The 72,089-nt window shown below is 35.6% G+C and overlaps 4 protein-coding genes and 2 pseudogenes across 5 annotated transcripts; 3 read left to right on the top strand and 3 right to left on the bottom strand.

Annotated features, from left to right (window-relative positions):
- Positions 1-4,525: 4,525 nt before the first annotated feature.
- LOC142611854 (G-type lectin S-receptor-like serine/threonine-protein kinase At1g34300) lies at positions 4,526-7,433 on the top strand. The gene has a single exon (XM_075783994.1). It carries the CDS (start codon positions 4,619-4,621, stop codon positions 7,136-7,138), a length of 2,520 nt encoding a protein of 839 aa, XP_075640109.1. The 5' UTR covers positions 4,526-4,618; the 3' UTR covers positions 7,139-7,433.
- A 470-nt stretch (positions 7,434-7,903) lies between these two features.
- LOC142612263 (leucine-rich repeat receptor protein kinase HPCA1-like) lies at positions 7,904-13,677 on the top strand (annotated as a pseudogene).
- A 4,369-nt stretch (positions 13,678-18,046) lies between these two features.
- Positions 18,047-25,764, top strand: LOC142613805 (U-box domain-containing protein 52-like). 2 transcript variants are annotated; one of them, XM_075786311.1, is made up of 10 exons: positions 18,047-19,161; positions 19,430-19,542; positions 19,858-19,979; positions 22,276-22,490; positions 22,601-22,661; positions 22,770-23,073; positions 23,564-23,665; positions 23,737-24,165; positions 24,291-25,049; positions 25,199-25,764. In XM_075786311.1, exons 1-10 carry the CDS (start codon positions 18,960-18,962, stop codon positions 25,205-25,207), a joined length of 2,316 nt encoding a protein of 771 aa, XP_075642426.1. In that variant the 5' UTR covers positions 18,047-18,959; the 3' UTR covers positions 25,208-25,764. The 2 variants fall into 2 exon arrangements, with proteins under 2 accessions (XP_075642426.1, XP_075642425.1); XM_075786310.1 differs by having other exon boundaries at positions 18,049-19,161; positions 25,219-25,764.
- Positions 25,765-35,662: 9,898 nt separating this feature from the next.
- On the bottom strand, positions 35,663-45,901 carry LOC142613292 (oligouridylate-binding protein 1-like). The gene is made up of 12 exons (XM_075785580.1): positions 45,394-45,901; positions 44,581-44,642; positions 44,031-44,133; positions 42,771-42,847; positions 42,321-42,382; positions 42,120-42,207; positions 41,771-41,846; positions 41,414-41,444; positions 41,161-41,283; positions 40,029-40,114; positions 37,517-37,690; positions 35,663-36,261 (listed from the first exon to the last, which is right to left on the bottom strand). The coding sequence occupies exons 1-12, from the start codon at positions 45,526-45,528 to the stop codon at positions 35,947-35,949; spliced, it is 1,332 nt and encodes a 443-aa protein (XP_075641695.1). The 5' UTR covers positions 45,529-45,901; the 3' UTR covers positions 35,663-35,946.
- Positions 45,902-46,996: 1,095 nt separating this feature from the next.
- Positions 46,997-70,896, bottom strand: LOC142613958 (uncharacterized). Its single transcript, XM_075786480.1, has 22 exons — positions 70,672-70,896; positions 69,198-69,956; positions 68,691-69,112; positions 67,745-68,399; positions 66,922-67,008; positions 65,639-65,685; positions 64,996-65,105; positions 64,747-64,847; positions 64,468-64,560; positions 62,701-62,784; positions 62,389-62,472; positions 55,682-55,750; positions 53,903-53,962; positions 53,728-53,799; positions 53,369-53,476; positions 53,180-53,256; positions 52,149-52,232; positions 51,842-51,950; positions 51,623-51,712; positions 50,605-50,670; positions 50,425-50,520; positions 46,997-47,634 (listed from the first exon to the last, which is right to left on the bottom strand). The coding sequence occupies exons 1-22, from the start codon at positions 70,783-70,785 to the stop codon at positions 47,521-47,523; spliced, it is 3,501 nt and encodes a 1,166-aa protein (XP_075642595.1). The 5' UTR covers positions 70,786-70,896; the 3' UTR covers positions 46,997-47,520.
- On the bottom strand, positions 49,522-49,632 carry LOC142614342 (U6atac minor spliceosomal RNA; annotated as a pseudogene).
- Positions 70,897-72,089: the final 1,193 nt, after the last annotated feature.

Genomic DNA, 72,089 nt, shown 5'->3' with positions numbered 1-72,089 from the left:
CCTTATCGTCAGCATCGTCCACCTCTAGGGTCTCCCGAGTGAAGCGTTTTACATACGATCGCAAGGTCTCCCTCTCTCCTTGCTTAATAGTGAGTAGGTGATCCGCTGGTCTTTTGGGTCGTTGCCCCCCGACGAAATGGCGCAGGAAAGCACTACTTAACTGTTCAAAGTTGTCGATGGACGAAGTGGGCAATCTCGTGAACCACTCTCGTCCAGCTCCCTTCAGCGTAGTTGGGAATGAACGACACATGATCTCGTCAGGGGGCTGTTAAAGGCCTAAGGTCGTCTTAAAGGTGTTAAGGTGATCTTGGGGGTCCTTGAGCCCGTCAAAAGGCTCAAGCTGAGGTAGCCGAAATTTCGCTGGTACCGGTCTTTCCAGGACTGCTATGGTAAAAGGAGAGTCCGTCGCTCTGACCATTTTATCCAGGCTTCGATCAGTCTTCTCTTTGATGGCGTTTCTTAATTCATCCATCTCCTTCCTCATCTCTTGGAGGATGTCAGAATGCTGCTCTTCTGGGGTTACCATTCTCCGTCGGTCACTCCTCCCATGGCTATCCCCTTCGTCTTCTTGAACAGCTCTTGACCGGTTCTCTTCTTGCTGTAACCTCTGTCTCATCTCCTGATTCTGTCTTGTAAGTTCTTCGACGGTGGCTGCGAGATTCCGGACTTGCTGTGCCAAGGCCACTGAGTCCTGGTTGGATTCCATCTGGAGCTGGTAGGAACTGCGTTCTCGTTGTATGACAAAGTCGTTCCCACAGACGGCGCCAAACTGATGAAGCAGTATCTCGTTGATTTGCTTGGATTCGTCCAGACGGCTCCTGAAAGTACTCTGACGAACCTGTGGGAGCAGGAATTTACTCAAGTGGTCACCGGTGTGGTGCCTGCCACAACGCCTCCGATGATAAAGTCAGTATCGAAGAAGATAATGATTGAAATACCAGAAAAAATGATTCAGGTGGTGATGTCGTTTTTTTATGTACCTTGTATTGGTGTTGTGAGGGTTTTATATACCCTTGGGGATTGTAGCCGTTGGAGTGTTAATGACTCCCTGATAACGTCTCTGGTGGAGTTATGGACTTTAATGCGTTCCCGTCGGTTCGTCCAGCTGGTCTTGTAACGGTTGGAGCTTTATTGGCAGCATTGAATGGCATTAATTCTTTTTGATGACGCGGATACTGGTAATGTTCGTCCGTGAAGGCAACTTCGTCTATAATTATCCTCGTCAGTTACGTATTCGTCAGTACCATCATATATATTGTTTGATTAATTAATATATAAGGCGAAATATTTTATAAAAATGTAATGTATGGTAGGAATTTGTTTCTAATACTCATTACAAACTGTTTATTATATTTCCATCTTGAATGATCTAAAAATGAAGCATACATAAGTAAATCTATCACTTATATTAGAAAAATAAATACAAAATTTTAATAGCATAAAAAATGCAATTTTATCAAGAATTCATTAGCATTACGCGAAGAAAGCAACATAATGGTCAATGAAATGGCTCATCTTTTTACACAAATCTCTCATTCCCATGCATCATCAAAGTAGATCGAAATAAATCAAATGAACCGAAGTGGACCGAATGGACCAAAATTAACCAAATTAGACTAAAATGCTATGCTGATGTGGTTCAAGTTCAACATGTGTAACAACAATTTGGATTTATTTTTTTGCTTCAATTAAGACTTTTATTATTATTATTATTATTATTATTATATAACCGAAGAATCTAAATCTCTCAAAATTTTACACGTCAAAACAATATTTAAATAAAATTATCATTTTATTTAAATAAAATTATCATTTTATTTAAATAAAATGAAATTCTATCTCTTTAACAAGTCCAACTAAAACTCTAATTCATAAATTTTTTTTTTTAAAATTATTTTTGTTTAATTCAAACTTAACAATGAGTGAAATCCTATCTCTCTAACAAGTCCAACTTAAGTTCAAACTCAAACATTGATAATTTAAAACAAGTCTTGATGCTATCAGTATTAATAGGTTAGTGAGGTTGGTGTTAAAAAAATATTAACCAGTTTGGACCTATCTCCTCTATGGTGCGAGATATCAAAGAAGTATCCCATTGTAATTTCGCCATGCTATAATCGAAATGGTCAACTTCAAACCATGATATGTCTAACAATTTGATGCCCAATATTACCAATCCAATTAAATTGTGGGGTTTCTTTTTATCTGGGTCTTTTTGGCTTGGTTAAAGATTTTACGGTGTGACATTGTTTTATGGATCAATGGAAATTGGTTAAAGGTGGATTTTTTTTTTTGAGTTATTTATCACATTTTAAGATAAATTGAAGTTATGTAAAAGCAAATCATGCAAAGATATATTTTTTAATCAATTTAAAATTTTATAAAACCATTTTAATTTACCTCACAAATAGGTGGGCTGTTGTGCATAGCATTACTTAACAATTAATTATTATTATTTCATTATTTCTATCTTTAGAACCAAATATAATTTTTATTTAAAAAATATTGATAGCCAATCTGGCACAGTGGCACTATGTCATCATGTGAAAATTTAAAACTTGTGCGACCGGAGAAATTATTAGGTGCGGGAGGGTAGCCGAAATGTTCTTCCCACTCAAGAAAATGATATCACTTAAGTGTGAGTCAACTTCATAAAAAATAAAAAAAAATAAAATAACAGCATAGGAGCATTTTATTAATTGTGAGAGGACGAATTAATAAAACACTAACTCAAACTTCAAATTATTACCTCCATTTATATCCCAAAAAAAAAAAAAATTATTACCTCCATTTCAGCAGTCTGATGGAGGTAATAATTTCTAGTCTGACTGAGTAATGTCTGAAATCTGACTTGCTCAAAGTTTCAAAAAAAAAGAAATCTGACTTTCTCAACCTTGCAACTTTCTCTCTCTCTCTCTCTCTTGCAAAAAGTCTTCTTGTCTCTCTGTATCTACATACACGCATAAATACTAGTCAAACACGGACACCCACTCAATCCGGTGAAAATAGTACAATATCACGTTTTGATAAAATTTGTGGCAAACTAATACAATTTTAAAAATATTTAATAATTTATCACTTTTTAGTACTTTAGTTTCACAAAATCGAATTCTAAATAATATTCAAATTCAGTGAATTAGAGTTCTTAGGTGAATCGCCAATTTGACACTACTGACCTTGAAATTGTGGAAGAAAAAAAGCGATGTGATACTTGATATTACAAAAATTGAGTACTTCTTTATGGTATTCAATCTTACTGAAGTGAGTAATTTTTTTTCCCTTTATTAGCTTAAAGTAATATAGCCATGGTATTTTTTTTATTAGAGTACAATTTTTGGTTTATGGTGCTTTGGAAGTTGGAATAAGAGTCTCTGAATTGATGGATAAGTGGTCGAAATGAACATAAACGCCAGTTGTTTAGGTTAAAACAAAACTTTCAGATTTAGGGTCTGTTTAAATACAGTTGAAAATTAAAAATTGAAAACTAAAAATAATGTAGGAAAATAATTTTTTAATGTACAGATGGTGTTGCGGATCCTTTTTAATTTTAAAAAAAAAAAATGAAAAGTACGTATACTGTTTATAAACAGTACATAAACAGTGTCTCTTGTCCCACTTTAAAATCTGCGCGCAGAAAAAGAAAATAAAAAAAGCTGGAAATGTTGAACGCGAAACTCGTTCAGCTATCCAAACCATTGTTATTGATTCCGTTCCGTTCCGGCCGGAACGGCCGGAATTTTTCGTTCCGGTATGCAAACCGGTACCGGGATACCCAACGTTCCACCTCGGGCTAGATTTCGGGCCATTCCGGTCCATTCCGGCCATTCCGGTCCATTCCGGCCAATTCCGGCCGAGATGTGAATTCCGGCCGGTACATGATTTGGCCTATGGAAAAAAAAAAAAAAAAAAAAAAATTTTTGATGGCTAATATTATGTTATAAATTTTGTTGGCTTATTAGTTATTAATTATTATGTGCTTATGTAATGAGTAATGACTTGTTATAATTCTTCTTATTGTTTGATGTTGTATTGAGGTTTAAGACATAAAAGTTAAGACTAAATGTTTTGTATTATTTGATGTTTAGTTATTGTCTTGTAAATTTTCTTATTGTGTGATGTTAAATAGATGTTATATTGATGTTTAAGACTTAAGAGTTAAGACTAAATGATTTGTATTATTTGAAATTTAGTTATTTATTTATTAGAATTGACAATTTTATGTTTTACAAGAATATATATAATTTAATTTTTAGGAACCCGAAACACCTTAAAACGGTACACCAAAATCGGCTGGTACCGAAATATTCCATTCCACTGGACAAACCGAAACGGGTCCGAAACGGTATTAATAACAATGCCCATACCTCAGTATTTCAAGCCGCCCCACTTTCTGTACTTTTAAAAGTGTTGTACGAAAAAAAAAGGTACTCGACTTCGATAAGGTGAAACTCAACTACTTAAAAAGTTGATTTTCAGCATATTTCCTAAACAGTTTGCCGTAAATTTGGCCAAAACGTATTTGGCTATTTTCGCAATACACGCAGAAAGACTAGTCAAACACGGACACCCACTTTTTATATCCTCAGAAAAATTGAAACAACAAACCCAAAAAACCACCATGATTCTCCATACCCATCTTCTGCTTGTTCTTGCTACTACAACTATGATTTCACAATTATCAGTCTCAGTCTCAGCAGCCACAATCTCACTAGGCTCAACTCTCTACGCTTCCAACCCAAGCCAAACATGGACCTCTCCAAACTCCACCTTCTCTCTCGGCTTCCTCCCCATCAACAACTCCACCAACTCCAACTCCTTCATCGCCGCCATCTTCTACGCCGGCGGCGTCCCCGTCTGGACTGCCGGCACCACCCCAGTTGACTCCTCCGCCTCCCTCCACTTCCTCTCCTCCGGCACTCTCCGCCTCCTCAACGGCTCTTCCCACACCATCTGGGACTCCAACACCGCCTCTCTCTCTGTCTCCTCCGCCTCTCTTCTCGAATCCGGCAACCTCGTCCTCTCCAACTCCACCTCCACTGCCTGGTCCTCCTTTGACAACCCCACTGACACCATCGTTCCTTCTCAGAATTTCACTTCTGCTATGCTTCTCCAATCTGGGATTTACTCCTTTCGTCTTCTTACTACTGGTAATCTCACTCTCCGCTGGAATAATACTATTTTTTACTACAATCAAGGCTTGAACTCTTCCTACAATGCTAGTTCACCAATATTAGGATTGCAATCTGTTGGGATTTTGTCTATTTCTGATCAGATTTTGTCTACTGGGGCTATTTTAGCTTATAGTAGTGATTATGCTGAAGGGAGTGATGTATTAAGGTTTTTGAGGTTGGATAATGATGGGAATTTGAGGATTTATAGCTCTAATAGAGGGAGTGGGGCTCAAACTATTAGATGGGCAGCTATGGAGGACCAATGTCAAGTTTTTGGATACTGTGGGGATATGGGAATTTGTAGTTATAATGAGACCGATCCTATTTGCGGATGCCCATCTCTAAATTTCGAGCCTATAGATCCTAACGATAGTAGGAAAGGGTGTAAGAGGAAGAAGGAGACTAAAGATTGTGCTGGGAGTACTACTATGTTGGATTTGGTGCATACACAATTCTTAACATACCCTCCACAGATTAGCTCTGAGGTGTTTTTTATTGGGATATCGGCTTGTAGATCCAATTGCCTTGTGAGTTCTACTTGTGACGCTTCAACTTCGTTGTCAGATGGGACTGGGTGGTGTTATATCAAGACACCGGGTTTTATGAGTGGCTATCAGAGTCCTGGGCTGCCTAGCACTTCTTATGTCAAGGTTTGCTCACCTGTGGTTTTGAATCCATCGGCTTCTGTGGTTGGTGGGAAGAGCAGCGGTGGGAGGATTCATGCGTGGATTGTAGCTCTTTTGGTTATAAGTACTGTTTTTGGGTTGATTGCCTTAGAGGGTAGTTTGTGGTGGTGGTGTTGTAGAAATAGCCCCAAGTTTGGGACATTGGCAGCTCAATATGCTCTTCTTGAGTATGCTTCTGGTGCTCCTGTCCAGTTCACATATAAGGAGCTCCAGCGCTCAACCAAGGGATTCAAGGAGAAGCTTGGAATTGGAGGATTTGGTGCTGTGTACAGGGGGATTCTTGCCAATAAAACAGTTGTTGCTGTCAAGCAACTTGAGGGAATTGAGCAGGGGGAGAAGCAGTTTAGAATGGAGGTTGCGACTATAAGTAGCACCCATCATTTGAATCTAGTGAGATTGATTGGATTTTGCTCTGAAGGGCGTCATAGACTTTTAATTTATGAGTTCATGAAAAATGGATCTCTTGATAATTTCCTTTTCGTTACTGAAGGTCAGTCAGATCGATTGTTAAATTGGGAGTACCGGTTCAATATTGCCCTTGGCACTGCAAGAGGGATCACGTACCTTCATGAGGAGTGTCGAGACTGCATTGTCCACTGTGATATAAAGCCTGAAAACATTCTCTTGGATGAGAATTATACTGCCAAAGTCTCAGATTTTGGTCTTGCCAAGCTGATTAATCCAAGGGACCATAGGTACAGAACCTTGACAAGTGTCAGAGGTACTAGAGGATATTTGGCACCAGAATGGCTGGCAAATCTTCCAATAACTTCAAAATCTGATATTTATAGTTACGGTATGGTTCTGTTGGAGTTAGTGAGCGGGAGAAGGAATTTCGAAGTATCTGCAGAAACCAATCGGAAAAAATTCTCTTTGTGGGCGTATGAAGAGTTTGACAAGGGTAATGTCAAGGGAATCCTTGACAGAAGGCTGGCTGACCAAGACGTAGATATGGAGCAAGTGGTGAGGGCAATTCAAGTAAGTTTTTGGTGCATCCAGGAGCAACCATCACACAGACCAATGATGGGAAAAGTGGTCCAGATGTTAGAAGGAATTATAGAGATTGAGAAGCCACCTGTACCTACAGGTGTGAGTGATGGGTCTGTTATTGGAACCAGCATAAATGTGAGCAGCAATGTAAGCATTTACTCCACCATTGCGGCTTCAGCCCCAGCTCCCTCTTCCTCTTCATCAGTCCAAGCGGCAGGAGTTTCACCTTATGCTTCTGGGAGGAATATGGAGAGGGCCTCAGCATCCTTTCTACATTCAGATACAAACTAGATTTTAATTGCCTGTTAGTATATTTCTCCTCACAAATTGTTTTCAGGTTCTGGATTTTCTAATCCAGATTTGACACTGAAAAGCTTGAAAGTGGTCTGGTTTTGTGGTCCTGATACCATAGATGATATTGATATGATACCTTGTAGAAATTGTTATTACCATGGTACATATTGTTGTCAAGACGGAACCCAAAGGAGGTAGCAAAATTGGTTGGGAACCTCACTTTATGAAGCAGAGTGTACGCCTGGGATGGTTTATAGTTATACATGAAAGATGAGCATTTGTTCAGTGCTGACTAATTTCTGAGATTTAGCTAACAGTGAAGGATTTGGATGCGGTGCAATACCCCTAAATCCCTCACAAAAAATTTCAACTTTTTTCATCTTTTACCTCTTCTAACTTCTTACTTTTTGTACTTTTTAAACCACTTTGATCCAATGGCTGATATTAAAAGTGATATTCCTAACTTTTAATCACAACCATTAATTAAAAAGGAGTTGCATGGTGCAATAGCCCTAGCTATTGTACCTTATCTCAATCCAACAGTGAACTGCTACTGCTTACACAAAGCCACTAACACACTCTCTCTCTCTGGTATTGAGGTTTTGGAAAAAAAGGGGGGGGGGGGGGGGGCGCTGATTGATTCGCATTTGTGTTTACTGTTATGCTTAGCTTTAGAAAACTCTATAATTTACAAATCAGAAGAGAGGAACATTATTCTTCTATGTATTTTTAAGCATAACATTTTGTGAAGTACTCGGCAAAATGGGCAAGGCAGTCATAAATATCACAGGGCTTGACTATAGGGAACTCCCTTTTGGGGTACCAAGGGTGATAAACTGTGGCTATACATATGTCCAGAGAATGGTGGGTTAAATGACCCTAGCCTGAAACCAGGATCTTGATGGACTTGGGTGTGAGAGGTTGTTGGTGTTTGTGAGTGAGGTTGACCATTTGAAGGGTCCATCCGTGCATTTCTGTGAGGAGTTGATGAGTGAGAAGGTGGGGAGCGTTGAGCTTAGCTTTTGGAGAATTTAGAAATGACACATGGCAAAGCCTTGTATTTTAGTGGTACAGTTTGCTCTCATTTATTAGGAAAACTAAGTTTTGAATCTCCTCTTTCCCATTGTTGAAACTGTCGAATTATTAACAACAAAAAAAAAAGAATGAACATGGCCAAAAATAGCAACCAATTGTCATTGAGAGTTAAGAGAATCCAAACAGAACAAACATGTGTTACCTATTTGAACACAAAAAGGTCTACATATTATCCACACAGAATGACAATGATGATTAAAAGGTGGTTGTTCTGGCATGTGTGAACAGGGGACGAAGGAACAACCGTTTCAATGGCACCTTGAATATCAGTACCACAAATAGCAACCAATTGCAACTTATAGATTTGCGGAACAATTCCATAAGCAATGTTGCACAAATACCTGGAGGAAACATTACGTTATTGTAAGTAGTAACCTTTAATTATCTGGTCATTGCTTCTTCTTCTTTTTTAACTGTGTTGAAGAAGTGCAAGCTGTTTGATTACTTGTTGGAAGTTAACTTGGCAAACAATGTACTCCATATCTATTATCTTTATTTCTTGTAATTATCTACAACATTTTGCAGACTTGATGGTAACACAGTATGTGACAAAAACAGATCAAGTGACAAAGAGATACTGCACGGCTTCCCCCATCAAATTCCTCATATTTTACACCACCAAATAACTGTGTGCAAGTTTCCTGCAATTTGGATCAGATTGCCAGTCCAAACTCTAAATGTGATTATCCATACAAGGGCACAATATTCTTCAGAGGTCTTGCTTCCTTTGACTTGGGAAACTCAAGTTACTATGCAGAGCTTGCAAAGTCTCTCATGAAAACTCTTCAGTCCTCTTCACTTCCTGTGGATTCAGTTTCTCTAAGTAATCCCACCATGGATTCATCTGGAAACATTGAACTGAGCCTCGAAGTTTTCCCATCTGGTGAGGAGTGTTTCAATCAAAAAGCAATTACAATGGTTGGATTTGCACTAAATATTCTGTCTTTCAACCCTCCACCAAATTTTGGGCCCTTCTATCTTATGGCTTATACGTATGGGAATTGTGCAGCAGGTAACTCATTTTCACACTGAATTTAAAAGTAATAGTTATTATGTTTTCTCTATGTTATTTGGATGCTATTGCAATTTTATCATGATGCATCCTCTCTCTCTCTCTCTCTCATTGAGGTACCTATAGCATTGAACAAATCATCAAGCACAAGCAGTGGCATTATATTTGGAGTAGCAGTGTGGGTCTGTCCTTTGTTATTGGTAGTCCTTGCAGTAGTTTATGCTTTCCACCAAAAGAACAGAGCAGAAAGAGCTAGTGAACAGAACAATCCTTTTGGTAAGATGGGTATAATGTAGACCTAGCACTTTTTAGTTAATCATATGGAATTTATAGGGACTTATTCTTGCTTTCATGTCACGAAAATGCAGCACATTGGGATCAAAATATGAGAAATGGTTGTTCCTCAGTTACAAGCAGCCAAGCGGTTCTCTTTTGAAGATACACAAACAATTTTTCAGAAGCAAATAGTATTGGATCTGGGGGTTATGGGAAGGTTAATTTTGATAGTCTTTTATCATTATTATTTTTTATTTTTCAAGACTCATTGGATGCATGTATAACTTATCGATATATATAAAAAAAAATGATTTCTCAAAAGTCAAAATGAATTTGAACTTTTATTCTTTAAAGAAAATTCTACTTAAAGCTTTCTTCTCAGCCTTCTCAGAATATTCATGGACTATTTCAAGTGATAACCAAATGTCTATTTGTGAACATTTGTACAGGTTTATCAGGGAACTCTTCCCACTGGGCAACTGATTGCCATCAAACGAGCTCAAAGTGATTCTACGCAAGGTGGGCTTGAGTTCAAACCTGAAATTGAACTTCTATCATGGGTCCATCACAAGAATCTTGTCACCCTTCTGGGATTTTTTTTGAGCAAGGTGAACAAATGCTGGTGTATGAGTATATTCCAAATGGTACTCTAATGGGTAGTGTTTCATGTACTTTTATCAGTTCTTCACATTCTCCACTCGATATAAATTCAGGCAACAATTGAATATCATTGCATACTTTGTAAATAACCACATGGAAAAATTCCATTTTATTTATTTTTAATATTTTTTAATTATTGAGGAATTAATTTGGGCAACATAATAACTTGTATTCAACTATGAAAGCAATGATGAATTTTGTACTAGAACATGAACACATAATCTTTATATAGTTTCAATAGTGTGCCTCCAACCAGAGACATCTGAGATGAGTTCTCTGTCTACATGAACATCATTCAATGCCTCTCTGGCCTCATCTTCTTGAAAAAAAATGAAAGTGACTATTTTAATTACCCCGACATCACTGGCCAGAAAATATAGACTCATGATATAATACAGCTGAAAGATATAACGAGTTGAGTTGGGGGTTCAGTCTCCAAAACCTCCTTTGTGACATGTCCTGTCTACCTTGAAGTCCCATGTTCCAGTTTCAAGTGTACATCACTCCCTTTACAACCCAACTTGGAGAGAGCTTTGTTAAACATGACATATGTAGTACCTATTAACTTTCCTTTAAAATTTTTTTAAGTAAGAACACAATCCTTTGCCATTTATTTGATAACACGCATATTGTGTTTGCAGGGAAGTCAGGAATCAGGTTAGATCGGATGGGCAGACTTAAAGTAACCCTTGGTGCGGCCAGGGGCTTGGTCTATCTGCATGAACACACAAATCCTCCCATCATACATAGGGACATCAAATCAAACAACATCCTACTGCACGAAAGTTTTAATGCAAAAGTTGCCGATTTTGGTCTCTCCAAGTCTGAGTTTGATGGTGAAAGGAATTCTGTCACCGCTCAAGTTAAAGGAACATTGGTCAGTATATAATCCTGTCATGCATGCTGACTGCTAGCCTTCTAGGAATGCCCCTATGCATGCTAGCAAATGCAATCATTTATGCACCCACACACACGTGCACGCACTCTTTTTACTGCCAGAGGCCCAGAACCACCATGTCATTGTTGGGAAAGAGATGTGCAACTTATGATCTGAAGTCCCTATAATAGGGGATTGGATCTCCTCCCATTTAAATCTTCCGATTCCCTTCATTTTTAAGGCGACTGGTATCGATATATATATATATACACGTGTGTGTGTGTATTTATATATTTTTTTATTTTATCTGTAGTATCTGTGTAGAAAATTTTCAAAACATTGCATCAGATTTTAACATGGAGAATGGGTTTTTTGTTGTTTTTTTAGGGCTCCTTGGATCCTGAATATTACATGACCTGACAATTGACTTAGAAGAGTGACGTCTATACCTTTGGAGTGATCATGTTGGAGCTAATAACTGCAAGAAAGCCAATATAGCAAGGGAAGTATATTGTGGTAGAAGTAAGGAATGCAATGGATAAGACAAAGGATTTATACAATCTTCATGAAATTCTTGACCCATTCATTGGGGTATGGGAAAAAATCTTGAAGGCTTAGAAGAGTTTGTGGATTTAGCAATGAGGTGTGTGGCAGACTCAGGAGACAAAAGGTCTACAATGGATGGGGTTAAAGAAATTGAGAACATTATGAAGCTTTCTGGGATGAACCTCAGTGCTGATTCCAAATCCACTACAGCAAATTATTATGAAGCCAGTAAGAGCAGTTCTCATCACCCATCTAGCAATGATGTATTTGGTTATAGTGGGTCCTTCCCTCCTTCTTCAATAGAGCCTATGTGAATATGATTTTACTACTCAGAATGCTCAACTTGGTAGCAAAAAGTTTTTTCATAAATATCACAGGGCTTGACTTTAGGGAACTCCCTTTTGGGATACCAAGGCTGCTAAACTGTGGCTATACATATGTCCAGAGAATGGTGGGTTAAATGACCCTAGCATGAAACCAGGATCTTGATGGACTTGGGTGTGAGAGGGTGTTGGTGTTGGTGTTTGTGACTGAGGTTGACCATTTGAAGGGTCCAGCCTTGCCTTACTGTGAGGAGATGATGAGTGAGAAGGTGGGAAAGCTTTTGGAGAACTTAGGAATGACACATGGCATAGTCTTGTATTTTAGTGGTATAGTCTGCTCTCATTTATTAGGAAAACTAAATTTTGAATCTCCTCTTTCCCATTGTTGAAACTATTGAATTATTAACAAAACAAAAATAAAAAATAAAAAATAAAAATGAATGAACGTGGCCTTCATTTGGGAAGAGGAGTGAGAATACCAAGAAATTGATTCAAAAATATGTTTCTTTCATTTGAGAAAAGTTGGTTGGTGCTATCTATATGGTTTTCTATAATGATATGGTATGGGATGATCAGATATGTATGGTGTTGAGATTTGGAGATATAGGCTTGGATTGGTGATGAAATGAGATCCTGTTTAGTTGCAAAAATTTAATTATGTTGGATTTGAAGGTGAAAACTCAATCTTAAAACTTACTTTTTTCTGTTCAATTTTATTTTTGGGTCTTTTTAACTGGGGTAAGATCATCAAGTAATGACCTCTTGTGGTTTTGTAGTTTTTTCTATGCACCAGAGGAAGGCCATTTAGTGTGATTTTGTAGATACTTCTTGGGATTTCCTGCGAACCCTTCCTTGCCCTTAAACCATTGGGAAGTGACATTGTGGCAGAATAAAATGTTTACGAGATTACCAATAACACAAAGCAGAATTCATGAGAGCAATTAGGCAATTAGACCCATTACTTCTTTATTTCTTTTTCTTTTTTTTTGGGTCAAGTATAGATAAAAGGTTCGGTTTTATGGTGCCTTTGCCACAGGTTGATGGGCTATTGCAAAAAGTAGGGGTGTGCAAAAAACCGACAAACCAAAAAAACCGCTTCAAACCGACCAAACCGATGCAAAATTTGTTGTTCGGTTTCAGTTCGGTTCAGTTTCGATTTTTTATATAAAAAACCGAAAATTTTGGTTCGGTTGTCGGTGGCAAATTTTAATGCACCGAACCGACCGAACTGAACCGATATATATATATATATATAACATTAAGTCACATTGGAGTTTGCAGCTTAGTGGTATTTTGTGGCTTTAATGACTAAGCGTTCCTAGGTTCGATCCCTCGCCCATACGTTTTTGAGTTTTTTAATTTTTTAAAACCATTAAAACTGAAAACCCTACCTCTTATATTTATAAGCTCTCACCCTCTTACCCTTTTCTTTCCAGCCGCCATCTCCCTTATCTGAGTCTCCCTCACGCCTCCATCTCCCTCATCAGTGACAGTCATCTCCCTCACACATCACGCCTCCATCTCCTTCATCACCCTCACGCCTCACGCCTTTGCTGCCGCCTCCACATGCCGGCCTTCACACACCGGCCTCCTCACGCAGCTCGATCTTTTCATTCTCACGGTGACCTTCTCTAGTCTCTTTTTAATTTCTTGATAACCCTCTCTCTTTTTTGTATTTTGGGTTTTGTTTAATACTGAATCAATACTATTTTTTGTGAATCTGATGTTGAGCTGTTATTTTCTTATTGAAAAAATGTGATGTTGAGTTGTTTTTTTCTTTTTATGACTGTGAATCTGTGATGTTGACTGAAACCGAACACCGACCGAAAATCCGACCGAAATCGAAACAAACCGAAACCGACGGTGTTTCAACTATTTCGGTTGGTTTCGGTTGACAACTTTAGAAACCGAAAATTTCGGTTTTGGTTGGCCAGTTAAAAAAAACTGATCAAAACCGAACCGAAACACCCCTAGCAAAAAGTACATCCTTATAAAAAGAGCCTCTAAATATAAGCGAAGCGTGTGAAAAGGTTAATATAGTTAATACTTTTTTTTTTCTTTTTTTGGGACAAAGCAATCTATATATATATTGAGAAAGAGAGAGAGTAAAGTTTAGAGAAAATTCAATTAGATTCTACAATTAAAGTCTAATTTTGCATCATGTGTCTTAAATTATTTATTATTAAAGGGTTTTATTTCTTAATTTTAGAGTCAAATGTGAGATCACATCATAAATATCTATCCAAGTGAGTTATTGCGTACAAAAATCAAATAATTTAGAATTAGCAAACGTTAAAAAAAATGGATAATTTATATTTTCTACTTAATAATATTCTTACAAGACTTTACATATGTGTGTGTGTGTGTGTGTGTGTGTGTGTAAGGACTTGAATTTGACCTTTAGTGCACCAACAATGGATGATGGCCCAACAAGTCCAACACAATATATATGTTAGAGAGTGGATTTTACAAGAAAAAATGTTTCAGCAAATCAAATATGAGCCTTAATTGAAAGGGATTGAACCAAATTGAAAGAACTATTTGGGATTAACACTCCCCAGTCAATTCCGAGGATGAGCGTTTCTTGTATTTACTCAAGTTTGTTTCTAAGTACAAAATGTTCTTTCTTCTTCTTTTTTTCTCTCATTTTCCCCATATTTCATGCCCATTTTTCACGAGGGCCTTTCCCTTATATAGTCTTGTTCTTTTCAATCTCAGCCTTCCACTTTTTGATCACATAGGTGATCTCTTGGATGTTTGTCCCATCAGAAACCTCCTAGAAGTTTTGTGAGTAGCTGTGAATAGGGGTGTCCACGGGTCGGTTTGGGTCGGGTTTGTGCCCAACCCGGAACCGACCCGCTCACATTGGGTGGGAGGTTGAACGACCCGCCAACAACCTCGGGTCGAGTCAGATCAAGTTCCGGTGGGCAATGGTTGAGTTGGTTGAAGTCAGAGTAAGTTTCAACCTCCAGATCTTTGTCGAAAATCGCCAAATCTTTGCTGGATCTCGTCGAATCTTCGCTGGATCTTCGCCGGATCTATGTGACAACCACGGAATCGAAGTAAGATTAACCACCTCAAGCCTAGATTTGAACGAGAACTTCCATCTCATCATTGAATCTTCACTGGATCTTCGCCGAATCTATTGATTTTTCTTCGGATCTGTGTGACAACCACGGGATCAAAGCAAAAAAGACCACCTTAAGCCTAGATTTGAGCGAAAACTTCCATCTTATCACTGGATCTAACCAAAAACTACCAAATCTTCACTGGATCTAAGTGGATCTAGATAGATCCATCTTTTTTCACGGGTTTCGTCGGTTGGATCGGGTTCATCGGGTTTTGGAGAAGAAAACCCGTCATCCGACCCGCCTAAATCGGTTTTTTGTGGCGAAGACCCGTCATCGACCATCACCGGCGTCAGGTCGGTCAATTTTCGGGTTGGCCCGGGCAGTTTGGGCAGGTGGGTCAGTTTTCAGTTTCTAATGGACAGCCTTAGCTGTGAACTAAGATATTTTTGCTCAAGGGTCATTTCCACATAAATGCGGCCAGTTGGTTAGGTGCTGGACATTTAATGTGGTGATAGCAACCTTCTTCTCAGATATTTCTTAAATTATTGTTGGCTCCTTTCCCTGAAACTTATCCTCAGAAGTATGGTTGCCCCTTGCATGGTATTCTCTAGGCGTTTGAGTTCCAACCTTTGACAACACTTTCCAGATGAAGTTTTATTCCTCAGGAGACACCATCTATTCGTTGCTATCTGTCCTTGTTCTCGACCCATTGACCCCCTCACTCATTTCACCGTCTGACCATCCTCGGGTTCCTACATGTCCTCGAGATGGCCCATGGCCCAACAATCCTGCTCACCTCCCTTATCCCCACAATATATATATATAGGTAAAGTTTAGAGAAAATCAAATTGGATTCTATAATTGAAGTCCAATTTTGTGTCATGTGTCCTAAATTATTTATTTTTAGAGAGTTTTATGTCTTAATTTTTGAGCTAAATGTGGGGATCACATCATAAACATCCATGATGCGAACCTCAATCGACACGCTTTGAGACCCAACAAAAATATTGGAATACTTGCCTAGAAAAGCTAAAATTCAGATTTATGATAGAAACCCTAACCCAACGTTTATAATCGAAACGCGAACCAAAGGTATAAGTTGACCTTGACCCAATGATTATAAAGAATCACGAACAGAAGGTATAAAGTTTGAACGCCACAAGGAAGAATCCATGATAAGTTCACAGTTCTTGAAGAACCAAAAGAAGAGCAAAGCCTCACCTTTTTTTATTTTTATTCAATAATATTATATAAAAAAACGTTTACAGACTTAATGGCCTATTTAAGGACTCCATAAAACTTGACAGACAAAAAAATATATTCTAAAATAACTCCTAATTGAGATCTTACCATATCATGAATCAAATTTGACCTAAAAAGCATTAAATGCACCTAAAAACAAGGAAAATGCATAAAAAACGTACTAAATAATAAAACCCAAAATAAAAGTTGATTTGGTCTGAAATTAGCAGATCCAAAATAGGAAAAAAATCTGCCTTCACTGATATAGAGCTGGAAAGTCAATCAGTCATTAATTCATGCCATAAATCACTCGCAATTAAGCCAGATCAGCCCTAAATAGCTTGAATTAAATTTATTTCGTTTTCAGCTTCCTTTGGGCCAAGCTTGGAATGTCCTGCGTTAGAATCAGTCCAAATCTCTTGAATCAGCCCATTAAGTGCTTCTTTGATTTTCTTGGATCTTGCTCTTGTAATAGGCCCAACTAGAACATGCAATGGATCCTTAAATGCTTGTTGATTCTCATCAATCCATCTAAGTGAGTTATTGCGTACAAAAACCAAAGAGTTTAGAATTAATGAACATAGTTTTTTTTTAAATGGACAATTTACATTTTCTACATAATAATATTCTCATAAGACTTTATATATATTAATAGATAAAACTTAGAGAAAATCCAATTAGATTCTATAATTGAAATCCAATTTTGCACCATATGTCCTAAATTATTTATTTTTAGAGAGTTTTATTTTTTAATTTTAAAGTCAAATATGGTACCACATCATAAATATTCATCTAAGTGAGTTATTGCATACAAAAACTAAAAAGTCTAGAATTAATGAACATAATTTTTTTTTTAAAAATGGTTAATTTAGGGTATATTTGGTAACTGTTTTGGCCCCTTACTTTTAGTTTTCAAAAATAATTTTCTATTTTTTAGACTAAAAAACGTGTTTAGCAACCCAAAATGGATAGAAAACAAAAACTGTTCTTAAAACTCAATTTGTGAAAGAAACTGAAAACATGTAAAAGGTTGTTTTCAGTTTCTAATTTTCAAAAGTCAATGAAAAAAAGTATTTAATTTAATAAATCTGTCTCATTTAATGAGTTAGCATTAGAATTCAAATTCTAGTAACAACATATTTTAGTATTTTCTATTTTTTTTTTTCAAAAAAACTATCTTTTTAATTTTAGTTGACCAAACATGTTTTTTATTTTAAAAATACAAGAAAATTGTTTTTTCTTTATATTTCCAAAAACAAGTTTTTATAAATAGAAAAAAAACTATTACCAAACATAATCTTACATTTTCTACTTAATAATATTCTTACAAGATTTTTTAAAGAGTTAAAAAAATATAAAAATGACTATCAATAATATTAAATTATATACATAAGAATTATATTATATATCTTAATGTATATCTTTTAAGTATATTCATGCATATGCATGGGGTTACAAGCTAGTATAGTTAATGCTTGTACTTCGTTAATGAGGCCAAAATACATTTCGAGCTACAATGAACTTTGGGTCTTTTGGGTGAATAACCCTAAAAATAGGGGATGAAGAAAATATTCCAATCTCCACATTTACTTGTATCGTGGAAATTTTTAGGAAAAAGTTAGTCCTAAGTAATTGGTTTAGGAAATATTTTTAGGAACTTTTGATGAAAAAAAAAAAAAGTAATTGACCTTTTTGACAGCTTTATATATTTATCAAAAAAGCAGTAATAAAAATTTCTCTAAATAGTTTATTAAAAAATGCCTAAGGCCACCTTTTTAATTAACTCCAAATTTTTAAAACAACTATCAATTTTATTACAAAATTTTTAAAAATTGGAATGTTATTACTTATTAGTAAACGGTGACACTTAAACAACTTAATAAATAAAGAAGCGTGCCCACAGTATTTTTACAATATTTTCACAATAAATCCTATGTGGTAAGTTGTTATTGGTTATAAATTGAATTCGTCTTTGAAATGGGGTTTTTGCCAACCAATAACAACTCATAACAACTTACCACTTAAGATTTGTTATAAAAATATTATAGACGGTAACATTTCTCGAATAAATACATGATTGAATTAGTATTTTTTATGATTGGTGCATAAGGCTTATTGATAGAATACACCTGATAATTATCAGATTGGTAAGAAAAAGATTCATAGGTCAAACACAACTAACACCCCCCCGCTAATGATGGGGGCTCTCATGTAACTGACTGATCCAACTTAGAGGGAAAGAGAGATTTTAGGATTGACTAGTTTGAAATAATCAAATTAGCCTAAAACAACCAAACTGCTAATTCAAGAACATTGGTAGCCAGAGAAAGATAGGGTCAGGTGCTTAATGTAGTTGCTAACTAGAATAACTGATGTCGAAGTCAATCTAAACAGAACACTGGAAGATAAAGTCCTTTGTCTCTCTTGGTTTCTACTAGAGAGATAGACAGAGAGACAAAGGAGATCCGTAAAAAAAGAACCCCATTTTGTAACTGTCCAAGAAGGAGAAAAAAAATTCCTGGTTTTTTTTCTTTTTTGGAGACACAAAACATATAAAAAATTTATAAAAAAAAAATCTCTTTAGATTCTAGTTAGGAAAAAGGTTGACCAAGAAAAGGGTATTGGATTTTCACATACCAAGACAATTACATTGAATTTTCCCTGTGCGTATTGTTGTTCTTTTGATTTTGGCAAAGGGTTTTGAACAAGAGAGAAAATGTGGCTGGCAAGAAGTCATGCAGATAGAAGAGGAGGAGGAAATGGGTTGGTGGCAGTGGCAATAGACAGAGACAAAGGTAGCCAAAATGCACTCAAATGGTCTATTGATCATTTGGTCCTGAAGGGCCAGACCCTTATTCTCCTCCATGTCAAGCTCAAACCTGCATTGCTTTCCACCTCAGCATCTCTTTCTTCCCCAAGTAAGTATTGTTCTATTATATTTCTAGGAATGTTTTCCTTCTCAAGAAGTTTACAGGCAATAAAATTTTCAATAAGTTTCTATGAAATTTTCTTTGCAATTTTAGGTGCATGTACCAAGGTTCTTTCCTTTTTAGATTTGGGTCATAGTTACCAACTTGAGCCTGTTAGTTGATAGGTTTCATTTGCAATGAACCATTTCCATACAACATGCACACTTTACATTTCTCATCACATGGACTTAATTTTGTACATAATTTTTGGGCGCAGGGCAACCCCGTTTGACAGGTATTGTTGATATAAATTCACTGATATGCAAAGATCCTGATCAACGCACAAGAGAAATATTCCTTCCTTTTCGATGTTTTTGCACACGTAAAGATGTAAGTGCTTAGGTTCCAATTCTAAACATAAATTCACTGATAGCGTTGTCGATGATTACAAGTTCTTTGCTCCTATAGGCATTAGCATAAACTTCTTGGCTCATCAAAGGTGAATACTCCTAGATTACCTAGCAACTGGTTCTTATTGGTGGAGTCAGTTGCTCATAGGTTTTATCTAAAAGACTCTTCTTTAGAAAGATTCTCTGCCTTCTTTAAATAAATATCCTGTCTGTCTGAACTTACTTAAGAAAAAGAGATAGCTCCCCATGTATTATACATGTGTTCATATTTTCACTGTGTTCTCTTTGACATCAGATACATTGCAAAGATATTGTACTAGAAGACACAGATGTAGCCAAAGCATTAATTGAATATGTTAATCACACGGGGATTGAGAATTTGGTTGTTGGTGCCTCAACAAAAACTGGCTTTCTCAGGTGTGCACCTCTCTTAACTACTTGCTTCAGCAAAATTTATGAAATTACTCAGGTATAACATTCCTTTATGATTTTTATGAGCTCAAAAGCAATATCTAACTAGAAGTCATTAATGGCATAAAGTTTTCTTTCCATTGTTTCAATGAGAGTGGTAACATAAGATTACAAAACAACACTCTCTATTAATATAGGGAGGCAATGGCGATACACCCAACCATCTGAATATTGAGGAAGCTATACCAAAGTATGGTCTAAGCTTGGGGACATTCACAAACCACAAAACACGTTTCAGTTTTTATATAAACTAAACCTGAAATAATATAAGACTTAATTTAATTTAAACTGGTCCTATTTTATGTTAAGTTTTTCTTTACAAAAGTTAGAATTAACTTGGGTATATTTTGTTCGTCTACACTTCCTTTGAAACTTGTTTTAATTTATATTCAATTTCCTAATAAATATATATATATATATATATATATATATATATATATATATATATATATTATAATTAGCTTTCAACATGCACACGTGAGCATATGTGTAATGGCAATCCTAAACTTTTAAAGGCTATATTTTAAACTAGTTGTTAACCTGTGCAATTCACGACAAAACTATTGAGTATGCATTATTATTTAATTTTTTGTGAATGAACATTAAATGAGCACAGATTTTAGCAAATTTATTTTTCCAAGATATGTACGAATATTTTGCAAACATAACTTTTTAAAGAAGATTTAAACAATATTTTTTTCTTCTCCTTGTTTGATTGCACATTATGATTGCAATCTACAAACCTTTGTGATGCATGAAAAAACTTTTTATAAAATCAAAAAGAAAATTTACAAATCCTTTATTGAAATTAGGACTATATTCTTAGGTCCTTTCATAAACTAAAATAACAAACCGAACAAGCCTTTTATAGTCATCATTAATATATTTTCACAAAATCAAAACACGAAAATGTAGTAAAATACCACAAAATTTTTTACTAAAATAATAAACGGACTCTTTCAATGATGATAACTATTAGACATACACAGGAAAAATAAAAAATATATATTATTAGATAGATAAATATTTATATGGTACAATTGTACTAAGGATAGATATAAATATACCGCTCCATGTCTGTATATCATCTCAAACAATTTTTAGAGAACAAAAGAAAAAGAAAAGAGAGAGAGAGAGAGAGAGAGAGAGAGAGAGCATATAATTCAATATGACGTATTCTCTCTAACTTGAGTTTACTGTCTACAGAGCAAAGCGTAGAGACCGGACTGAGAGAGTTGGAAGAAATTAAAACAAAAAAATTAACTACATAAAATGTGGGAACTTTTATAAAAAAAAAAAAAAAAAAGAAAAAGTCAAATATTAGTCAGAGGAACCCTAGGCTCTAATCCATTAAGTGCTCCAAAGTCCAGAGTCCAAATTACTTAATTCAGAAAACAAAATGTGTGGCTAGCATTTATGTAAATGATAAAGGGCCATTGGTTGCATGACATTGGACTAAGATCAAACCCCAACACGGGGGATTAAAAAGGATTGGCGAATGTTTTTGTTGAAATTTTGGTTATAGAATCTTAGCGGAAGTAGAATTTTCAAGCTCTTGAAACATATATTTAATAGAGTTTTACTTAAATTAAATTATTGTAATACTTGATAAGATAATTACATGTTGAAGAGAAATAATAAATATATAAGATATAAAACTTAAAATAAAAAAAATCTAAAATAAAAAAAATAGTGGTGATATGAAAAATTATAGGAACTCCAAAAGCTTTAGTTATATATATATATATATATATATATATATATAGATAGATAGATATATATATAGATAGATAATTTTTTGAACTTTAAATAAAATAAAATAAAATTTGAAAAGCTAAAACTTATTACTTTATTAATGAAAAATGCCTATAATTACAAAACCAAAAAAACAAAAAAGTACACACACATATGTGCCTATATCACACACACAAAGAATTATCTTATAACATCATCTCATGGAGTATCCCTCTCACACCATATGGGTCTCATGGGTGTGTAAGTTCCACATATGAGTGGGCCCACAAAATATATAAAATCATGCTCTATAAGAATTATGATCATTTAAACTTTTAGAGTATGTATATATATCTAGTATCACTTGTTGTTATATTATGATAAATTGCCCATGGTCTCAAAAGTTTAAATTGTAAAAAAAAAATGACAAATTTAATTATTTAACCATGCATTATCCTAACACCCTATGAAAAGTTTCTTGACTTTCCAAAATCATTCCTCTCCGAAGATTCAAGGCAACAGATGTTCCAGGCTCAGTAGCAAAGGGAGCACCAGATTTTTGTAATGTATATGTGATATCCAAAGGAAAAATTCAGTCCATGCGATCTGCCTCGCGTCCTGCACCACCCTCCGCACCTTTTCGTAGCCAACTTATTAACCAATCTAGCATCAAATCAGATTCATGGGATCCAAATCTCTATCAGCCTACTACTCCTAAGAAAGGTTAAAACACTTTCTTTTTTCAAGCATATTGCTCTTACTTCTTCTTCTTTTTTTCACTATATTTGCTCAGCCATTTCTCATTAATAAATAAGTAATGAATTCTGTATCAGTAACAGAAAAGCCACCAGTTGATTTATTTCATAGAATGCAAGATGAGACAGATATCATGAGGTCAGTGACACTACAGATTAAGAATGAGAAAGATCTAAAGTTTTTATATAGATGGTTTTAACTTATATCACTTTCTAAAAGGACTAATATAATTCTCATTGGAAGCAGGTCACCATTCTCTAGAAAAAGCTATAATGGAAAATCATATGGGGATCTCACTCTACCTGATACTGACATATCCTTTATTAGCTCCGCGAGGCCCAGCATTGACCACATGTTCAGTGTATACGACAACCTAGATATAGGCAGCACCCCCTCACGGATGTCATTCACCTCCACAGAGGTAGACATGAAAGAAAACTTTGATATAATGCAGATAGGACCGAAGTCACTGGAAATTGGTTCTCCACCACCTGAATTTTCAGCACTCTCACCAGAAAGTGATAGGCTATCAAACTCATCGCAAACAGCGGTAAGGACAGATAGTTAATTAATTTGATAAATGTACATATTTAGTGCATGTATGTAAGATGAGGAATGCATTGAAGCTAATACAAATTCATGACCCAGGAGCTAGCGCCACATGTGATATTTGTATGTTACTGCATATTATGGATATCTAAGCACGACTGTGTTTATAGTGTGTGTGTGTGTGTGTGTGTGTGTGTGTGTGTGTGTGAGCATATTAGTGAATAAAATTCTCAGTTATCAGTGCTTTTATGAAGGCTAGCTACCCTCTTATGAAGCATGATGACAGCTTTCGTATCTTAATCATGTGTTGGCTAAAGAACCAAATTTTTCAAAAACTTCACCTAATATCTGAACTTTGAATGTTACCAGCTTAGTGAAGATAACACTTCCACACATACACTGTTTCTTTTTCTGTAATTGGACTATAAATGTACATTTACATGGATGCAATTATTGATACATGAAACTTAATCTTGTATGGAAAATTACAGGAAGAAGTGGAGGCTGAAATGAGGAGGCTAAAGCTAGAACTCAAGCAAACAATGGAAATGTACAGTACTGCCTGCAAAGAAGCACTAACAGCAAAACAAAAGGTACAAGAAATAATATTCGCTTAACGCCTTTCAAAATTTCTCAGCTAGCTCTGATATGATCTGCATAACAGGCAGTAGAGCTGCAGCGCTGGAAATTAGAAGAAGAGCGAAGACTGCAAGAAGCACAATTGGCCGAGGAAGCTGCATTGGCGCTTGCAGAAAAGGAGAAGGCCAAGTCTAGGGCCGCCATTGAGGCTGCTGAAGCAGCCAAGAGGATAGCAGAGCTGGAAGGACAAAAAAGAATTAATGCAGAACTGAAAGTATTGCAAGAATCAGAGGAGAAGAGAAAGGTACTTGATGCTCTAGCACAATCAGACATAAGGTACAGGAGGTACTCAATTGAGGAGATTGAAGCTGCCACTGACTTCTTCACAGAATCCCGCAAGATTGGAGAAGGGGGTTATGGACCTGTATATAAGTGTTATCTGGACCATACACCTGTTGCAATTAAGGTTCTTCGTCCGGATGCAGCTCATGGAAGGTCACAGTTTCTGCAAGAGGTATGTCTAAAATAGAATTTAGGTATATACAACACAAGACAAGCATTAAATTTTGGGAATTCAACTAGAAGTATTTCAAAGTATTTCCCTTATATGATTTGCTTATGAATCATGACCATTCACAGGTTGAGGTATTGAGCTGCATACGGCATCCAAACATGGTTCTCCTCCTAGGAGCCTGCCCAGAGTATGGCTGCTTGGTCTATGAGTTCATGGCTAATGGGAGCTTGGATGACCGTCTCTTCTGTCGGGGTGGCTCTCCACCCCTTTCTTGGCAACTTAGGTTTAGAATTGCAGCCGAAATAGGTACTGGCTTGCTATTTTTACACCAGTCCAAACCAGAGCCACTTGTGCACCGTGACCTGAAACCAGGCAACATCTTGCTAGACCGCAACTTTGTCAGCAAGATTAGTGATGTTGGCTTGGCCAGGCTAGTACCCCCATCTTTGGCTGACACCGTGACACAGTATCGGATGACATCCACAGCTGGCACATTCTGCTATATAGACCCAGAGTATCAGCAAACAGGAATGCTTGGAGTAAAGTCTGATATATATTCCATTGGCATCATGTTTCTACAACTAATAACAGCTAAACCACCAATGGGCTTGACTCACCATGTTGAAAGGGCTATTGAAAAGGGAACTTTTACTCAGTTGCTAGATCCAGCTGTGACTGATTGGCCAGTTGAAGAGACCTTGTGCTTTGCTAAGCTGGCACTCAAATGTTCCGAGTTAAGGCGGAAAGACAGACCTGATCTTGGCAAAGATATCTTGCCAGAACTCAATAGATTGAGAGCAATTGCTGAAGAAACTATGCACCCCACTTTGATGTTTAGCAGCCCGAGCCTCTCACCTGCCCACAGCCAAGTTTCCTTGCAGCTAGTAAGTTTGACATTGCATAAACTCAACCTTTTATTCAAGAACTACAAAACTATCCTCAATTCCATTATCATTACCCTTAAAGGTTCCCTAGTATTTGCATAATGCTTGATTAACTTCTCCTTCATGATGAAAAGCTTAGTTTGCAATAGACTAATTGACATTTTTGCAGGACGAGGATCTTCTAGATGAACATTCTGATCTGAGCTCCAAACTTTCAAGCACTCTATAACGGGGGAAATGTAAATTTTGTAGATAATAATTGATGTTCATAGCATCTTTAACTCTTAAAGCAATGTTAGCAAACTGCATCATCTCAACATGCATGTTGTCAACCCCCACAGAATGTATATTAGTGTAGCCACAACCTCTTTGAGTTATCAATTGTTGTTGCCTTCACTAAGAAATCAGAAAGGTTGTGCAGAGAGGCAACCGCCAAAACAGAAGTTTCTTGTTCCAAAATTAGGCATCAAACAGGCATCAAGATCCGTTAAAGGCAGGTTCCCGATCTGGCACTAATGTTGTCTTGTAAATTTACGTCCATTCATGAGCTGGTAGTTATTGAGGCTGTTTGTGAAATTTTAAAATTTCCAGGCTGAGGATTGTCTTATTAGGTCTCTTTTTTTATGTTTTTTTTTTTTTTTTCAAAAGGTATATATTCTGTTTTAGAATTCAAACTTCAATGTACTTTTTGCACACCAGAGAAAAATTGCTTATCACACAAGTCAGTACTGTAAAGCATCTTGTTATCACTAAAATTTTGTCCACTTCATGATTTTCCCTATAAGCCATAGGATATTTCAATTGGGAAAAACCAACTTCAGCACCTCTACCATTCTGAAACCATTAGAGGCCTTGGGCATGGAACCATCATGTTGATTAATTCATTATCAGGAAAATGAATGAGAAGAAGTAAAATGATTCAAAAAATGATTGAAAATTAAAGCAGGACATAGGGGTAGTTGAACTAGAACTTATAAGGTAAGGATGTGCCAGTTGAACTAGAGCTCATTGGCTTCATGGTAAGACTTTCATCATTTTTTTTTTTTTGGGGGGGGGGGGGGGGGGGTTTAAAAAAGAAACTTCATCTAATCTTATAACTTCCCTGAAAATTCCAATTTATAGGACATATTTGCCTTCAAGGCGCCAAGGAAATATAACGCACCACTAGTAACACATAAAGCAATGTATGTAGAATCTAATTGATCAATAAATAGGCTATATTGTGTACTGAATATAATTAGATTACAAATCTTTTTTTTCTTTTTTATACAAGATAGAACTTCTACTCTAGCCTAATCTAAGTGCATATATGTGTGAAGCTCCCTTCTGGAAACTGGAACTCGACCCTTGCCCCCCACAAGCACTTATACCTATGGAGTAACCATCGCACCAAGGATATGTGGTGGTAATTAGATTACAAATCTATTTGTGCAATGTTTGAACAAGAAAGCTTTAACAATCTATTACTTCATTATGGAGGTCATTATGGAGGTACAGTTTCCTCATAAATGTTGTCAGATTGTTTCTATCTTCCTAAATATCAGATGATTATAGACGGTATGGTGGGAGAAAAATTTCATCTCTTTCCCCTGTTGAGACCAAGAAGATCCAAACAACTTTTGTGTTTTCCAATTATTTATTAAGAAAATTACAAAATCCAAAAATGGCCAAATGGCAAAACAATTGTGAAAAACTTGTAAACCTCCTGGACATGAGAACCATTGAAGGGGAGTAAAAATGAATGTGACGGGTCTATTTGAATGGATGTGACAGAATGAGGATGACGGGTTTATAGTTGACGGATCCAAGGAGCACGGACCCACAGTGGACGAACGCAAGTGACACGTAGCAGTCATCTATCCAGATTTGGCCCCAAAGGATTCCTAAATGAAATTGACTTGCGTCTCATGTTAGGTCTGATGTGGCTTTGCTAAATCCTCACGCAAACGTGTATAAAGAGAGTTCTTGCGCCACACACTTAACCATAATCACAAGACTCCTATAAGGAAAAGAACTCTAGGAGATATGCAAAATCAAAGAGGTTCTATCTTAGAAGGAAATGACTTCATGACCAAGACATGGATGTTAATCCTACACTGCTATAAATACCCCAAAACCCTCACAAATCAAGGTACCCATTATTTACTCAACTTTGGCATTCTAGGGTTGTGAAAAAAGTTCTAACTTGACCTTCGGAGGGTTTTTAGCCGGCACCACACCGGTACTCTCTATTAGGTCTTCTCTTTTCGTTTTGTAGGCATTATTTCAATTTGGGAGTATGTGTAGCTTATTGGTGATTTTTCGGCATCATCAACCATATTCATGAAGACAGACATTCCAAGTAATAATGTCAATCATCAGTCGTCACCCTTGACGCAGGCATGCGCAATGTGTGGACAAATTGTCATTTGACAATTCTTTTTTGTTAAGTGAAAAATGAAAATATTGTATAAGACTTATAAGCGTTAGTTTCAAACCATTATTAAAATGATATGATTATTTTCTAACAAATTATAGTTGATACAATATATTAAAAGTGTGGGGGGTAAAAGTGCTTGAATAAACGTTTGGGCTTTGGGTCTGATTAGTTGGTACAAGTCTATTCAATCAGGGTCTCTAGGCCCACAGGTCAGTCACTATAGTGGTCCGAGGAGTTGTCCGATGAGAAGTATCTCCTCGGATAGGCCCAGCAAAGGCCCTGGAACTTGCTAAACGGTTTAGAGGCAGAATTCTGGAAGATCTGTTGGGTAACGGTGTGATCCAAGCACCCTTTAGAAGCAGGAACGCGTGAGAAATATCTGAGGAAAAAGCTGCTACCACCGCATTAAAGGCCCTGCATCTACCTTCCTGGCCACATTAATGGAGAAATGACCTCTGAACAGTAAAATTCAGCCTTCCAGCTACTATTTGAAGACTTTAAGAAGGTGGCGGATGGGACAAGGATCTGGGAGGAAGATTTGTGTTACACGTGGATGAAACAGGGAAGAAGAAGAAAGATATAAGAAGACGAGAGAGGAAAGAAGAGGGGGATCTTCTTTTTTGGAAACTAAAAATTGTAATCTTTTGCTTAGAGAAAGAAATGATATACAATTTGTCCTTGGCTTACATCCGAGAAGGGTTTTCCTGTCATATTCATCTATCACTTGCATAGATTGCGGCATTCTAGCCTGTTGATCAACTTCCAACATTCTAAACCTAGGTTTCAAACCCATACTTTACAAATTTCATTGTATAAGGCTCTTTGGACCTGAGCCCATCACTTGTTTTTGGGTCCAGGTACAAATTGTGCACTTACAAAAAGTTTTTAAATTAAGCTTCCTATATTTATTATTTGAAGGTCTTTTAAATTTTGTAAGTTTTTCTTAAGGAAATATAGTTCAATTATTACATAATGTGAGATATTTTGTAAAATAATGTAATTCATGGTTGAAATTTGTTTCTAAAGAGAAGCAAACGATTCATTATCTACACGTCTTAAAATTTGTAGAGCCTAAAGAGAAGCAAATATAATTAAATCTAATACTTAAAAAAAATACAAGAATTTAATAACATATCAAAAACAAAATTTTATCAAAAACCCAAAAATACAACAAGAATGTGACATAATTGTCAATAAAACAACTCCTCTTTTTACACAAATCTCTTGAAATTTTTTTTTTTCATTTAACATTAGATTGCTAAGAATTTCGTTAGTTGCCCAGTTTTAAAACAAAGTGGAAAAGTAGCATCTCGAGTTGTTAAAACTCGAGTTCCGGGTAGAAATCGAGTTTCCAGTACCCGAGATCCTCAGCTACAAACATCTAACATGGAATTTTTTCCAGGTGGGGCCACGTTGAAATCAAATTTCTAACACTCGATTTGTGATCTTGAAATCGAGTTTCTAATACTCGATTTGTGATCGTATTTTCAACCGCTTAAGCCTCTAGACTCCAGAACACTTTCACTATCCTTCACACCCAAACTCTAGAACTCTCACTCTCCTTCAAACCCCAAACCCTCTACCGGAGACAAGCGCATCACATAGGCGGCAGAAAACTCTCGTCTCCTCTCATTGGCAACCTCTCACTCAGCTCTCTTACTATCTCGCACTGTCTCGCACTCTCGTCCACTGGGAATTTTGTTTTTCCCTCATTTCCAGATAACCCCAAGCCAAAAAACACTTAGAGAGGTTTATTCCGGTAGAAATTGAGTCTAGCAAACTCGAGATCAGTGGCATTTTCCGAAGAAAATCGAGTCTTAAAGACTTGGTTTTGCTTTGTGGAACTCGAGTCTTTAAGACTCGAGATCTATGTGGCATAATAGTGCAAAATAGTGTCCAACTCAGCAAGTAGAAAGCGAGTTTTTAAGCCTCGAGTTTTATATGAAACTTGAGTTTCTAAAACTCGAGATGCTAGTTTCCAAATTTCTTTCAAACACATTTTAACTTACTATATTAGATCCAGTCACTATGTTAGTCTGCAAATATCCCCCAAACCTCTCCTCCCAAAGTATCACACTAAATATATCGAAATGCTATGCTGATATGGCTTAACAAGAGTATAGCAATAATAAATGCTAGACTTTAACTGTTAAATATTAAATATAGATGCAATGAAGCTCAAATCAATTCGCACAATTTTTCTATACTAAATTTACCTATGCTAAAACTTCTTTCCGCATGTACTTTCCAACAAATTATTCAAATTAGTTTTGACTCTAATAGTTACTAGTCGCGGACAAGTGCATTGCGCTTGATGAATTTTTTTATGTTAGTGTTATTATTATTAATATTTTCATATGTATTACTACTCTAAGTTGCATTATATATGTATGATCAATATATTGCAAGACTCATGGTGACTAGAAGTTTTGGTCATAAAATTAATTTTGTATTATTAGAGATTAGTATTTGGAATAGAAAAAGGAAATTTCATTGTAGATTTTTTTTTTTTTTTTGAAACATAATTTCTACCATACTCGGTTGGCTAATTTATACATTTCCAAGTCAATTGAGCACATTTTGCATGTTACATGTAATTCTTCGTTTCCATAAGGGTAAGGGCATTCACGATCCCAATGACTCACTCCATTTTTCTTGCATGCTTGATTTTTTGGAATGCAAAATGTGTTTGTTCCAAAAGTTGTATATCAAAGGATTTGTCAATAGTTTTGCAGTAATTTTTTTCCATCTAGTTGGTTTAGAATTGATAATAGTAGTTGTATTCCCTCATCATTTGATTTTCATAACAGCGTAATTGCAAGTCCATATTTTGTATTTTTGTCTTCTTCTATGTTGCCCCCCCCCCCCCCAAAAAAAAAACTAGTATATATATGAAAATGTGTTTGTGCTTGAGACCAATGATTGTTTGAGTGCACTAGATTTGGCAGCACTATTAATGCTAAATTTTGAGTATGCATCATTCTTTTCGTAGAAGTAGATAGATGAAATATACATGGGAGACATTATTTGATCGAAATAGATGTTAGACAGTGATTGTCAAAGTCTTTGATACTGAGTCATTAAATTTTGTCTCTGTCACTTTGTGTGGTGTGGGCCGTGTGGCTAATATATTATATATATGAAATTGTGTTTGTCTCTTGAGATTTAATTTAATTCTTTGTGTAATTGTGATTTAAGTCTTTGATTTTGTACATTGAAAATGAGATTGCTGCAAAATTTGGTACAGAATCAATCATAGACTACTTTAGAGATTTAAAAGAGCGTCAAGTTCCATTTTGATAATGTGTTGAAATGTTTAAGAAACACTTATTGTGTATGTTATACTTTGTTGATATTTTTATAACATGAAATGTTTAAGAAATACTTATTTTATATGTAGTATTTTGTTGAATATGAAATAAATGTTAGTTTTTATTTTCATAATTTTTTTTTTTTTTTTGGCTTTAAGCTTTGGCCCCCCTCAAGATCGAATCCTAGTTCCGTCCCTGTTTATTTCGAGCCCTAAAGCATTGATGAATGAGTTTTACTTTCTCCTTTTGAAGGAATAAAGGACTTTGGAGCAATCCAGTCAGATTGATGTGGTGAAGAATTTTTGTTTTTTTGGTTAGCCGATTGAATCACTTGTGGCTGTTTTTTAAAAACAAAAACAGATATTAAGAAATGAATGTGCTGAACAAAATCAATTGATGACAAAACATGACAATAATCATATATTAAGGATGACGCGTGAACATTATTATCATCAAAATTGCAATATTGGATCCATGAAGTCAAAGTTTTTTTTTTCAAAAATTGCACGACTTCATTGTATAAAGTTAATAAAAAGAGAAAATATAGGACTACAATATTTTGTACGACAATTTTGGACATGGTAGATTGTGATTAGTCGAGAAAAAGTTGAGAGTTCATGTGAAAGAAACAGACATCGGTTGTGAATTTAAATTTGTGTACCTCGTTTTGATATTGCCTAAAAAGTTTGGATTTATCTTCCAACATTGGAAAATATTTCGAGAAATAATTCTGTAGGTAATTCATGTTGTACGCTCATTTTCGTAATTGTGTAGAGAGTATTTTTATGATATTTTTGGTTTGTATTTTTAGAAGTTGTTTAGGATTGTAATTTATAGTGTTTTGCTTGTTTTATGGATGAGTGATAGTTTAAGTTATTAGCAATTATATCACTGCATACCCTTGGTGCGATGGTCACTCCACAGGTATAAGTGCTTGTGGGGTGTGGAGGGCAAGGGCCGGGGTTCAAGTCTCCAGGAAGGAGTTTCACACACATATACACTTAGATTAGGCTAGAATAGAAATTCTATCTTGTATAAAAATAAATAAATAAAAATTATTAGCAATTATTTTTCGTTTTTTTTAAATAGAGGCCTTTCATATACCCTCCACAATAAAGCTTAAATCTTATTGTATTTAATATATATTTCAATTGTAACTTACATTTAATGTTCTCCACCATGAAGTATATCATTATTGAGATGTCTATATTTGAATTGATTTGTGTTGCATAATTTTGATCCACCAACCTAGCCATGTCTTAATCAATATTATAGGGTTTTCGTTAGCAATCACATATTCCATGTATCTAAATGATCAGCAAATGATGAGGGTGGAAAATAAATTAATATGTATCCGTTACTTTCATTAATGATAAAATAACAGTTGTGGAGCAACCAAATAGTTCTATATATTTTTCATAACAGAACAGTAAATTTTAGATTGAACATGTAACCTATTCAATAAATAGTTGTCACTTTATCTTGACAAACCTATGCCATACTTTGGTGGAGATAGAATTAACATGTGTCTGTTACTTCTTGCCTTCTCTACACTGCTTTAAAGAACAAGTCGTATTAGTGTAGGAGTCGTTTGAATTGTGTAATTTTGAAAAGGAAACGAAAAACAGAAAGTTAGAAATCGTGAAAAAGGGTTTCACAAAGGGTTTTGCATGAGCAACAAAACGTGAGAAAGGGGAAGTAATCTGAAACTGTGCGTGCAACAAAAGGAAAGGAAAAATAGAAAGTTTGTAACCGTGAAAATAAAGGGTTTCACAGTGGGTTTAGGTTAAAAAGGCTTTCGGTTTAGGCTTTATGGTGGAATTAAATTAATAAGGTGTGGACTTTATGGTGGAAATAGGGTTGGGATTTATTTTATATTTATTAGTATTTTAAAATTGATAAAAACTACTTTAAAATTGTTGGACAAATACAAAAAAGATGATGAAAATGACATGACTGCTGACATTCAATGTGAGCGTAGCAACATTAAATAATACGTTTCAACTTTTAGTAATATATAGATATAGATTATTGTTATCTATATCTATATATATACCTAAAAACTTAAACGTAGCCTTTATTGTTACTACGCTCCTATTAAACCACATTAACTGCTACATCATCCACCTATTTTCAACATTCCCTCTCTTTTTTAAAAATCTTTTTTTTCTTCTTAATTTCCCAACTTATAGTTATACTTTCTCTAAATTTTCTCCTCTCTTATACTTTTTCATATCCCCACTATTATCTATCTTAATATCATTTTTCCTCTATCACTTTATCTTCTTTTATTTTTGGCTTTTCTTATTCCCCACCTCTTACTATAAATTTTCAATTCTCTTTCTCATCTCTTTCTCATTCTATACATAGTTATTTCTCTCTCTCTCATTTTATTTTACAACTCTATTTTAGGTTGATGAATTTTTGTATTATTTGGAACTCTACTTTGGCTTGATGTGATTATGTTTTGTGCTTTTAAGTTGATATCTTTTTTATTCTCTTTGATTTTATAGATGTTATCATATTGTATTATAAAAATAGTATATAAAAATATAATGTTATTTTATTACATAACATAACATGACTTGGATAATTTGGTGTTTATTACTATATTTTCTATAAATTTCTTATTATTCTCTCTCACATTCTCTCTTGAAAAATTGATGATTCTCTCTCTTGATTTTTTATTCTTTCTTACAACTCTACTTTATATTGATGAATCATTGTATTTTTAAAAAAATCTATCTTGGGCTCATACATTTTAGTGTTGTATTTTTTAGTTCACCATCACAAGTAGTCCCTCTCTCTCTCTCTCTCTCTCTCTCTCTCCCTCTCTACCATAAAATTTAGATAATAAATTTTACATATTCAGTATAAGTTTGATATGAGTTTTGATTATCATGATAATTTCTTTTAATAGAATGAATAATTTGAATAATTTATTTAAATAAAAATTATACATATATATATATATATAGCTTAAATGTATAATCAATCTCATGCAATTTATTTAAAAGTAACAACGTTAAAACAAATGAATAATTGCCCTAAAGATTACATTTGTATATTCATTACCCTATATGTTTAGAAAAACTTTCATACTTAAATTTAGTCATACCGAAATAAACTGAAATGCTACGTTAATAAGACTCAACAAAAGCATAGCAATAATAAGTACCATGCTTAAAATTTTAGATATTAGAGTTTGAGATTTATATATATATATATATATATATATATATATATATATATATATATATTAATAAATTTGAATTTAGAATAGGTGTTTTCAATCCAAACATGTTTTTTCCCATTATAAACGTGCACAAAAATAGATCGAAATGAACTAAAATGGACTGAAGTGGTCTAAATGGACCAAATGGAACAATGGACCGAATAGGAACAAGGTAGACTGAATATGATCGAAGTGGACCGAATAGGAGCAAATTGAACTGAATAAGAACAAATGAACAGATTAGGATCAAAGTGGACTTAATAGACTGAATGAGACCAAATTAGACCGAATAGGATTGAAGTGGGAAAACTGGACTGAATAGGACCAATGTTGACTGAATAGTTCCGAAGTGGACAGAATGGACCGAATAGAACCAGTGTGGATCGAATAGACCTAGTGGACAAAATTGACCAAATAGGACCAAAGTGGATCGAATGTCCCGAATAGGACCAAAGTGGACTAAAGTGGACAGAATAGACCGAATAGGACCAATAGCACCAAGGTGGACAGAATGCACCAAATAGGACCAAAGTCAACCGAATAAAATTAAAGTGGACAAAATGGACCAAATAAGATCAATATGGACCAAATAAGACCGAAGTGGACAGAATGGGACCAATGTATACAAAATATAACCAAAGTGGATTGAATAAGTCTGAAGGGACTGAATAAAACTTTGAATAAAACTTTAGTGCATAGAATGGACTAAATAGGACCAAATTAGACCTAATAAAACTTTAGTGAATAGAATGGACTAAATAGGACGAATGTGAACCGAATAAGACTTTTGAATATTTATCATTTTTATTGCACTTTTAGGGTTCATATTTCTAATGTTTATTTTTTTTGTATTTTTTTTAGCTCAAAACTAAAAGGTTTAGCTCAAATATAATAGAATTTCATACTTGTAAACCCAAAAATTAAGGAAAAAAATTAATTTTTGACCTAAACTTGAAAAGATGATCTACAAAAAGAATTAATTTAAGGCTTAATTAGTATAAAATGGACTAAAATTGATCGAGTGGATCAAATTGCACCAAAGTAGACCAAATTGGACCAAATTAGATCGAATAGAAACTATTTAATTTTTAGGGAGAACAAATTATCTTCAACAAATTTTAATGAAAAAATTATACATTATATTACAATACAAAATAATTATTTATTCCCACATATTGGTGGGTCTGCAACTAGGTTACTTTGTAGGTAAGACAATTTTATTAACAAAAAACTACTTCATACAAGAAGAATGAAGCAGCCAAAAAAATATGTATAGAAAAAGAAAAAACAACACACAAAATTATGTACAACAGGAAAGAGAACCTAAAAACGACAGAATGGAATCCCTAGAAGTGACTCCCTAAGCACGAGACCAAGCAGAAAAAAGTCCCTACAAACAATGCTAATAGTTGGTCCCCTGTTTGCTCCTAATCCTAAAAAGTCTGACTATTACGCTCCCTCCAACTCTTAATTATTATTTCAAATGAAAAATTAGAAAAATTATGCGAGAGCAAATTTCCCAGGACACTGCTCAGAGATGTGATAGCATAAGTTTAGACACAAGCAGAGAGCTCCACCAAATTTGTTACGGTTTGGTGATGGGCATCATTTATGTGCTTTTTCCCAATGATTTTAACACAACCAAAAATTCAAGGAACTGGGGAAAATGTGATAAATGTTAACATGAAAAGTAACAGCAATCCATGTGCAAGTGACATGAATGAGGAAACAAAATCCAAAAGAAGACCCTGTTACAAAGCCAAACAGAACATATCTTACACGATACAACGTAAGGGATCAAAAATTTAAAGTTACTGAAGAATGATTCACATCTCAAGCAGAAAGCCCAAAGTATACTGACAAAAACCAAGAGAAAAACGATTTACTATAAATACTACCCAAAAGAGGGGAAGAATTCAGCTGAAAACACCACTAACGATAGTACATGAGCTGTTGGCCAGACGAATTGTTAGGATATCCATCATAAATGGTTTGGGATCCCCCAGAGCTCAATCCCATGGATCCAGCAGCCAGCCCATGCTGTCCAGTCATCTGCACGAGAGCTTGACCTGAGAGGCCAGACGCAGCAGCCTGACTTAAAGCAAGTTGGCGCTGATAAGCCAACAACTCAGCTGGAGAATAGCCTTGGTTCATACTAGCAGTTGGAAGTATCTGATATGGTTGAGTTGGAAGAGGTAATGGATTTGAAGCTGTCCCAGGAGGAGTTGGCTTGCTACCCCACGAGCACTACACACATGCATCCAAAATGTAAATATTTTCTTCAAGCAGGTAAAAATGCTGGTTGTAATTTCCACTACAGCCATTAATCATGTAACACAGTACTGCTTGTGTTTCTCATAATGTTGCCATGGGACCTCGTAGGTCCTCTTCTGAAACTAATCACAGATAATAGCAATCTGCAACTTATTCTTCTAAACTGCCTAGAGGCCACAGATAAATGTTTTCCTAACAGCAAGCCAGGCAAACAAATATTCAGTTCTCAGTTTGTTCTCATTTTCTTTTTTTCTTTTTCTTTTTCCTTTTACCCTATTTGGCAAGACTGAGCCAGTGAGGTCCCCACTTCCATGTAGACGACAATGCACAACATAATTGCTAAAACCAAAATCAGGAATAAAGATTAAAAAACAATCTGGAGCGCCTCAAGGTTGTTGTTTACTTCCAAATATAAGTAACAACCAGCAAGTTCCATTTATACTATTTCTAGTAGGAATTCGTAGCTTCTCCTGTCCACTTGATTGCCTTACTATAATATTTTATTGTGTTCCACATTTTTCCAGTCTTGTTGACCAAAATAATTTATTCATAAAGAAATTTTCTTTGATTACATTATAATCATTCAAGTTGATGCACTTGTAGGCATTACATAATCTATGTTTAAGATGAGCTCATAAAATATACACAATTTTTTGGGGGTGTCTGAAAATCTGTGCATATAGGAAACTGGTTTGGTAGGAAGTAGTCATGCATCCATGCCCCCATTGCAAAGGGTTTTTTTTTCTTTTTTTTATGGTTAGGTTACACACATCCAAAGGGTCTTGAACCCAAGACCTGATTCACATCCTCTATACAATGTGTCATTGTATAAATTCTACCAACATTACCATTCTCATACCACCACCATTGTTCCATCATTACGCCACTGCACCACCACCATCCACTGCTAGCACCACCACTACCACCACTGCCAACACCACCACTACAACCACCGCCAACACCAAAATCATGGCGCACCATACCATCACCAAGTTATTGCCACCACTATTACCACCATCATTTTAAGTATCATAATACTCGAATTTCTTAATTTTAAATATATATCCCATGATTCCCATTGATTTATATTCCATAATCTTAAAAATTCAAAAAAAAAAAAAAAAATTTCATCCAAACACAACCTTAGAATATGTTATTATTATGCTCAAATTGGAATGACGCAAAGTGACTGTCAAATGAAACAACCTCCCAGTAAAGGTTTTCTTACCTTTAAGGGTTTGCCACGAATTATCCTCCCATTAGCCATTTGAATGGCCGAGGCTGCTTCTTCATGAGTGTTGTATCTAACAAATCCAAATCCTTTATCCCTCTGGACACGCACCTCCTCTATAACCCCAGCTCCAAGAGCATGAAACTGACAATGGAGTTCAGCTTGAGTTACCTAAACACAAACACCAGAATTTCAGGGAGGAAGTACAAACTTAAAAAACAAATCTTGAAACTGAACTATTAGTTTAAGCCATGGGACCTTAATTGCAATTTAAAATTTAGGAAATGGGAAAATAAACTGACAAACTAACCAAAAAGACATGGAGTTTGATACCAGAAAATAATTCAAGATGACCAAGAAAACTAAAGAGAAGCAAAGAAAGAGTTTTTGCAATGAATCAAGACATCAAGAAAGAGTTTGAGGGACCTCATGATATGGAGAGCAAATGAGTTAAGCTGTTCATGAAGACAATGGGCTTGAAGGTGCAACATGCTCATTCAGACTTGTTTATTTTATTTTAATAGCAAAATCCAAAATAAAATAAAATAAATAAGGCCAAGCTCTAAACTTGTTTGGAATACTATGATAGGTACACTAACTAGGAAAGTGCTTTTGCATGGCCCCTCTAACAATGGCGTAGGGATGGAGAAAACTGGAACATAGGCCAGGTGGTGGTTGGGGAAGATGGAAAAATGCAGCATGAATTCGGGGCAGGTATGGGTTTAATACCTCCCTGCCTCAGTTACAGAATTCTCTAGCATAGTTAAGTAATTTCTAAAAAATGCAGCAATTCCCTAGCATAGTTAAGTAATTTCTAAAAAAATTAATATACGTAGATATCTTATTAATTCCTTTGAAGATGTACCCTACTGCACCATTCCTCTCATATTCCAGGGTTCTTTTTCTCTTGCCTGCTTTCTTTCTTAGGATATTTAGCTAAAAGATTAGATTGCAATATCAATGAGAAATTTGATAACAAAGGATTTCTTAATTCTGAAGTAACAGAGTTTCAGTGTTATACACCTTATGATCTCTTGATCCCCTTTTTTAATAAGTTTATGATCTCTTGATCCATACTTCCCTGGAAACCTTTCTAATTTTTCTTCTCTTTTAAATTTTTAGACTTCCTTTTAATAAATAATCTTTTTACCTTCTCCTGGTTCCAAACACACTGCTTGGACTTTGTATGCAAAAATGCAGAGATAGAATCAGTTATTTGCTGAGATATGAATCAGTTTGAGGTTGGTGTTGGTAATAGAATTAAATTTTGGCATCATGTGTGGTGTGTAGGTTGTACTCTCTCGGAGGCTTTTCCGGAACTCTATAGCATTAGTTGTAATAAGGGGTCTTCTATTGAGGATGTTATGCACTTTCCTAACCAAAGGCTTCACTGGGATCTTCAATTTTCTAGGGATGTCCAAGATTGGGAATTGGAACATTTATACACTTCTTTGGATATTCTATGCCTCTTAATGGTGAGGAACAGGAAAAAATTTGTTGGAAACCGGCAAGGAGTAAGAGTTTTAAAGTGTGTGAGTACTACTTCTCCCTTTCCTCAACTCTTGCCACTCTTTTCCATTGGAAACCTGTGTGGCATTCAAAGATCCCTCCTATGGTTGCTTTCTTTTCATGGACTACCGGCTTAGGTAAGATTTTGACTCTTGACAACTTATGGTATAAGAGTGTCGCAGTTGTAGATTGGTGCTATATATGTAAAAAGAGTGGAGAATCGGTGAATTATCTTCTTCTTCATTGGCCTATTGCTTCTAATTTATGGTTTAGGTATGGGCTCTTTTTGGTCTTCTATGGGTTATGCCGTAAAGCATTACTAATTTATTTTCGAGCAGGCAAGGTTCCTTCGGTAGACATCAAAGCATAGATTTGTGGAGGGCTGTACCACATTGTGTCTTATGGTGTGTATTTGGCAAGAACGGAACTCAAGATGTTTTGAGGGGAAGGAATGGTCTATTCCGGAAATTAAATCTCTCCTTATCCACACCTTGCTGGATTGGAGTTCAGTTTTTAATCCTTTTCCATGTTCTAATTTTTTTTTAAATGCTCGATCTTCATAATTTAAGAGTTTGATGTACTGCTACCCATGTACAGCTCTGGTGTATCTGCATTTTTTATTAATACAATTCTGTTATTTATCAACAAAAAAAAAAAAAAGTTATTCACTGAAAAAATTTAGAGAAAATGGGTTGGGGGTAAATGGTGATGGAGCTGTCAAATTTTAGGTGGAGCAGAGACAGGGAAGAAAGTTCGCCCAGACACAAGTACAGAACAGTATTGGAAGGGGTCTCACATGGGTGGCACAGGAATGGGAAAAGAGAAATTGGCCCCACCCCATTCTATTCCCTTTTAACCCTGGTACTTAACCTAATCTTACTAAAATAATTAAAAATTTCTCAAATTTCAAAACTATTTCCAGTGTACAAAGACAACAAGTCTTTCCTGCATTAATGTGCTATGTGCAAGAATTAAGAAAATTCCATGCATTTCTTATTACCTCATGGGAAAGGTTGCCAACATAGACAGTAGTGTATGCTGGATTGTTTTCAGGAGCCTCCTCATTGATATTCTCCTGGCTTCCATCTACGAAACAAATAAAACAGAAGAAAATAGCTGTCAAAATCCAGATATTCCAAGCCAATTCTAGCCTAGCATATCATAAATTAGAGCACATACTTTGGGATACGGCAGGTAATAAGTCAAATTTAAAGAGGCCACATAATATATGACCTTAGCTCTTCTGACACAACCTGACATCAGTTCTTATACTTACTCCTAAAGTTCTCATGAGCCTATGGAGCTAAGAAATTTCCTAAGACACGTCAAGGAGAAAAGGAGACTTCTTACTCCATAGCCCTTTATTTTACTCGTCATTGCATGCCAATGGTCCTTGGACCAAATGCCTCCTCCCCCACTACCTGCCACCCCAGATTTTTCTTTTTAGGGGGAAGAGAGAAGAGGGGAAGAGAAGGGGGAGGGGGGGATTCAATCCCATGTGAGTGCATGTGCTGTATACTAACCTATCATATATGTAGGTCTATGTATGTATTGTGTATCCCTATCCTTCAACAGCTCAATATAAATTGTCAAGGCTTAATGTATTGCACTTAATGACACCTTAAAGCATCTTAATTATTAAATGTGAATGCACACCCTAACAAATCCTAACTCAAAGCTTCTGTTTTGAGTCTGCTAGGCATATCACTTTCCAGTATATCAATGACCATTAGCTATTTTGTGTTTTCCACAAATATTAACAAAATACACCTCATTAAAACAGCTGGTCACCCAACTAATAGAGTAACCAGATTGGCGACTAGCTGGGACAAAGTTCTATATCACCCAAGCCATTTTAACTTTTGGTGAGTGGTTATACTTCAAGCAAATGGGCACACTTGTCAATTTTCTGTAAAGCTAATCATAGTCAGATTACTGATATAGCCTGGCTTTAGGCTATCAAGTGTGAGATTATGTTGTGCTGTATGCTGCGATTCCATATTACATGCATAAGCATATTCCAGGGAATGTGGTGACCAGAAACTTGGTCAACATAGTCCCTAAAAAGGCACTGCCCTGATTTTCCAGGACTCTACATAGTGGACAGAATCAAGTAGAAGGTTTCATGCTACCTGAAGACCCATTTGTAAGTACAACTGCATTTTGATTCTCATTGATTTGCCTGTTGTCTTCATTAGAAGTAGCACCTTTGGTCGCCCAGTTGCATCTTATTTGCCTATTTCCAAGCCATTTACCTACATGATGGTGGGAAAAACAGATCAGCTCCAGGAAGGATAGAAAACTAGACTGTTCACAAAAAGATTATTTTTAATATAAAAAAATTAAAAAAAAAAAAAGGCAATAGAGGTGAACAATCTGCCTAACCAGTCAAGTCATTGATGGCACTCTGTGCTTCCTGCAAAAAAAAATTCCATAAGGCATATTATAAGTTTGTTGGCTGGGCATATTGTTAACATAATGTTCTCAATGCTCTCAATACAAAACAATATTGTAACGTTTGTGCCCAAAAATCGAGGTGGGCTACTTTGGCTCTTTTTTTTTTAATTTATAAGTAAGAATAAATTTGGCTCAATTTCATTTGGAAAAACATATCCAACAGTCTAACTGTTCTTTGATGAAACACTATTTTTCTTCATGGATCTCCATCTTAAAGTGGGTAAAGAATTTATACAGCCATTATTTTGTACTGTATGCTACAAAACAGTATTTTTAAAGATATACCTGCTGATTACGGAAAGCAACAAATCCATATCCTTTTGAGCGGCCAGTTTTGTGATCCCACATGACCCTTGCATCACTATAAATGAGAAAGCAAAAGGATCATAAACCAAATATCTTAACAGACACCACATGTATCAGAGTGGTCCAAAACATGCACAAGGGGGGCACAAGATTTAAGCAACTATATAACAACACTTGTATATTCCCCCATAAACTTTTTGTCTTGGACATGTTGCCAGTAACAAATATATGGTAGTCATCAGAAAATCTAGGGCTTGCAACCCTTGTCTGGTACCTACTCATGACAAAATAGTATAAAAGGAAATATTCAAGGGAATGAAGAACTCACGAACAACTAGGATATACTGAGAAGCACGCAAATAACGTTGCATCAGTAACCTCTGGACTCAAATCACCAACAAATATATTGAAGTGTCCTGATGATTTTTAAAGTGCATAAAAGAGAAAAACATATGAATGTTAATAAAAGGCACTCAACAAGCAACAAAATCAATCAGCAGGATGAAGAAGAATGAAAGCCTAAAGTAACCTGATGTATCCTCTCTCTGGTTATTGGTATATGCCCAATTCACCTTAAGTGCCTGACCATAACTGAAATTGTAATATAACAAAAAGGAATAGCCATTAAAACCAAAAGACCATAAGTAAAATAAAAAAGGAATAAGACATTTAATGAAAGTTAAAGCATCACAATATATGTGGAACTGCCAAAAATGAGGAAATACTGCTGATTTGAGAACTAAAACGACTAATTGGAAAGAGGAGCATTAATGGCAAAGTCCATTTATACTTGTATGAGCAGTTAATAACATAATTTTTTAATTTCCAAATGATGAGAAATCTATCAATAGATTCTTTACATATACATATATATAAAGTAGATCCCTTCCATCATGTTCAATGCCTAACAGAATACCAAGATTAAATTTTACAAAGAAGGAAAATGACCACAGTTGATGTATGATAAGTGAATGCTTACAGTTGGCGCCCATGCAAATTCATTATTGCAAGGGCTGCAGATGTCCGGTCATGGTAGTCCACGAAACCATATGATGACTGCAACAATGATGAATCAAGCCATCAAAGCAAATCCAATAAAGGGAAAGTAAGGCACAGACAATGAATAATTTCAGCAAATAAAGAAATGCTTTTATTCAGGTGTAGGTCATATTAAAAAATGAGTTGCCTTCTATATTTCTACAAATACATTAGACCCAGTTAGATGCTAGTAATGACAAGAATAAAATATCAGAGCCATTTATTTGCTAGTCATGACAAGAAGGAACATATATCGTGATTATGGCAACTTCACACAAGATGGTGAAGAGTTAAAAGTTCATGAAAAAGGCCACATGATAAAAACCTCTAGGTTCAAACAGCTATTCGATAAAATAAGAACTCATGTCATCCCATGGAGTTTGACTCAAGTTAAGGGAAACCGATTTATTTCTTATGTCATCCCACACAAGTTGGTTTACAGTAACAAACTTCCTATAGTGGTGGCTCATTTTATCTGGGATGCACTGCTTTTTTTAATTGGTAATTACTCATGCATCCAGTGCATGTTGAACCTATGACTTCACCCTCCACCTTATTCTTTCAAAGAGAAGAAGATCCATTTGAGCTAGAGGTCAATGGCTTTATTTAAAATGCACTATTGGTGAAATTGATTATGATTCACTGTTTCAACCCTAGAAATGAACAGCAACAACTTCAGGAACCATACAGATAGCAGGACCTGAAGGTGTTCCCCACCTTCTAATCCATCGCACCCCTCACTCTCAGCTTTAAGCACAAATATTTCCAGGTTAACATGTCCTCATCTTCAGCTGAAACGCTAGTAAATCACCACAATAAGAAGAGGAACAGAAGCTAAGTGAGAAATTTTCCTACCCTCCACATCATGAGAATTTTCTATAGAAAACGAATAGTTATATATAACAGGAAGTTTTAAATGGCTGAAGCATACAGTTGCCAAAAGATTGCATCACCAACTTAAATTTTGCACTTATTGCTTAGTATGTCACCTTAGCAAGGTCTTGATGTCTTTACTAAATTGAAAATCATGGATTTAGAGTACCATGTAAAAAAATATATGAATTTTCACTCAAAAAATGTTTAAATATTTATAAAGAACTAAAGAAATTAAGAACATCAGTGGATGTTCCAACAAAGCTAGTACAATGACAAAACAAAGATCAAGTAATGATGCAACAAATACTTGAGTACTAAATCAAACCTTATCCTTTCTGATGAGCTTGCATCCTGCAAGAGGCCCAGCAGTCTGGAAAACTTCACCAAGAAGCTTCTCGGTGACATTTACATGAATATTTCCTACATAGCTGACATCATCAAGCTAGTTAGATTGGCAATCATGTAAAAAAAAATACAGCAATACAACATCTTAGGTAAAGTAGTACACGTCACGCTTATGCTATAACACTTTTGATTTCTTAAAAAGCAATGTGATAAAAAAGGAATACCAGCTAACAAACAAATCGTTCCTTCTACATTTACAATTTCTCATTAATTTGATGTTATAAAAGTCCCATTAGGTGGAAAGTGCTTACAGAACCTAAAAACACAAGATGTCCTCAGGCTAAAAGATACATAGGCGATTTTTATTAATTATTGGTAAGTTGACACATACACCAAGTGGATCTTGAACCCACGACCTCACCCTCCAAGCACGTGCAAGGGCCTCAAGTGCCAATTGAGCCAAAGATCATTGGCAAAGAGAGGAGAAAATTTTAAAATGAAAAGAAAAAGAACGGTTACATAGCACTCACACACTGCGGCATGTAGACGAGTCAAAGCCAGGAGGCAGATTCCCACTTGGGATAGGCTCCATCTGCAAAACATAAAAATAAGAGGACAAATGAAAAAAAAATCCTAGCAACTACAAGCTAACATCCTAGATAAAATCAAACAAAGAAACCTAAGAAAATAAAACAAAAAACCTAACTATACACACACTAATAATTGCTACTTTCATTAATACAAACTAAAAAAATAACACAAAATACATATAGAAGCAAAGTGTGACACATATCCAACTATTGGGAAATTGCTTGAGAAGGCAAAAGGGAGAATAACTTGGGCTACAATTCTGCCAATTAAGCATAAGGGGAAAAAATAAAAAGACAAAGAAGGTTAGACACCACATTAGTTTCAAGTAGCAAAAATCGCATCCTCATTCAAATAGTTGAAATCTGATGAATATGAAAAATAAAAATTTGAATTCACGCTACGTATTTACATGTAAAGTGTTGCAAAATCAAACAAAATCCATAGGTCTCTACAACTACATATGGTACAAACAACCTTTTAGACATAACATGGGGCAACCCCACCATTCCAAGTCATTATAAATTAAACTACAATAAATTGATTTTTTCCATTCTTAAAAAAAAATAAAATAAAAAATAAAAGCACAATTGTTTACCCATAAGAAATGGCTCATTAATTACGCGCGAAATTTAAGGCCGTACCCAGTACACAAAACTACAACGAGTTATTGTAACATTGAATTGAATTGGAAATAAAAATAAAAATGATACACACACACACACATATATATATATATATATATAAAAATATACCTGAGACATGGCAGCAGCGAGGACACCAGGGTGGTACATGTGAGGCTGTTGAAGAAGGGCTTGTTGCATTAGGGCTTCTTGTTGTTGTTGTTGTTGTTGTTGTTGTTGCTGCTGAAGTTTCAGCCTTTGTTGCATATTCTATTCTATACTCTCTCTCTCTCTCTCTCTCTCTCTCTCTCTCTCTCTGTGATTTTCTTCCTGTGTATTTTGGGGGAAAGAAATGGTTTATAGATAGATCACGATTTGGCAAAAAGGTGGTGGTGGTAGTTGATAAAAATCTGTTCGGTTCCTAAGAAAACGCAGGAAAGTATTGGATGGAAAAGTTTTAGGATTCGTTGGAAAAGATTTTAAAATAAATGTCTGAAAATTGAGAACGATTGGACAAAATAAATGAAATTAAGACAACCTGGGATCAGAATTTGGATTTCTCTTTAATTTAACGTGCGGGTTTGTTTGTTTCAAGGTTCAAGTGTGCCACCTCTCGGTTCGGGTAGTTTTGAAGGTGTGCATATGGGTTGTTCGGGTTTGGATCCACTTAACTAATAAATGAATTTGGTGGGCTTTAATTTTTTTTTTTTTTAAATTGTTAAAGAAATTGTTCCAAATGGTATAGAACACGTTAAAAGAAAGGCACATGTTTACACCCTAATATGTCCGATGAAATTTATGTACTAGACACAAACTCTTCTCAATTTTATAGACCATTAATTTAGCTGATATACGCAAAAGCTACTCTCACGAGTCACAACGCTCTTGGCTATGATATTTGTTAATTTATTTAATTTATGTTTTTACTCTATTCATTTTTTAAATTAGTTTTTTTAAAGTAATTTATGTATTTAATCTCTATTTTTTACACCATATTTCAATTTAATTCTTAACCTTACAATTGTGTCAATTTAGTCCCTAACATTTTAGTGTATATCAATTCAATCCTTACCGTTATCTCTTAGATGAAAATTTCTAGAGTGCTTAATGACCAAAATAAAAAAATTAATTTCCGTTGATGTGGCCATAAATTAATTTTTTACTTTGACTATTAACCACGTTAGCAATTTTCATCTAAGACATAAAGACAATGACATGACGCTGAAAAGTTAGGCACCAAATTGATATAATTAAAAGATTTGAGACCAAATTAAAACATGATATAAAGCATAGGGACCAAATCCATCATTTGCCCTTTTTTATATTTATAAGAAAGAAATTTTAATATTTTTAGTAAAAAATAATAAGTTTTCATTGGTTAATCAACCGTTTTTAGATAATAAAAAAAATGGATGGAATGATTACCTTGACAACAAATGCAAAATTTTAACAATAATTAAACTTTAGAAATGAAAATGACAATTAATTCAAACTTGAAAAGTGTAAATCTAAGTTTCAGTTGATATTATTTATATGTAGATAATTGCAATCATATTAATATTTTGCCATCCAACAATTATACATACTCGAAACAATTCTAAATAAATGCTATCTATATTCTCGATCATCTCTATAAATTGACATATAATAATAAAATTGAATATATACAATTTTTTTTAATCCCTACTGATAAGTACTTCAATGTACTGTTAAAAATAAAAATAAAACCCTTCACTTCTAACTAATTATGATAAATCATAAGAATTTTTATTCAAGTTCGGTGTCCATAAAAAAGAACATCAAGCGGGGATTACGAATTTTATAGTTATAAAAGTAAACTTGTACAACTACATTTTTAATAGATGCAAAAATTCTATTGGCCTTATATTACCGAGAAATGGCACCAAAAAGAATCTACAATAAAGGGCATAATCTTACAATAAAATTGACTACTGTCACAACTCTGATACACTATCTCTTCTTGCAGTGCGAAAGAATCTCCATATGCCGGAAGTTTATGCACTTCTTTGGTCAGTTCTTGTTTTGGCCAATGAGCTTTAGCTCAAATGACAGTTTCTTCTCCCATAAAAATAGGTAGAAAATGAGGTTGTAGGTATAAAATTCACCAAATGCATGTGCAACTTACCATAAAAGAACAAATTTCTTGTTGTGAAGGGGTAAGTTACCAGTTGCCAACCTATAGTATTCATAAAAAGTACTCTCAGTCATCCAAGAACTTGCTTACCAAGGCTACATGGCCTAAAAAGCTTCCTCAAGCTTCGGTTTGTTCTTGGGTCGGCCACTTCGGCTTACATTGTCACTTGACAAGAGCTCCAATGCTTTCTCAATGGTAATGTCTTCTGGCTTCAGATTCTGCACATATTTCAGAACACAATTATATTAAATACTGTAAGCCGTACATGGATCATCAATTGAAGTTAATAGCGCCAAGGGGTTGCAAAAATTACATTAATGGAGAACATGAGGAAAAAGGAACTACACATACTTTAGAAGCATTGTCCTAAAGTTTTTCAGTTTTCAACTCAAATAAATAAACAAAAGACACTGTACACTTTTACCTTTTTGGTCAGGCGAGTTAAATACGTTATGATCCTGACTCAGGTTACTCAGAGTCAGTGCAATAAGCAAGAAATGGAGAGGGAAGGGGGGTGGAGGGGGATAACCTAAGATAAATTGAGCTGATAAATGCAATAACCCTTTTAACAATCTAGATTTGCTATATCAACCAAACATTAAGTGGAATTGACAAAACTAGATTGCTGTGAAAACTCCCCTCGCTATTAAAGATTGTTTGCAATTTTACTGTTTGCAACACCACCACAACATTATGCTGACATTGCAAATTTTGCATATATATTGTTTGGATACCTTTTTTTCCTATGTAAAGGCAATTATATTAATAACATAATGTATAAAGATACATAAAGAACAGAGTATACTGGCTATATACCCAAAGTTCCCTTATCAAGAGTACAACCAATCTATGTAATTGTACAAATTTGAAGGTCTACTCCCATCCAATAGAAGACAAACCCAACAAATTAGGATTTAATGTTCTTGATAGATAGCTCTTGCTCCTATTCCTCTCCACATTTGCCCCATCAAACAATATGGAACTATATTCTATACTCTCTTTCTGAAAGAGTTGCGTCTTCATTGCCAATATTAAACATAACCCATCTAACTCCGAATACTACAAATACAATATCCCATTAGCTCCATGGCAATTGGACGATGCAGTAGCAAATAATCAACATGCATATATGTTTGTGCAACACCAACTCACAATAAAAATCCACCAATTCCAATCTTACTGCACCCCACCGTCGATAACTTTCATGTAATTAAAACACCATGGCATCTTTATTTGCATTGCAGCTACCTGGAATGTCTCAAGAAATAAAGATGATAGATCACTTTGGGCACACCACATATCATGCCAAAATCTAACTGTAGTGTCATCCCAATCCATCCAAAAAATCTAGAAAATGATCCCACCTTACTCTGATTGCCTTCCAAACTCCTAGTCCATGTATTATTCCGCAGCACAATATGCCCAATGTATCATTTAGTTCATACCTCATACTTCGTTGCACAAAAAAAAGGGGTTCCTATGCTACAACATCTCCCAACTTTTAAATTAATCCCTCAAATCATTATGCACCAACAAGTCCATCTCAATATTACTTTCATCTATGTATGTTATGCATGTATTATCCACTACAACAAAAGGCTTTCTAGCTTGATCCCACTATCTATCTATCCAGCTATATGGTGCTTCTGCTTTCTCCATCCACATAACTTTGCCCTACATTAAAAGTATCTATGTTCCCAACCAAACAGTGGTGGCAGAGGGGGAGGGGAAAGGGGGAATGGGGGGTGCCCCTATTGTTTTGTACTCATCCGACTGGTTTCTAGGGCATGTAGACAGCCAGATAAAGAGGCATGTAGATAGCAAAGATAAAGTGGTGTAATTTTAAGCTAAACAAAAATAGATTCTATAAATAGTGAGTTATGACCAAAGATAATGTGCTGGATAAATTGTTATTTGAATTAGAAGTATTTAAATTTAGGCTTAGTGATAGATCTTTATTTGAATAAGGTAGTAGTAGATTAGTATTGTTATTTGCTCAAATTCAAACTGATCCCTATGTTTTAGAATAGGATTAGTTTTTATATTTTAGGATTTGTTGATGAGATAATCTCATCCTTGGCTTTTTTTTTTTTTTTTTTGATAAGTAAAAAATTGGGTTAGAGATCCACCGAAGTGGGTAGCCTTAACCGGGTGTGTGGTAACAGGTAGGTCCGAAGACCGTTCCCGTCCCTGTCAGGGGAGATGCCAACCATCTCATCCTTGGCTAGGTATGTCCGTGAATGGATTAATAAGAATTATGCATAAAATTAACCAAAAATGTATTTCCTCTCTGAAGTTTAGAAAATTAGTACCCGTTTGGGTATTGATAAAAAGCTAGCTTATTGCGTCCGCGTTTCCTTTTTTTCTTTTCTTTTTTTGAGCCGCGCATTTCTGTGGCTGTTGGTTTTTCCAGTGGGTCCCATGCACTGTTCACGAGACCCACAAACCTCTTTTTTCAACAAAACTTTCATTACAAATGGGTCCCACGACATTATTCACACATTTAAAAATTATTTTGCTACAGTGTTTTCAGTTTTCAGCAAAATAAGCGGTATCCAAACACACCCTTAGTCATCTCGAAATGAATAACTACCTTTTATATTCAATAATTTATCCCAGTTCACAACGTAATGGCCAATGGTAAATTAAGAAAACAAAATTTTGCTAAATTTGTCAAGCTTTTAACCATCTGATACATAAATTCTCCAGATCCAATATGTAAATTTTTTTTGTTGTCATCTTAACCACATTTGCTGCATGCCTTGACATATTATTAGGTAGGGTATTATCTTTTGCATGCTAAATCCCACTCTCACGTTTTCCATATATAAATTTGGTGCTCATACGTCCTATGTTGTCACCAATAACTACAACACAAACCAGCAACAATGCTTTGAACTACATAGAGACAGAAATTGACAAGGAGCTACTAAGTTTTTTTTATTTTTGGTCAACATTTCTGAATGACTATCATTTAACAGCACAATGCTCAACAAATAGTCGTGTACCTTGGGGACTGTAGCATTTGTGCGTCGATGTCTAATTTTCAATCCAAGTTTTGTAAGCTTTAAGATCACCGGTTGGCCATCCTTTGGATGGTTTCCCTAAGAAGTTAAAATGAATGAGTTCAGTAATAAGTAAAAATATATAAATGAAACAAAACTCATTTCAGAAAATGACATGCATACCAGTGTGATAGGGTAGCGCAGCAACTCAATAGCATCTACAAGGGTAATAGAGTCCACATTCTTTATCTGAAAAGAATGAATTTAGCCTGTTTTAGTATGAAAAGTTTATAAAATCCAGTTAAAAGTATGTCATTAAGTGCATTGACACAGCAAAAGCTAGGGAAAGAAAAGGGACAAAACGAATTGGTATTGGTTAGATCAGTGCAATTATATACAAACATACATACCAAAAATAGCTATTGCAAAAAGGACCAAGAAGATTCAGTTCTGCCATATCTGAGACCATTTAATTTTTTTATTTATAAGAAGGCCATTTAATTAAAGTTGGGTGCTGAAAAATATATCTATATAAGAGAATCTAATGACAAAATCAGCAAGACAGCAAGGTCACTGAAGCAGATACTGGATTCAAAAGTATACACGTGCACACACCTCCACACACACAACTGTTTCAAAAGGACCGTGAATATTCAGTTTTTCCATATCTGAGACCATAGAATTTTTATTTTATATTTTATAAGAAGACCAATTAATTAAAGTTGGGTGCAAATAATATCCATATAAGAGAATCTAGAGACAAAATTGGGCAAAGAAGGCAAGTGAAGTGCATGTTGGAGCTAGATACATAATTACATATACATATTACACACACACAAACATACATACTATAATATATATATATATATATATATATATATATAGACACGGCTATTTCTAAAGGAACATCAATATTCAATTACCATATCTGAGACCATATAATAACTTTTTTATAAGAAGACCATTTAGTTAAGCTGGTGCTGAACAATGTATGCATATAAGTGAATCTAGATGACAAGATAAGGCAGACACAGAAGAACAAGCATGGCGCTTGCCAATTGATAGAACCAAAAGGAATGATGATGTTTGCTTGAAACATGAAAGACACAAAGATAACATCTTTAGGATCCACAACAACAAATATTTGCAAAAACCCAGGATTTTTGGTTCCAAAATGTCAACAAAAGAAGAATTTACATACATGCGAAACAGAGGCTCTTTTAGGTACGAATCCCTTCCTGTCTTCACCATGCTGAACATAAAATCCATAAGGACCACTCTTCAAAAGAATCTGAAAAAAGAGAACAATTAATTGTCAATTTATACAAGTAATACAACAATGAAGCAAAACAATATGAAAGATCCAGTGATCACATTTGGAAAAGAAAAAAAAATTCGAAGACCAAAATTTAATGCAAACCTTTTCACTGGAAACGGGGTTAATACCCAGCAGTTTTGGCTCCTCGACATTATTGTTTTGAGGAGGAACCTCTTCATCATCATCACCATATAATGTCTTGGCAATATACCTATTCACAGCAACCAAATGCATGATAATAAGGACCTTTTGCAGTCATTACAAAACAGTATGACCAATATCGATTTCAGTTTTTATTTCCCCGCTGAAGAGTATGGATTTCAGTTGAGAACATATACCAAGCAGCACCTCTATTCTATGCATATAACATGCAATGAAATGAAGCTATTATCATGCTGTTACGACTTACTTGCACCTTGGGTGTTGATCACAACCTATAAAATAGCCAGCGCCAAACCTACTTACTTTGAAAATCAAATCTCCCTCCATACAACTGAAACAAATCAAAACAAAGATTACATTAAGGTTATTATTGGTGAAGATATCAAATAATATATATCCATAAGTAGACCTTTAAATAACTATTACAGCATCATGTTAAAGACCAGAATAACCATAACTATCCACGATAACAAGAAATTATGAAATCATATTTTATGAATTATAACATCAACATGGAAACATTTTCCAAGTGTTACATTGTGGCCAAACGTGCTAGTACTAAATCATTTAGAATTTGGGGGATGCAAAATTTGCCAAGCTTGTCACTTGTTTTCACCAAGTAACAATTTGGCTATAGATTGAGTGCTTAAATTCAAATTCAACACATAACTTTATGGATCAGATAGATATGAACATCCAGTTAACCAAGATATTTTGCTTCCCAGGCGTAGAATGAGAACATTTTGATCTAAAGGTACCACATACTTCTTCAGGGATTAAATAGGAAGTTTAAAACTTTTGTGTGTGTGCATATCTAGAAATATCAACTATTATCACTACTCTCTTGAGAGAAAATTGGAATGTACAAAATTTTGACATTAAGCTCAATAAATTAGAAATACATTGTCAAGGTTTGACACTGAAATGTGAGGAAATAATCAAAGCAAAAGGATTGTATAATCCAATAAAAGGGGAAAATGAGAAAGCAAAATATCATTTTCCTTTAAAATTAACCATCAAAGTCCTATACAAATATTCCTTAAAGGAAATGTTAATAACAATAAACCCAATGGTCTCTAGACCAAATGACATCTCCTCCCCCATAAACAAAGGGTGGAGTGCTAGGTCACAATTTCAATACTGTATAAGTGTGTGAGTTGTATTATTTAAAACAACAGCAATATAATATTACCCAGTTCAGATAAAGGTCAATTCACCATTTAGTTACAGCACATTTCAATTTCCATTTCCAAAGTAGAAATGGAAGCATATACATACCTGGGACAGGTCCTACTTTTATCAGGGAGAGAATCAAACAAGAAATCCCCAAATTTTTTCTCCAACATTTTCTCCACCTGCAAATATTATACAACCATAGTAGTTGAAAATTCCTGAACATTATGCAAACTTATGCTATCATCTCTGAACAGCACAATCAGAGCCTTACTCCAAAGAAAGCAACCATACCTGATGAATATGGACACTACTAGCACGGTCACAGTACGAGCTGAATCGTGTCCAATAATCTCTAAGAAGGCCTTTCCATTCAGTCAATCCAGCAGATACATTATCAAGCTGAAGCAAAAGTTAAGAAATCAATTTTTTTTTTAAAGTGCATCACAGCTGACAAGTATCCAATCTTGAATCAAGCTACATGACGCAGGATAAGACAAGTATATCAAATAATTAACAATCACGTGAACATAACATCACTTCGTAAAGGAGGCTAGTGTGTTTAAAATTTCACGTGGCAACATCAGCCAAACAAATAAATTACAAAAGGTAATGAAAAACAGAATATGTAACAAAACAATGAAAAAAATTACCTCAGTCTCCATATCAGCAGTGAAACTGTAGTCTGTGACCTCAGAAAAATGGTGACAAAGAAATGCTGACACCTAGATTAGATATAATCAAACAAAAATTGGATAATAGAAAGGTGGTCAAGAGAATCAGAAAATAGACAATTGGAAAGCCTTCAGTGAAAAGGCCAGAACATACCATGCGGCCACGAAATTCTGGATACAAGACACGGCTTTTTGTTGTCACATAGTTTCTATCCTGATACCACAGATGAATCAGAGATAAGATTGAAACTCAACATCCCAAAAGGAAAGGGAGAAAATTACTAATAAATTTAGTTAATTTTTCCAAAAATTGCAGACAACAGATGCATATTTATCAAAGATTATGACTCAATGTCAACAAAGCATGTTTAATGGATGATATGTAAATTAATCCTTTTTTGTTTTGAGCTAAATATTGAGTCAATTTGCACTATCTTACAAAAAATCACTGGTCAAAGCAGAGTACAATAAATATTTGAAATTATTTATTGCGCAATGTGATGGCTCTGATCTACATTTTGCAAGAACTACTAAAGTTATAGTTGCAGATGATCCTTTCACTCACAAATTGACGAGGAAGGGAAAAGTAGAGTAAATAAAAGTTCCCTGACTTGGATATTAAAATCATTAAATATCTCAGTGGCAAGAGATATTTTGGTCATTTGTGTGTGCTTTATTTGGGGTATCCTGGGTTATGCAAAAGACCATGATTTATGTTGGATTGTTATCCAGGAAGCTTCATCGCCAAAGGAGTTAACAAATCGGGAAGGTTGTTCCATTGTGTGTATTGTGGACAATTTAGTGAGAAAAGACCTGAAGAAACTTTGATGGTTTTGAATATCCTAATCATGTTATCAAACAGTCCTTGTTGAGATCCTTACACGACTGGTTAATTGCCTAGGGTAATATCCCCTCATCATCTTTTTTAGACTTTTTTTAATTTTTGAATTTGAGATTGTACATCTTCAAGAGTGGTTTGATACACATCATGTGTATTTGAACCATCTCCCTGTACAAACAAAATTATTTTTACTTATTTAAAATAAGCTCCAAGCAATAATTTTTTTATAGGTAAAAATCTATGTAAGCCTCCAAGTAATCATATATACATTGGCATATTGGGTCATCCAGTAAACTCAATGATTTGCTTCTAAAAATATAAATTTGTTAGCATAGAGAATTTGGTGAAGAATGGTAAAGAAAAGATTCGTTTATGTGTTGGCTTACTGGAAAGGGTGATTCACAAGACAAGGTATTGGAGATGTTTGGTGTGCAGTCCCATTGTGTCTTATGTGGACAGTTTGGAAGGAACACAACTGAAGAGCATTTGAAAATTTAGAGAGGTCATTGTGGGAGTTGAAGTTATTCATTCTCAGGGATTTAAATGAGTGGATGGCTATGTTACCCACCTATTGAGGCATCTTCTTCCTCGTTAGATTTTATTGATAATTATTCTATCTTGATTTATTGCTCTCTTAGTATATTTCTTGTAGGCTAAGGGTTCCTTCTCTTTTAACATAATTTCTATTGTTAAATTACCGATTCTCCCAAAATTTTAACATAGTGTCAGAGTAAGAGGTCCTAAATCCAATCTCTATCTCCTCCACTCTACCTTCCATTTAAAATCCCATGTGTTGGGCCTCACTTATTAAGGAGTTTGAGCCCACACATGAGGGGGTGTTAGAAGTATGCAGTCAAATGATTAAATTTACCATATCCCAATAGGTTAAACTTTTGGGAGAATTGGTAATTTAACATTTATTATTCATTAATAATAAAAAATAAAAATAATGGAAAAGAAGAAAATACAAAAGCAAGAGGCCCTCCAAAAGGAGCACCACCCACTAAAACCCAAATAAACAATTACAACAAAGGTACATGATACATCAATTCCAAGAATATGTACAAATGCTATCCAATTTGACACTTATACCTGTAAAACTTTCAGTGTGCTTGCATATGTGGAAGGTCTTCCAATCCCAAGCTCCTCTAACTTCTTAACCTATAAATTTTAAGATTTCAAAGGTTAGAGAGCAAAAGAGAAAGCCGACAAATAACAGAAGTTCAAAAGCAATTTCAAGTCTGCCTCCCTCCCGAACCTTGGCACTTGGAAACACAAACAATTGGGTACACATGAGGGCCACTGAGGCAACTTAATCATCACATTTGGTAACAACTACACCTTTTGGGAGAGAAAATCAGCAGGACCAATAATAGGTTTGTCACAAAAGTTTATAATTAATTAAATGTCTTTCAAATATTTCAAAATACATACAAATAGACTGATTACATAGGCAAGACTGTCACTGTTTCCAAAGGTGAGTTTGCATAAAGGCTATAAATATGAACCAAACCAAGGCAGGCACTAGGTTGTTTGAGATTGGATTAGCTGGAAGGTAACTTTATTCATGCCTGGTTTGAGCTGAGATAAGCCATCCAGCTTCAATTCAAACTCAGCTCCACTGTCATACAAGCCATTAAGGCTCAGATGATCCCATGTGTTTGCCAAATACACCAGTCTTGTTGTCAAACACTCATGAAATTGGTTTTCAAGTTTAAAAAATAATAATAATCAATTTAACAAGTATAGAAAGGTTGATGCAAAAGACAGTGAATTGGCATCATTGTGTAGAAAAGAGGTTACAAATAATGCAGGTTAGTAAAATTGGTTTCCTCAATATTTTACTGTGTTCTTTCTGAACACACAAATGAGTCAAATCATCAAAAATAATTGGAAGTAGAACTTTTCAAGCTGATCTAATAGTGCTCACACTCGGCTCATAAAGGAAGAGGGCTCTAAAGTTGTGCTCAAACTACACTCATTAAAGTTATATATAAGTAAAAAGGAGCCCCAGTCTTAAGCAACCAGAGATTGGAATTAAAAACATGAAAGAAATTACAAGACATTTTACAAGCAGTTCAGATAAAGTGGAAGTGGAACAGGATCAGAACACAATAAGATAGAAAGAGAAACCCATAAAACTATATTCAGAAGACTATGGGTAGATAGATCAAATAAAGGAAAAACGAACTTTTAGCATGCCAAGAAATTGTGCATACATAGAAAACATATGATATATCAATACCAATTTCTAACACATGGTAATTTTTTTCGCTAAAACACAAACTACACCTATTGAGTTTGCTGAATTGTCATTTTTGTCCACCAAGTTACATTTTTGTCATTTTAGTCCTTAAAGTTTATGTTTGTTGCCAACATTAGTCCTTCCGTCCATAAACTCCATTAAAAAAGTAAAAAATTACATGTTAGTATTATAAAAAAGTAATGACTAAACACCCAACTTAAAAGGTGTAAATTTTATTTTTACCAAAAATAAAATGAAAAAATTGATCAAAAATATTATTTAATAGTTAGCCAAGTTTATGGATGGAAGGCTAAATTGACAAAAAAGAAAATTCAGTAAACTTAAAGGTGTAATATGTATTCTAGCCTAATTTTGTAAAACTTACTTTTAGTGCATAATACATTGATATTGCCCTGCATACATGCCTAAACATAAGCATTTTCAATGGTTGTTATTAAATATTCATTACATAGAGAAATTATTAATATTCTTCTTCTTTTTTTGATAGATAATAAGAGTTTTATTGATGAAAAAGAACAATGTGTTTACGATTGTAAACTCACTGCCCTTGAAACAAAAACATACAAATCATAAGGATAGTCTAATAGAGATAAGGAAATCAGACAGTGAACTAAACTGCGAAAGGCCCCAAATTCGAGACCACTCAAAAAAAGTCCTAGCAAGCAAGTTCTTCAACATATCTATAGGTCTCTCAATGTCCTCAAAAGTTTGGGCATTGCGTTCCTTCCATACTAACCACATAAGGCATGCTGGAACCATATTCCAAACATCTGAAGAGTAGGTACCCAACCAATTCCTCCAAGCAAAAAGAAGAGAAACATTAGTATCCGACATCACCCACTGAACCCCAAACATATTAAGGACCTCACTCCACAAAATAGATGCAAACTGACAATGAAGCAAAATGTGATCCACAGTTTCCACATCACGCCTACAAAGACAGCACCAATTAACAAGGGGCAAATTCTTCTTAACAAGGTTATCTATTGTAAGAATCCCACCCCTAGCAGCAGTCCATAAGAAGAAAGATACCCTTTTAGGTACCTTGACACACCAAATGCTCTGCCAAGGAAAGGAAACAGAAGGGGCTTTCAATAAAGCAAAATAAAAGGATCGCACATCAAAAACACCGCTGCGATTCAACTGCCAACTCAAGATATCCTCACCCTCCCCTCTAGGTATCCTGGCAGAGACATGCTCATAGAAAGAATAAAATCTCCGCAATTCCCATTCATTAAAATTGCGACGGAAAAGGAAGTTCCAACTCCTACCTCCCCCGTCTGGTGCAAGAATAACCATGTCAGAAATCAAAACTTCCTGAACCACAGCACAGGCAAACAGTTTCGGGTATAATTCTTTCAGAGGAGTAGGACCACTCCAAGGATCATGCTAGAACCGAATACGATTGCCCTCTCCCGCTGCATACACCACATGACTGAAAAAATTGTCTACAACTTTCCTAATATTCTTCCATAACCCATAACCATGAGTCCCTCTCACAACTCTAGTGCACCAACCTCCACTACCCTCTCCATATTTGGTGGCTATTACCTGACGCCATAAATGGGTAGCTTCCTTCCCAAACCGCCAAAGCCACTTCCCAAGTAGAGCTTGATTAAAAAGCCCAATCTTCCGAATCCCCAAACCCCCTACCTCCACTGGCCAAACAACCTTATCCCAAGCAACAAGCGGATATCTGAAAACTTCATTAGAACTCCCCCAAAGGAAATTCCTCTGAATCCTCTCTAGTCTGTCTGCTATGTGTTGCAGAATTGTAAACAGCGATAGATAATAAGTTGGGAGACTCGACAAAGTACTCTTCAATAGAGTAAGCCTACCTCTTTTTGACAAATACAACCGCTTCCAACCAGAAAGCTTTTTCTCCACCCTTTCTAAAATGGGATTCCAAATCGAAGCATCCTTAAAATGAGCCCCAAGTGGTATTCCCAAATAAGACATAGGCAAACAACCAACCTTACAACATAAAATACGAGCCAAAACATCCAATTCCCTACCTCACCAACTGGCACAATTTCACTCTTGCCAACATTTACTTTTAAGCTTGTAATAGCTTCAAAAAAGATCAACACCATCCGTATATATAATAATTGTTCCCTAGATGCATCACAGAAAAGAATAGTATCATCAGCAAACAGAAGATGAGAAATATGCAAACCTCCTCGCACATTGGGACTTGCCTGGAACCCCCTAAGAAAGTCACCCTCTTCTGTCCTCTTCAATAACCTACTTAGCACCTCCATCACCAACAAAAACAAAAGTGGAGATAAAAGATCTCCTTGTCGAAAACCATGTGAACTACCAAAAAAAACCAGCCAGGGACCCATTAATAAGCACTGAGAAACGAACTGTAGTGATACAAGCCTTCATCCACCTCCCCCACTTCTCCCCAAAACCCATCCTCTCCATAAGGTAAAACAAAGCATTCCAATTTACGTGATAAGCCTTTTCTAAATCCAACTTAATAATCACACCCGGAACACCACTCTTCAACCTACTATCCAAACATTCATTTGCTATAAGAACAGAGTCAAGAATCTGTCTTCCCCCAACAAAGGCATTCTGGGAGTTGGATATAAGTTTGTCCAATACACTTCAGAGCCTATAGGCCAACACCTTTGACAAAAGTTTGTACAAACTTCCCACAAGGCTAATAGGCCGAAAATCTCTAATATTGACAGCATTAAGTTTCTTAGGTATCAAACACAAAAAAGTAGCATTTAGAGATTTCTCAAAGACGCATTGGCTATGAAAGTCTGCAAAAAAAGCCATAACATCCTCTTCAATCACACACCAACACTTTTGAAAGAAAGCTATGGTAAAGCCATCAAGACCAGGAGCCTTATCACCCTCGGCCTCCCTAAGAACCGCAATGATCTCCTCCCTATCGAACTCCCTTTCAAGAGAAAACCTATCAGACTCAACCAAACTAGCAAACTCTAACCCATCAACAGTGGGCCTCCAATCTTCAGGTTCCTGATAAAGACTCTTATAAAACTCCACCACTTAGATCCTGAATATCTGATTCAGCTTCATACAGAATGCCATCAACCTCCACGCCCCTCAAGGTATTAGCTCGTCTATGCGAATTAGCAAGGCTGTGGAAAAACCTAGTATTATTGTCCCCCTCTTTTAAGAACAAAGCCCTTGATTTCTGCCTCCAAGAAATCTCCTCCAAAGAAGCTAAAAACTCGATCTCTGCCTTAATCTCGATTTTTCTTGCTTTGTCTGCCGTAGTCAGCACTTGCATCCCTTCTCTCATATCAAGATCCAGTAGCTCAGACAACAAACATTTTTTTCTAAAATGCACATCCCCAAAAACATGTTTATTCCAACACTGCAAGTCTTTTTTAAGAGCCTTGAGTTTACATACTAGAACATAACTAGGGGATCCCTCAAAGTGGTAACTGTTCCACCAGCACCTAACTTGATCCACAAAACCCTCCACTTTAAGCCACATATTCTCAAATTTAAAGGGACTTCTCCCCCTCGCCATGCCTCCTGCCTCCACTAGGATAGGACAATGATCCGAAATCACACGAGGGAGAGGCCTTTGAATCACATCTGAGAAATGTTCCTCCCAATCAGTTGAAACCAAAACTCTATCTATACGAGACATAGAAGGGTTCACTGAATCTCTAAACCACGTATACTCACCCCCGACCAAAGTTAGATCAACCAAAAAATTCCTCTCAATAAAGTTCGAAAAATTGAACATAGCTAGACTAAACAAATTGCAACCAAGACGCTCTGCCGGGTATCTAATAATGTTGAAATCACCAAAAACACACCAAGCTGAACTCCATTTCGCTCTCACACTATCAAGCTTTGCCCATAAAGCATCCCTCAAACCAGCATCGTTGGGGCCATAAACTCCCGTACATATCCAAACAAAACCATCTGGCACCCCCTTCAACAAGACTGAAACAGAAAAGCTACCCACCACACAATCAATTTTCTCACACACCCTTGTGTCCCAAATCACAAGAATACCTCCCGCTATGTGAATGGCATCTAAAGCCACCCAATCTACAAAAGAGTTGCCCCAAAGACTTTTCACAACAGCAGAATTGGTACAGTCTAGTTTGGTTTCCTGAAAACACACAACCTCACACTTCCATTCCTTGAGTAAATTCCTCACAGTATCCCTCTTTTGAGGATTGTTGAATCCTCTCACATTCCAAGATAAAAGTCTTAAATTCATGGACAACCATCAAAGCCCAACCCACTGAACTTCACAATCTCCCTGGTTCGTTTACCAGTTTGCCCATCATAATTAACTATAGAAATTAAATTCCGTAATTCCCTCATACCTTTTGTAGAGGAAGAAGCTGTGCGGCGAAGACTACCTGCCGCAGCGTTGCAAGTCGTCGAAAAAATTCAACACACTGCCTCTCACAGGAATCAATAGGAAAACCCACCCATTTACCGAAACCCTTAACCTTCTTACTGACCCAAGCCGAAGGTTCCAACTCATCCTCCACAGAGATTTCGATTGGGTCAACTTCCTCTGTCATTAACACCAAACCCCCATTAGGATCCCACTAAGCCAAAGGTTCAAAATCCATCAACTGCCAATCCTCCTCATCCTTATCAGACCCCGTGGGGTTAACCCATTTCAACAACAACATCTCTTCTTCGAAAGAATCCGAGACCAACTCAGAGATAGGAGAAAAACGGTTTTATTCCAATAAAGGCTGATGGCAAGACACCTCGGCAACCTTCACTGGCGTCGTCGAACACCCCGCATTGGAGGAATCCACAGTAACGGTGAAGTTGGGATGACCAACGGAGTTTAAAACACCCGAAACCTGCACAGCTCCACTGATCGGAGAGTCCGTCGCTGAGTCATCAACAACTGATACAGTGGAAGGAACCCCCACCTCGGCACCTCTACCTTGGTAACCCATCGGAACAGAAATGTCCTGCACCGCCATCTTGAAACCCCCAACGGAAGTTGAAAGATCCCCTCCCATCTCGCCGGTACCTATCGATGACTTCTCGGCATAGACGTGGGAGCCCGATCCTTCACCTCGCTCACAAGATCGTAACAAGCTTTGTGGTTTCAAGTGGTTCAAGTCACCGGTTTGATTCTGATTAGTTTTGGCCGAAAGGTCATCTTGGGCTTGCTTAATAGGCCCACCGTGTGTTTGCTTAAGAGGCCCGAGTTCACTAGGTACTGTAAAGTCCATAATAGGCTTAGGTTTAACAAAATTGGCCCACTTCACCACCCGTTGGCCCTTACCATCCAGATCAACAGATATATTTAAAGAAAAATGGGCCTTAGTCCATTTAAAGAAGATGCACGCATAGGCCGTCCAGATGCAAGGTGAGTTGAGATATTTGTTTTTGGAAAAAAATCAAATCCCCCAAATCCCTCCTTCTGAGTAAACGTGCCAGCAAGATTAGGAAACTAACTTATATATATAAATGAAAAAAAAAAATTATATATATATATAGAGAGAGAGATTGTTCTAAAATACTACTAATATAAAGAACGGCAATGATAATGTACCAATAATCCCTCAGAGTAGCGTGGTGGAGGCTTGGTATGGTGCTGCTTGAGTTCCACTTCATCAAGATATAATTGATCTTCTAGCTACAAAATGCACTAAGTTAATAAAGGCACAATTCAGGGAACAGGTATAATAAATTCACAACATCAGTATAAATTCAAGAGATATTTTGATACAAAAATATAGTCAAATAATATTGCCCTCGTTGCCCAACAATATCTATGCTATGCCTCATTAACTATAAAAAATTTATTAAAATAAGATTCTTTGCTAATTTATTTCACGCAAAAGAAATATATGAGATCCACTACCTTCAATGAATTAAGAATACCAAACGCCACATCTTGATCATTCTCGACATTTTCTTTACTTCGGGCTGCTACAGCTTCCACATCCTAGAAAATTAAAGAGCAGACAAAAAGGAAAATCTCACAAATAAACATGTGACAAGGTACAATAAAGCATCGTATAAATCACATGCAAGTCATCTGAATAAAGACAGAAAAGGTGATTAAACTTCCATAGCAAAGAAAAAAAGTAAAGAAAATATAATAAGAAGAAGAAATGCAAGCTAAAAGATAGAAATAATGGCAATATAAAGTTACTATCAACTTCTTCTTAAACAACTTCAACTATAATTTCTAATCAGAATTAACTACTGAAAACTCATGAAACATTTACACGCTCCAACATGTGAAAGTAGGGATTGAAGTGGATATCAAAAACACTAGTGGAAAAGAAACCATTGGCACAATAGCCAAAATTAAAATTACAACTGAAGAATGAAGAGCACTATCATTTTGAATTAGTCAAGCATTTCCAATCATATGAATTACAGTTATATGAAATAGCATGTCTACAAGCATTTGCAGATCCTCGTCCACTCATGTATATACATAGCTATGAAGCACAGGTGCGTTTCGGGATTCGGGTGCGGGTGCGGGACTCGGCAATTTTTGAAAAAGTAGGGTGTGGCGGGGTGCGGCGATTAAAAAATTATTAAAAATATTTTTATTTATATTTTTAATATATTGCTAAACATACTTTTTTCACATTATATAAATATATACTAAATTTAAGAGCAATAGTCAATAATAACTAGAATACAGAGAATGGGAGAAAGCCTAGCTGAAGAGAAATACTTTTTTTTTTTTGAATTTCGGCCGGTATCGGCTGATTTCGCCGGTACCGGTTTGCGCCCGATACATACCGATTCGTGCCGAATCGATGCAAATCAGCCCGATTTCACGCGCGTCGGCCTGAATCAGCGCGAATCGCGCCGAAAAAAGTTTTTTTTTAATGCCCGACGTGGCACGGACGCGCAGGCAGCGGCGTCGCCTGCGCGTCGGCCTGAATCAGCGCGAATCACGCCGAAAAAAGTTTTTTTTTAATGCCCGACACGGCACGGACGCGCAGGCAGCGGCGTCGCCTGCGCGTCCCCACGTCGGGCCGCATAGGACGCGGGTGTGGCAGCCCAAACGCCGCACCCGTGCTTCCAAGATACATAGTATTCATTTGCTTCCAGTAGCCCAAATTATGCAGAAATAAATATCAATTCTAAAATATAATTCATCTTGAGTTGACCTACTAGGAAACATGAAATTGTAAAAGGATATTACTTCAAACAATTCATGCGACATTCAATTGTGCATCATAAGAACAGCTGCACAAACAAGAACTGCAAACTTAATAACTATTTCTGTTCATTTTGAAGGATTCCTCATTCCGTCCTTCTGTCTCTTCTTCTTCTTGAAGTTATTCATCACTTCATCATAACTAAAACGATATTAATTTTAGAATATACATGTCAAAGAGCCCTAGTTCAAATCGAAATTCCTCCCTCCATAAAGAATGGGGTGGAGAGCAAGGTCCCTGCTTCAATACCTACTGGGTGCATGTGTTACTTAACAATGAATATGCACGCGCGCGCGCACACACACACACAAAGCAATACAAGACTGGCAAGTAGATGAATTATGGCCCACGAATGGACAACTGCCACACATACTGTTCTACTAAAGACACATTTACAGCTTTTCAGGAATATTGCCATAGCAAGATGGGAGTAATGGTTGTACCTTAAAAACTGACTGATATCCAAGAAAATTAACTCTTGAGCATGCAGATCGGAAAACAAGGGACTTGTCAGCATTTCCAACATCAAGTTGTATCTGTTTGATTAAAAAAAAAAAGTTAGGAAACAGATGATTGTAATTGCATAACAACTACCAAGGAGAAACAAACCTTAATTGAGAAACAAATAAGTCCAGTAGGATGTAATGCAATTTCTTTAGTGACTTTTCAAAGAAAATCTGGCTTAACTCACTTTCAATGAGAGAAAAAATTTACATTCTCACCTGCTCTATGATAGCAGGTTCCATTTGGCATGCCACTGACCGAGACCAAATAAGAGTGTATAGCTTCATGGAATCTTCATCAAGCACTCCAATGAGCGTTGCTGAAAACCAAAGAGAGAAATTTCTCTACTTAATAGGTTGTAATAGTCCATCAGAAGGAAATATGAAAGACACTAACTTTGCACTACAAACTCAAATTAAAAACCAACCAGATAAAGTTCCATAAAGCCTGAAAATATATTTATTTACATGGTAACCTCCGAATATCCGTGGGTCTAATTGCTTCATGGGCCTCTTGAGCATTCTTCACCTTCTTAAAATATTTGCGTGAATTCCCTGATGCAAACCCTTGTCCATACCTGCACAAAGTATGTTTTTTATATTAAATGACAAGGAAACACAAGATATCATTGCATAAGGAAATGCAATTTTAGCACAAATAGCAGAATAAGAGGAAAAGGGTGGGGAGCAATTCAAGTAAATATTAAGGTAATGACATCTTTGCATCTTGATAAAACTGAAATTATAATTCTTTTTGAAACTTTTTTTTTTTTTGATAGGTAACAATTTATTTTTCCTCAATAAAAAAGCAAAATTTAACTACAACGCCATCATCAGATCATGTATGATAATCAACAAGCATGTCCTTTCAACTATCATAAACAAGCAAGCCCTTTCAATAATAGCAAGCATTCACCACCAGTTCCAGACCATGGAAAACGTATGTTGTACACAATACAAAATTCCAAAACAAGACTTTAACCATAATTTAACAAATACATGCACAAATACATACATCAACAAGCATACGCAGAATATATAAACTACAAAGAAAAAATGAAAAGAAACAAAAAGAAAGAAAGATGTAAGTCTGGATAACTATATATGTCACCTTTCAATGACGATAGAGCGAATCTCTTGGACAGCTTCATCAGACATCTGAGATAGAAACGGAAATGTGTTTCACTATACATTGCAAAAGGATCATCTTTACAACAGAGTTTAATAATGTTAGACAACATGGAACTCTACTGAGCACATGCAGACATGTCCAGAAGAAATGATGTAGTATATCACATCAACAAGCATAATGAAGATATTGACATCAATTAGTATATTCTATAAAACTACTAAAAGCATTTAGAATCAATGAGGGTCCTAAGGTAAAGCAGGCAATATACATTAACCAATTTTCATACCCAAATCACTACTTGCAGTGGCAATACTTTCTCTACTAATGGTAAGAAGTAAATGATCTTGCAATTTAATTTTAGAACAGTTAGTTATGGCCGCTGCCAAATTTAATTTTGAATCAATTGTTTTGTATACATTAACCAATTTCATACCCAAATCACTACTTGCAGTGGCAATACTTTCTCTACTGCCAGTAAGAGGTAAATGATTTTGCAATTTAATTTTAGAGCAATTAGTTATTGCCACTACTATTTTTTTTTTTTTTTTTTTGAGGAACATTGCCACTACTAAATTTAATTCAATTGTTTTGTATACATTTTCTAAAGTAGGTTCAAGTAGACTCCCACCTAGAATATCCAAATTTACAACCACATGTCACTCAAAAAAAATTTACAACCACACACTACCATCAGTAGAGTTACAATTTTCAAAAACTATTTCTATTATAGAAAAGAAAGATGAAAAAGAGGTACTAAAAGAAAGAGAGTCCTTAAAAAGAACAAACAGATATTTGAAGAAAAAGAAAATGCACCACAAGCACCATCCAACAACAAATCAAGATGCATAGACAGGGCCTCTAAAACATTTTCCTGTCCTTGATGCATTTTGTCCAGGAAATTTGCCTCCATAGCAACAATCCATAAGTCAAAACCAAAGTAACAATCTACAAGTCCTTACAAAGTGGTGATAACAATACTAGCTAAATTAAAACTTACTTATGACTCATGGTACAGGGCCAAAAGCTAACTTGCATATGTAATTTAATAAATTAAAAATATATATATAGAGAAGAAAAAATGACCTGTCACAAAAGATATTGGAATGCAGCTACAGATACTTCGAATAAAGAAGAAATTCAAAATTAATAAAGAATTCTGAATTCAGCCACCATTAGGCACTGGGACTGGGAGATTAAAAAACACTACATTATGCAACAAGTTGCTACATTGAAAATACTCATGCAGCCAACGTGATACCTACATGTAGTCCATCTGTTCTCATGTATGTTATCAGACCAGCTGCCTTACCATCAGATAATTGCACCCCCTCATAAAGTTTCTGTGCAACCTGCATTCACACACATAATGCAAGTCAAAGGCTCAAGAACATATCTTCAAATGTCAATGCTCAAGCAAAACTGTCCTCATTTTTTTTATATGTATCAATTTTTTTTAATTTTTTGATAATTCAATAGTTGAGGAGGGGGATTTAAATTTTACTGATACTTTACCCCATTTTTCCCCTAAATCTAATACTTTGCCAATAATTTCTCCTAAAATAAGGTTTTTTTAGTGGAATAGAACAAAGTATGTTGAGCCTTGAGCCAAGAGCATCTTCATTCCTACATAAGTAATATAAAATGGTGGAAGTAAGAATCCACTGCTGATCTTGTTCTTCAACTACCACATTGCTTTTGAGACGGCATTTTAAACGAACCTTATCAAAGCGTTCTTCTGGGTTGCTATAACTAGTATGTAAGATTCAATTATGAAATCAGGAAATAACCATCAATTTAGTTGTTACATATTAATGTATACTTCAATGAATGCATAAGTCTCAGCTATATCACTTTAACCCAATCTACAACATATGAATACAATATTTTATTAATATATTTTTCTTTATGATTTTATTATAAAGGAATTAGATTGTATTCATAATATAAAGTTATAAGTGACAAATAAAGCAAAAATTATAAATTCAATTATTAGAATTTGAAAAACATAACATCATAAGTTTTACAGGAATAAATGTTATTAATGTGAAATATGGAAATGCAACAAAGACATGAATTCTCCCAAACCTTCATTGTATGATATGCAGAAAAATGTAATTTGTTTGCCGCATCCTGCTGAAGTGTTGATGTTATATATGGTGTAGGGGGGTTTTTCCGCATTTTGCTTTTTTTAGAGCTGACCACTTGAAAACTTTCTGAATTAATCTTCTGTTCAATATTCTTTGCCTCCATATCAGAGCTGATCGAATACTGATTTAACTTTTGGGAATCATAATGGGTCAACTGTGCTTGAAAAAAACATTCTTTCAGTGAAGAACCTGGTCTATTTATGTTCATCTTCACCTCAACACTCCAATACTCTTGAGGTTTAAATTCATCAATTTCCATTTCCCTGTCACATATAAGAGAAAGTGCAGCAGATTGAACCCGCCCAGCTGACTGGCAACCAGGTAGTTTCCTCCATAATAACGGAGAAATATTAAATCCAATCAAATAATCGAGAGCACGACGTGCAAGATAAGCATGAACCAAGTTTGCATCAATTTCTCTTGGAGTTTGGAGAGCACTTTTAATGGATGTTTCAGTTATTTCATGAAAGACAACCCTAGCTATACTAAGATCTTCACGTAAAGCATCCTGTTGCTGCAACATCTCAACGATATGCCATGCAATAGCCTCTCCTTCTCGGTCAGGATCTGATGCAAGGATAAGATTTTCTGCTCTGAGGAACAAGGCAACAAGAAAAAGAAAATTTAGAAACAGAAAAACAACACTAAGGGAAAAAATTAATAATGAAAACAATTAAATAACAAAGCTCCAATTATTAACATAATAAATCAGCATCAGTAATGATTATGAAAATGACCACCAAAAACGCCTCTCAACTTAGAATTAAACTATTGATTATTAAGTTGATAGGTATGCAAATAGATAATATTCCAGTGCACTTTTATAGTCTTGTGGTTTTGCTCTAGGTTAGTTTAAAATGGTTGAAGGGGATAAGAAACCATACCCACTTACTGCAACCTTGATGCTCTTCAAATGAGTCCAGGCAGGTGATGGAACCTCCCACACCATACTAAAGTCATCATCAGGCCTCACAGATCCTGATCTTGCAGCCAAGTCTCTTACATGACCATAGCTAGGCAAGACTTCATACATATCACCGAGGTAGCCCTGAATAACCTTAGCCTTTGTAATAGACTCCACCACCACAACAGATTTCCCATCCGGGGGATATAGCTGTTTCAGTGGTCTTTGTCCGAGATGCTTAACTTTGTCTATCTGTTGTGGATTCGGTTTCTGTGGTGACTCATTAGCTGCTTTGACAGATTTCCCGCTTCTACTAGATTTACCATTTTTCTTCTTAGTCTGGAGTTCTCTTGAAGTAGAACTATCAAGCACTTCCACAGCTGTGCTCCCAACTGAATTCTTCTGAAGAACTGAAGTGTTAGTTAAAATATTGCAATGAAATAAAGGACTTTATTTTGATGCTACTACAAATTAGTTAATTGCTAACCTCTAAATCCTGAGTAGAATTCTGGCTTTTTTTGCTCACACCAGAACTCTTTGCTTTAGGTCCTTTTGCTACAACAGCTTCGTCTGAAGCATTCGCAGCAGATTTCCGTACCTTGTTTTTCTTGTTTCTTGACTGCTGCTTCCGTTGTCTGTCAATCTCAGAGTTTTGATTATCATTTTTAACACAGGAAGTTGAAACCTTTGATGAAAGTTCCACATCCCCTTTCCCATCTCCAACTAGCAATTCAGTAGAAGTCACTGTGTCAATGTCTTTAGAGGCTGAGATATTAGAATTTGCAGTTGTCTTTCTGCTGTGAGTGGCCAACGCATTTGCCCTCTTCTGATGCTGACTGAACGTCTGGAAGGTATTCCCACCACCCTTATTTGCCGTAACACCAGTATTTTCGCGTATACTTGCTACTCTCGCATCTTTAGAAGAAAACCTCCGAGCAAAACTTCCACAATTATTAAAACTCCTAAAACCACTGTTTAGAGGTCCATAAATTGAAGTATCCAAAGGTGCCATAAAATTAAGGAGTCCAAGTCTTAAGTGGGATGAAACTGTGAAACCAAACCGAGAACAATCAACATGGCTTCTGAAAATACGGGAATCCTTTCCGCCCTTTACATGGTTGGTTGAGATCATGCAAGACACCTTGACTTTACTACACTTAAGTTGAGAACATTTTCTGTATCCATTGCCAAATGAAGAACATGGTAAATGAGTTCTTGGGGTCTGCTGAAGTCCCCTATACTGCAACTGTAGCACCAATGCAATGCACTAATATTAATATTCGCCACATCAAATACAGATAGACATGATAGCATAACATTTATACATAAAAATAACTGAAAACCTATACATAAATTTAAGCATGGAAACAATAGCAGCCTTTCATTTTCAAGAAAAATAAGCTCAACCCAATGTACTCTGCTAACTTAATTCTCAACAAAAAAAAAATTTGAAACTGTGAGTGTGACAGTACTTTCGTTTATCACACATCTTCTACACTTTATTCATCAACTAAAGAATGCGCATGTACGCAATTCAATCAACTACAAGAATAACAGGATATAATAATAAAGAAACACCGCTTAATAAAACTTAGAGAATGAAGGTTCAAACAACAAAAACAATAGCACCTGTAAATGGCTTTCTGAATATTTTAAAATTTTTCAAAAGACAATAACAGAACTAGACAAAGCTAGTGAAAATTTGAAAACAATAATATATGTTTTTTTCCCCAATTTTTTTATATTTTCTTCTTTTCACTCAGAAATAAAAGGGCCCATTTTTATAAAATGGGCAATGAATTTAAAAATTCTATTTACTTTTCCTTTCTTAAAATTTCTCAACAACTAAACAAAAAAAAAGAACAATATAAGCCTATATTTTGCTAATTTTCTTATTTACAGTTTGTGGGTAACCAAAGAGAAATGTAATTGAAAAAGGAGTGAGGTGAAGAATGGGTAACCTTAGACATGAATGAGTTGAGGCGAAGAAATGACGGAGTTGGAGGTTTAGAGAATATGGAGGAAGATACAGTGACAGTGTTCATCAACAGCGAGCTCCTATGCAGTTGAATCATTGCCAGTATTGATTCTTATTTGCTCGACATATTTGGCTTTCTCACAGAGAGAGAGAGAGAGAGAGAGAGAGAGAGGTCGGTGAAGGCTGTGAGGGTTTTGGGCTGAGGGTTTTGGAGTGCTTATACTGTAGTGTATACACACAACCACTTGCCCAAACAAAACAAATGTTTTTCTTTTTTTTTTCTGAAAGGTCACAAAAAAATGTTAATGTATGATTTTTTATTTTTCTACGTTTAAAAATTACTTGTCGCGCCTATAAATAAATAAATAAATAAAAGGACGCTAATTATTACACATTATCCCGACCGTGTGTGTGAAAAAAAAAATATATTTTATATTAAATTATACTATGTTATTTGTATTAAAATTTAATAAATGAGAGATGTGTATAAAAATAACTAGCTATTAACACATATCACTCAATTGTTAGTGGGTTAGTTATTTTTTGCTGACATATCTCACACTTATTAGATTTTGATATCACTGACATAGTATCATTTCACCATTTGTGTTTAAAAACATGGTTTCTAAGGATGTGTGCAACAACAATAATAATAAATTTAAAATTTTTAAAAAAAAACACAAATTTGTCATGTTAGTGGCTAAGATAATTAAGATCGTTTCCTAGAAAAAGAATGAATAAAAAGATAACTACAACTATTACTAGATCATCAGCCTATTGAGACTATAAATTGAGCTGTGAATTATGTATCCTACCTTTGAGGACATCCAAGTGATAGGCTCAATGGACGTGTTACAAACATAAAAGTTCCAAGTTCTAAGTAAAATAGCATGACCAAATAATAAGACATCACTTTCTTAATTAAATAAAAATAAAAATAAAAATGGGTGTCCCATTTTTAAAATTAAAAAAAAAAACTATATTTTATATATGTGTGTGTGTAATATGGTTACGCAAACATATACTCTTTTTTCAAATAGAATGGATTACTTGGGTGAGTAGCATGCGAATAATTTGAGGCAAACGAGCTAGATTGTGACCAACCTGGTAAGGCGTAACAATACTACATATGGGTGGTGACAATGTTGTGTTAATTGCGTGACCATATTTAGAAGGTGGCATTGGTTCGGGCTACGCCCTATAATTGGTTTGCAATGAGTCAAGGTGGAGTTTTTTTTTTTTTTTTGATGAACGAAAAAGGGGGGCGGGGGCGACCATATGTGGCTTACCCCCCAGGGCGTGATCTAATAAGGGCACCTCCCCCCTCCCCCCGGCTAGGGAATGTTGGATTGAATCATAGCTACTGTGACCAGGGTGTCACAGACCTCACCCTAGCACCCC

The sequence above is a fragment of the Castanea sativa genome, chromosome 10 (genome assembly GCF_040712315.1).
Source record: "Castanea sativa cultivar Marrone di Chiusa Pesio chromosome 10, ASM4071231v1".
Taxonomy (NCBI): Eukaryota; Viridiplantae; Streptophyta; class Magnoliopsida; order Fagales; family Fagaceae; genus Castanea; species Castanea sativa.
Note: the sequence above shows the minus strand (reverse complement) of the source record. Positions and strands in the feature narration are given on the sequence as shown.

Bases quoted from the DNA above. Each gene is read 5' to 3' on its own strand.
- LOC142613958 (XM_075786480.1), bottom strand. From the start codon at position 70,785: ATGATTCAACTGCATAGGAGCTCGCTGTTGATGAACACTGTCACTGTA. The intron at 52,233-53,179 runs GTATGTATATGC...GATTTGTTTCAG, and splicing joins AAAAGTAGGACCTGTCCCAG to TTGTATGGAGGGAGATTTGA. The intron at 47,635-50,424 runs GTACACGACTAT...AAATATGTGCAG, and splicing joins CAAATGCTACAGTCCCCAAG to AATCTGAAGCCAGAAGACAT.
- LOC142611854 (XM_075783994.1), top strand. From the start codon at position 4,619: ATGATTCTCCATACCCATCTTCTGCTTGTTCTTGCTACTACAACTATG.
- LOC142613292 (XM_075785580.1), bottom strand. From the start codon at position 45,528: ATGCAACAAAGGCTGAAACTTCAGCAGCAACAACAACAACAACAACAA. The intron at 42,383-42,770 runs GTAAGCATTCAC...TTACAATTTCAG, and splicing joins AATTTGCATGGGCGCCAACT to TTATGGTCAGGCACTTAAGG. The intron at 41,284-41,413 runs GTTAGGCAGATT...ACCATCATGTAG, and splicing joins TGCCATCAATGACTTGACTG to GTAAATGGCTTGGAAATAGG.
- LOC142613805 (XM_075786310.1), top strand. From the start codon at position 18,960: ATGTGGCTGGCAAGAAGTCATGCAGATAGAAGAGGAGGAGGAAATGGG. The intron at 19,162-19,429 runs GTAAGTATTGTT...TTTTGGGCGCAG, and splicing joins AGCATCTCTTTCTTCCCCAA to GGCAACCCCGTTTGACAGGT. The intron at 23,074-23,563 runs GTAAGGACAGAT...GGAAAATTACAG, and splicing joins CAAACTCATCGCAAACAGCG to GAAGAAGTGGAGGCTGAAAT.